General features: G+C 39.3%; 3 protein-coding genes across 6 annotated transcripts; 2 read left to right on the plus strand and 1 right to left on the minus strand.

Moving 5' to 3' along the window:
- Positions 1-15370: 15370 nt before the first annotated feature.
- LOC121970993 (receptor-like serine/threonine-protein kinase ALE2) lies at positions 15371-21728 on the plus strand. Of its 2 annotated transcripts, none has more exons than XM_042522042.1 (8): positions 15371-15713; positions 16910-17020; positions 17102-17191; positions 17317-17688; positions 17768-18028; positions 19513-19902; positions 20123-20363; positions 20654-21728. In XM_042522042.1, exons 1-8 carry the CDS (start codon positions 15656-15658, stop codon positions 21330-21332), a joined length of 2202 nt encoding a protein of 733 aa, XP_042377976.1. In that variant the 5' UTR covers positions 15371-15655; the 3' UTR covers positions 21333-21728. The 2 variants fall into 2 exon arrangements, with proteins under 2 accessions (XP_042377976.1, XP_042377977.1); XM_042522043.1 differs by lacking the exon at positions 15371-15713 and adding an exon at positions 15857-16028.
- A 1437-nt stretch (positions 21729-23165) lies between these two features.
- LOC121970994 (DEAD-box ATP-dependent RNA helicase 13-like) lies at positions 23166-35185 on the minus strand. 3 transcript variants are annotated; one of them, XM_042522046.1, is made up of 16 exons: positions 34954-35185; positions 34570-34811; positions 34083-34466; positions 33813-34000; positions 33272-33466; positions 31901-32077; positions 31154-31542; positions 29801-29981; positions 29330-29452; positions 29144-29260; positions 28630-28734; positions 26443-26583; positions 26258-26323; positions 24228-24380; positions 23626-23707; positions 23166-23539 (listed from the first exon to the last, which is right to left on the minus strand). In XM_042522046.1, the coding sequence occupies exons 2-16, from the start codon at positions 34745-34747 to the stop codon at positions 23484-23486; spliced, it is 2535 nt and encodes an 844-aa protein (XP_042377980.1). In that variant the 5' UTR covers positions 34748-34811; positions 34954-35185; the 3' UTR covers positions 23166-23483. The 3 variants fall into 3 exon arrangements, with proteins under 3 accessions (XP_042377980.1, XP_042377978.1, XP_042377979.1); XM_042522044.1 differs by having other exon boundaries at positions 34570-34862; XM_042522045.1 differs by having other exon boundaries at positions 34570-34866.
- Positions 35186-48620: 13435 nt separating this feature from the next.
- On the plus strand, positions 48621-51448 carry LOC121970995. Its single transcript, XM_042522047.1, has 4 exons — positions 48621-48921; positions 49454-49679; positions 50340-50492; positions 50675-51448. Exons 1-4 carry the CDS (start codon positions 48712-48714, stop codon positions 51349-51351), a joined length of 1266 nt encoding a protein of 421 aa, XP_042377981.1. The 5' UTR covers positions 48621-48711; the 3' UTR covers positions 51352-51448.
- Positions 51449-72089: the final 20641 nt, after the last annotated feature.

Consider the following 72089-nt stretch of genomic DNA (forward strand, 5'->3'; position numbering starts at 1 on the left):
CTGAACCTAAAAGCGACTGTGGGAGCCCACCCATTGGATCGTAGTCCCATGTAAACTGAAGAAAGACTAAGTATGCTATTTAAAATGCTTCTATGGCACTTAACTGAGCTATTAAAATGCCTACTGTAACATATAACTGTACTAGGCATTTTATCGAGCACTTGGTGTGCTCTAATTCTGCATATGGCTACGCTAAAATCATAAAAGCAAACTAGGACCATAAAAGCATACGATTAGCTACTTATACTACAGGCGAGGGGTTACTTACTTCCTGCGCTAAGTTTTCTTACAATCCGATCGCTAGATTTCCGGAGAAGAAGATTTCTTCGCCGATCTTCTTACGTCTACGCGTTCTTCTCGCGGAGGGGAGCGTCCTCGTGCCGGAGTTGTCACCGGAGGGTGCTCCTACGACCCTAGGGATTGAACCCTAGGTCTTCTTGGGCTTGTGCATCGAGAGGGTGAGGAGGAGAGGGGTGGCGTCGGGTGAGGGTGAGGAATAAGGGAAATTGTCGTTCGAAATAATAATCCCCACTTAAATTCCCTATTTATATTAAGTGATTAGTACGACCCAACTCACCCATAAATAAAATGGTTCTCTTCTTTCAGCACACCCCTGCTGGGGCCCCTTGGTTACTAAAATCATCCTATAAGTCATAGGGTTCATAGGTCTTGGGTTCAATTCCCGCTTAGGCTATTTTACGTCTTTATTTACTTTTGCTACTTTTGCTACTCCAAAAATTTCATAAAAATATTCTAAAATTCCAGAAAAATAACAGAATATTTCTAAAATTTATTTTGAGAATTTTCGGGTGTTACAATCCCCCATACCTTATAAAAAGTTCATCCTCGAACTTAAAATAACTCAGGGTATTTCTGTTTCATACTAGCTTCTGTCTCCCAAGTTGCCTCTTCTGTGGTGTGATTTTGCCAAATGGCTTTTACTAATGGTACCTCTTTGTTCCGTAATTTCTTAACTGCTCGGTCTACTATCTGAATAGGCCGACTGTCATAGCTGAGGTCTTCACGGACTTGTACCGACTGGGGCTTAATCACCTGTGTGACATCTGGGATATGCTTCTTCAGCATAGAGACGTGAAATACGTTATGGATAGTTGACATCTCCTGGGGTAGCTCTAGCTCATATGCTACCTTGCCAACTCTTATGGTGATAAGGTATGGTCCCATATATCTGGGACTTAATTTGCCCTTCTTCCCAAAACGTATTACTCCCTTCATGGGAGCCACTCGGAGGAATATTGTATCCCCAACTGAAAACTCTAAGGGTCAGTGCCGTGTATCAACATAGCTTTTTTGGCGGCTCTGAGATGTCTCTATCCTCTGGCGGATCTGCTGTATAGCTGTCGTGGTATCTGCTACTAGATCTGTCTAGGGGTGATCACGGATCGGGTTGGTTCGGTTATTGGGGTAAAAAACTATCCGGCCCTACTAGATCAGATAATGCAAAATCGGGGCCTACATCCGGCCCTATATCCGGCGGTTCTTATGTTTCAGATATCCGACGGGTTGTCAGTTATTTGGATATCTGACCCTATATCCAATGAAATATAAAATATAAAATATAAATATAACAAAAAAAATAAAATTTTTTAAAATGATAATAGACATTACTCATTACACGTTATAGCAGCTAATCGGAAATAACTATTACAACGTGTAGCAGCTTATCGGCAGTAGTTACTACAACGTGTAACAACTTATCAACATTAGTTGCTACAAGTAGGGGTGATCGGATCGGGTTGGTTCAGTTATTGAGATAAAAAACTATCCGACCCTACTAGATCAGATAATGCAATATTAGAACCCTATATCCGGCCCTATATCCGGTGGATTATTTTTTTTCGGTTCGGTTCGGGTCGGTATAAGCGGGTTGGTCGGTTTGGCGGATTGACTGCTCACCCCTAGATCTGTCTGAAGTTCTAGTTCTTTCTGTTCACCACTTTCATACCAGCAGACTGGATATCTACACCTCCGCCCGTAGAGAGCCTCGTAGGGCGTCATGCCGATAGTGGCCTGATAGCTATTGTTGTATGTAAATTCTGCTAAACACAGATATTTGCACCAACTTCCCTTGAAGTCTAGGGCACATGCTCGGAGCATATCTTCGAGTACCTGATTTACTCGCTCCGTCTGACCATCTGTCTGAAGATGGAAAGTTGTGCTAAACTTTAACCTGGTGCCCAATGCTGACTATACATACTCCCAGAAGTGTGACGTGAATCTACTGTCTCTGTCTGAAATGATGGTCCGTGAGACTCCATGCAGTCTGACGATTTCCTTGAGATACAACTGAGCTAGCTGCTCCATGGAGATGATATCCTGATAGCTAAGAAGTGGGTTGATTTAGTCAATCTGTCGACTATTACCCAGATGACATCAAAACCATTCGTGGTTCTGGGTAGTCCCACTATGAAATCCATGGAACTATCCTCTCACTTCCATTCTGGGATATGAATAGGCTGCAGAACTCCTCCTGGTCTCTGGTGTTCTTCCTTGACTCTCTGACAGGTCAGACAGATGCTGACATATCTAGTGATGTCTCTTTTCATCCCAGACTACCAAAAACGTCTCTTTAGGTCTTGGTACATCTTGGTGGAGGCAGGATACATCGCATAAGGAGTCTTGTGAGCCTCATCTAGGATCTTCCTTTGTAGTTCCTCCTGATTCGGAACACATAGTCTGTCACCAAAATACAATACCCCACTATCAGATACTCTAAACTCTCTGCTTTCTGATTCTGCTAACCCTTGCTTGATTTTCTGAATTTCAGGGTCCTGATCCTGAGCTGTCTGGATGTCACCAAGCAGGGTAGACGCTAATGTCATAGTAGAAAGCTGTCCAACTATGAGATCGAGACCGAATTCTGTAATTTCCTTTTGTAGGGTCGGTGACATGGTTGCTAGTGATAGTAAGGTAGCACTGGACTTCCTTCTAAGTGTGTCTACCACCTTATTGGCCTTTCCTGGATGGTAGAGGATGTCTACGTCATAGTTTTGGACCAGCTCGAGTCATTTGCGCTGTCGCATATTCAGATCCCTCTGAGTGAAGAAGTACTTCAGACTCTGCTGATCTGTATACACTCTGCACTGAGCTCCATACAAGTAATGTCTCCAAATTTTGAGGGTGAACACAACTGCTACAAGCTCAAGGTCATGAGTAGGATAGTTCCTCTCATAGTCCTTGAGTTGTCTGGAGGCATAGGCGATCACCTTACCTTCTTGCATCAGTACTGCTCCTAGTCCCAATTTAGAGGTGTCACTGTAAATATCAAAGTTGTCTGTGTTTTCTGGTAGAGTCAGAATGGGAGCACTGGCCCATCTTCTTTTTAGCTCGATGAAGCTGTTCTCACAGTTCTCTGTCCACTGAAATTTTCTGTTCTTCCTGGTAAGAGCTGTTAGTGGGGAGGCTATCCTGGAGAAATCCTCTACAAATTTTCTATAGTAACCTACTAGTCCCAGAAAGCTTCTGATTTCGCTGGCGTTCTTAGGTCTCTTCCAGTTACTCACAGCCTCTATCTTATTGGGGTCTACCATGATACCATCCTTGGAGATGATGTGACCCAGAAAGGATACCTGATCGAGCCAGAATTCACATTTCATGAACTTGGCGTACAGCTGGTTCTGCTGAAGGGTCTGCAGTACTATCTTCAGGTGCTCTGCGTGTTCTTCCTGAGTCCTGGAATAGATAAGAATATCGTCGATGAACACGATAACAAACTTATCTAAGTATTCTCTGAATACTCTGTTCATAAGGTCCATGAAAGTAGCTCGAGCATTCGTCATGCCAAAGGGCATGACTACGAACTCATAATGTCCGTATCTGGTCCTGAAAGCTATCTTGGGTATATCACCTTCTTTAACTCTCACCTGGTGATATCCTGATCTGAGGTCTATTTTAGAGAACACCGCTGCTCCCTTTAGCTGATCGAACATGTCATCTATCCTGGGAAGAGGATACCTGTTCTTAATCGTGACTTGGTTTAGTGCCCGGTAGTCTATACACAGGCGCATGCTCCTGTCCTTCTTCTTCACGAACAATACAGGCGCTCCCCATGGTGAGTGACTAGGGCGTATGAAGCCCTTGTCAAGCAGCTCCTGTAGTTGCTCCTGAAGTTCCTTTAGTTCTACTGGAGCCATGCGGTAGGGTGCTTTGGAGATGGGATTCGTACCGGGGATAAGTTCTATCTCAAATTCAATCTCCCTGTCTGGTGCTAGGCCTGGTAACTCCTCGGGGAAGACTGCTGGGTAGTTACACACAACTCCGACCTCTTCTAGCTTTTGGTCCTTGTCCTGACTGGTATTGACTACATGTGTTAGGAACCCCGTACATCCTGACTCCAATAGTTTCTGTGCTTTCAAAGCTGAGAGAAACTTCCTGACCTTTCTCTTTGGTTCTCCAACGTACCCAAACTGTACTCCTGCATCAGGTTGGAATACAACTTTCTATTTACGGCACTCTATGGAGGCACCGTACTTGATCAGAAAGTCCATTCCCAAGATGACATCATAGTCAGTAATGTCTAGCATTATCAGATCACCAAAGAGTTCTCTGTCTGCTATAATAATTGGCACTGCTCGGAGCCAGTGCGTGGATGCCATGATTTCTCCTGAAGATAATGTTGTCAGAAACTGACCACTAAGTGACTTTGGAGGTATTGCTAACTTTTCGGCAAATGCCCTGGATATATAAGAATGGGTTGCCCCAGTATCGAATAAGACAGTTGCAGTTTGCTGTAAAATACTGATCTGACCTGTAACAACTGTCGAGGCATTCACTACGTCCTCTCTGGTGAGTGAGTAGATCCTCACGTTCGTCGTGACTGAGGGGGCTTCTAGTCTGCCCTAGCTGATGTGTGGATCATCTAAAGCAGCCTGCATCTGGTGTAACTGGGCTGGTTTGTCTCCGTACTGAATCGGCTGCGGTGGGGAAAAACTGGTCTTGTTCAGGCATTGCTTAGCCATATGCTCTTCCTGGCCACATTCGAAGCATCCTTGTGTGCCCTTGCGACAAACTCCGGGGTGTAATTTCCCATAAGTAGAGCACTTGGGATAGTTAGGTTGTTTACTAGCTGGTCCTCCTTTTGGGTAACTCCCTGGTTTACGTTTGTTACTGGAGTTCCCTTTCCAGTTAGAGTTGTGGCCCTGGTGTTTCTGAGTACCTGAGCCTCCTTGGCCTTTGGACTCTGAGAAGGCTTGCTTCTGTTGCTTGATGTTGTTCTGGTAGTGCTCGGTGACCAGAGCACTACTTATAAGTTCTTCAGTGGTTTGCGGTCAGTGAACGCCACTGGCCACGTTCAGTGCTATTTCCGGCCTCAGCATTTTGAGCATCATCTGAACTCGTTCTCTTTCGGTGCTGACTAATTCGGGACATAGACGAGCCAGTCTGTTGAATTTCTTCACGGCCTCCTCAACTGAAAGGTTGCCCTGACGAAATTCAGTAAACTCGTCGTAGTGACGGTTTGTGACCCGCATGTGAAAGAACTCCTCAAAGAATTCTCTCTCGAAGTCGGCCCATGTCATCTGGTTCACTGGGCGCTTCACCTTAATTCTCTCCCACCACATACGTGCGTCTCCTGCCAGGCAGAAGGAGGCACATTTCACCTTTTCATACTCTGGCCAGTCCAGAAGCTCCACCATACTCTCCAGTGTTTTGAACCAGGCTTGGGCATCCCATGGTTCACTGGTGCCTGAGAAATTCTCTGGCTTGATTTTCTGCCACTGGATCAGGTAGGCTTCTCTTCTTGCCCCTGTTGCTGGGGCTACTGGTGCTATAGGTTGGGCTGGTGGAACCTCTATCACTACTGGGGTTGCTAGGTTAGGTTCTGGAGTGACAGTGGGAGTGTTCTGTTGATTAGCCCTTAGGGTGGCTATTTCCTGTTGTTGTTCAGCTAGTTGCTTCTGTAACTGAGCCACTACTGCTGTAAGGTCTGAAGGAGACACTGAGCTGTCTGCCTCATGCTAGGGCTCAGTAGCTGGCGCCTTTTTAGCTAGGCGTCCTTGTACCATTTTCTAGAGAAATAGAGGACATACATAACTAATACAATCATGTTTACATAACTACTATTATCTTGTTAGATGCTATCATATATGAACATGCTTTAGTTATCTATAAATATAAAAGCAAGAAACATGGTTAAAGTGAGAGATATTCTTACTTGGAAGCTGCAGGTTCAATGCTGATGTGTGTATGGAGGAAGTATGGAACTTGCTTTGATACCACTCTGTAACGACCCACCTTCTACTGACTAGGCTGTGAGGCCGGGGGTTACATTATGCTAAACTATTCTTGGGCTATCACTGAATATTACGGTGCGGAAAAGCTGAACTAATTAAAACTCTCTGCTATTTGTTATAAAATCTGAAATTTATATTCAGAATACACTTATGAAGTTGTACATATGCTAAAGAGGGGAACCTAAACTTTCCATTTGATCAAAAAGTTGAAATCAGACTTTCCAATCGATCGACTGATCGATTGGAGTTATTTGATCGATCCACTGATCGATTCAACGTGCTACTGTGCACGAAGGTCAATTCTGAATCGATCGGCTGATCGATCCAGCCTGGCCAATCGATCCGATAATCGATTCAGAGGCGTTCTGTACGCGGGGAGTTCTCCCATTCGATTGGCTGATCGATCGAGAACCCTCAATCGATCAGCTGATCGATTCCACAGCTCACTGTACGCGGAAGCCGCGTTTCAATCGATCGGTTGATCGATCGAGGACTTCTCAATCGATCAGCTGATCAACTCAGCTGCTCTCTGTTCGTGGGGAATTACTTCCCAATCGATCGACTGATCGATTGGGGTATCTGATTTCACTGAAATCCCACACGAACTCATACAGAACTCAACTACAAACTTAAAAATACACTAACATGACATTACTCATATTTTGCTATCTAATATCAAGACAATTAGCGGTCTAAGCATGGTATAATACATAGTTTCGCAATTCATGATACTTAACATCCAAAAAGTGCAGAAAAGCGACAACATAAGGAAATACTAAGTTTTAAGGTTTGCTAGTTCCCAAAAATCTTTATTCCAGGTTCCTTCTCACACACATCTTATCGCATTGCCCTCCAGCCTCCGCTAATCCATCTTCCCTTTACCTTTATCTGCAGTATAAGGAAAAGGAAACTATAAGCTTGGGAGCTTAGTAAGAATCATCTACCTCACAAAACATGCATTCGATGAAATCATGCTTTTAAAATATGCTAATGAAATACATGCTGATGATCATACTGAAAATGCTAAAAACATGGCATATGGACATGTAAGTCATGGCAATAAAGAACTGAACATAAAGCTATTTGCTATATCAATAAGAACTAAACTAAAGCTGAGCTGTATTCGCATATCTGGTTTGTGAAGTTTAAAAACTATTTACATAAATAGATAAACATACTATTCATGTTGCTGATAGGCCCGGCAACTGTACTTGCTATGCGCGTATTCCTAACTAGACCCGAGGTAGCTAGTCCCGAATCTAGTAGGGTTTACTAAGTTATCTAAACCTAGGGACGACTATGGGAGCCCAACCCAAGGACAACTGAGAGTCCAGTACAGTGCCACTGATAAAAGTAAAATATTGTTCATAAGCTATTTTATCGTATCTTGCTCTTACTAGATTATCTGAACCTAGAGCTAGGTTATCTGAACCTAAAAGCGACTGTGGGAGCCCACCCATTGGACCGTAGTCCCATGTAAACTGAAGAAAGACTAAGTATGCTATTTAAAATGCTTCTATGGCACTTAACTGAGCTATTAAAATGCCTACTGTAACATATAACTGTACTAGGCATTTTATCGAGCACTTGGTGTGCTCTAATTCTGCATATGGCTACGCTAAAATCATAAAAGCAAACTAGGACCATAAAAGCGTACGATTAGCTACTTATATTGCAGGTGAGTGGTTACTTACTTCCTGCGCTAAGTTTTCTTACAATCCGATGTTAGATTTCCGGAGAAGAAGATTTCTTCGCCGATCTTCTTACGTCTACGCGTTCTTCTTGCGGAGGGGAGCGTCCTCATGCCGGAGTTGTCGTCGGAGGGTGCTCCTACGACCCTAGGGATTGAACCCTAGGTCTTCTTGGGCTTGTGCGTCGAGAGGGTGAGGAGGAGAGGGGCGGCGTCGGGTGAGGGTGAGGAATAAGGGAAATTGTCGTTCAAAATAATAATCCCCACTTAAATTCCCTATTTATATTAAGTGATTAGTACGACCCAACTCACCCATAAATAAAATGGTTCTCCTCTTCTTTCAGCACACCCCTGCTGGGGCCCCTTGGTTACTGAAATCACCCTATAAGTCATAGGGTCTATAGGTCTCGGGTTCAATTCCCGCTTAGGCTATTTTACGTCTTTATTTACTTTTGCTACTTCTGCTACTCCAAAAATTCCATAAAAATATTCTAAAATTCCAAAAAAATAATAGAATATTTCTAAAATTTATTTTGAGAATTTTCGGGTGTTACACCACCGCAAGAAGAGTTGACTAATCCAAGAATCCACACATCGACTCACTCCTCCACTATGAAATACTCCTTCTCGGTCGCAGCCGGAGGCGGAGAAGCCTCGTACAAACACACACAACACTACAACACTCACACAAGAAGAGAATACAAGAATATAATTGAAATACAACCTTCTTCTTGCTTACTTGTTGCTTGTTGTTGTTACTGTTAGGACCAAAAATAGCTAGAGGGGGGGGTGAATAGCTCGTCGCATGCTCGTTGCTCGGTGTTGCTTGTTTCTTCAAGAATGCGCAGCGAAAAATACATAAACACACACAAACACGCTAACACTAGGAGTTTACTTGGTATCCACCTCCAACGGAGATGACTAATCCAAGGATCCACACCACGCACGCACCCTCCACTATGAAAACACTCCTTTTCGGTAACTACCGAGGGCGGAGAAGCCCTACAAGACTCTCAGTACAAGAAGAAGTAAGGGTAGTAAAGAATAAGCAAAAGCTTACAAGAAATGCAGTAAAAACCCTAGCTTCTTCTTCTTCTCGTTGCAACTCGCCTCTTGACTTGGATGAGCCTCCAAGAACCTTCAAGAACTGGCGGTGAGGAGCTTAGAGAGTGCTGGGGAGGAGCTGTGTTGAATCTGGAATGAATCGGTGAAGTTCTACCGAAGGAATCGCACGCCAACAACTATAAACGACGCCAACGGTCGAATCCCAATCGATTGGATTGCTCCCAATCGATCGGAGAGGCTTTGGATCGATCCACGGATCGATCCAGAGCGCCTCTGTGCTCTGGAAAAACGCCTGGATCGATCCACGGATCGATCCAGCGCTTATCGCGCGAAGCAGCAGCGTCCCAATCGATCCACTGATCGATTGGGACCTCTGGATCGATCCATTGATCGATCCAGAGGCTTTCTGTTCACTGGGAAAGGTCTGGATCGATCCACTGATCGATCCAGATCTGCTGGATCGATCCACTGATCGATCCAGATCTGCTGGATCGATCCACGGATCGATCCAAACCTGCTGGATCAATCCACGGATCAATCCAAACCTGCTGGATCAATCCACGGATCAATCCAAACATGCTGGATCAATCCACGGATCAATTCAAACCTTGGTTTTTGCCCAAAACCAAGTCCAAAGCCCCCTAAACCAACATCTAGTCAACCATGACTTGTTGGTACATAAGACCTAGCATCCGGTCACCCTTGACCAACTAGGACTCTCTCACCAAGTGTCTGGTCAATCCCTTTGACCCACTTGGACTTTTCTCTCTCGTGCCAAGTATCCGGTCAATCCCTTTGACCTACTTGGACTCTCACCAGATGTCTGATCAACCTTGACCCATCTGGATTTCTCTTGCCTGGCTTCACTCACCAGGACTTTTCCAATTGCCTAGCTTCACTCACTAGGTCTTTCACCTGGCTTCACTCATCAGGATTTTCCTCCTGTCTAGCTTCACTCACTAGGATTTTCCTCCTGCCTAGCTTCACTCACTAGGACTTCCCAATTGCCTAGCTTCACTCACTAGGTCTTTCACCTGGCTTCACTCACCAGGATTTTCCTCCTGCCTAGCTTCACTCACTAGAACTTCCCAGTCAAGTATCTGGTCATCCTTGACCTACTTGACTCTTCTTCAATCAACCTTGCATTGTCAAACATCGAAACCCAAACCAAGACTCAAGCTTGGTCAACCAGGTCAACCTTGACCTGAGGGATGTTGCACCAACAGTTGCCTCTTGAATCTTGGAGATGCACTCCAAGAACCCTCAAGAACTGGCAAGAATCTTTGAGGAGATCGCTGGTGAAAATCGCAGAAAACTGCAGGAGAATAATGCAAAGTTCAAGCGAAGAAAAACGCTCTGCCCAGGCTTTAAACAGTGCTCCCAATCAATCGAATGCATCCCTAATTGATTATCACGTCAGCACCGCTCCATCGCAGCCGTTCATCACCTGCATCCTGCCCAACGGTCACTTCCCAATCGATTGACCGATCAATTGGGACTTCCTGAATCGATCGCCCGATCGATTCAGAACCTTTCTGTGCTCTCGCATCCGCGTGAGAGCTTCTGCTGCCCAATCGATCGACCGATCGATTGACAGCTCCCAATCGATCGCCCGATCGATTTGGAAAGCCTCTGTGCTCACGATTCCTCATCCCAATCGATCGACCGATCGATTGGGCCTTCCCACAATCGCAACACACTCCAATCGATCAGTGGATTGATTGGACCCTGGGTCGATCGATTGACCAGCCTGGACTTGACTCAAACTCAAGTCCAAAGTCCCAAACCCAACTTCCAGTCAACCGTGACCTGTTGGGTCTCCATGCCTAGCATTTGGCCACACCCAACCAACCTCGAACTAGCCTTCTAGCCTCCTCCATCAGCCTTGCATCCCTCGGATATCTCCCCATCCTTCACATCTTGCCTTCAGGAGCTTCCTTCGGCCTCATCCTAGTTGTCGGGTCTTCCTTGCCAAATCATACCAGGACTTACCTTGCCAAGACCACATGCTTGGACTTACACCCTTTGCTAAGATCACACTTGGACTTTCCAACTGCCTGACTCCTCACCAGGACTTTCCACTTGCCTGGCTCCTCACCAGGACTTTCCAATTGCCTGGCTCCTCACCAGGACTTTCTCCTGCCTAGCTCCTCACTAGGACTTTCTCGTTGTCTGGCTCCTCACCAGGACTTTCTCCTGCCTAGCTTCTCACTAGGACTTTCCAAATGTCTAACATTCAGTTAGAACTATTCCAGTCAAGTCTCCTATCAACCTTGACCTACTTGACTTGTATTCTCATCAACCTGGTCAATCCTTTTATCATCTCCATAACCAGACGATTGCTCCAGCAATTCTTTATATTGTCAAATATCAAAACTCAAATCCTGACTCAAGCTTGATTCAACTCAAGCTTAGTCAAACTGGTCAACCTTGACCTAGGAAAATTACCCTAACAAACCCGACCCAATCTAACCTGACCCCACTCATCCGAATTGACACCCTTAGCTCATAATAATGTAGGGTATGTATCCATATATGTGATCACATGCGCGTGCAGGCACGCATGTGTGGTATGTTTACCATAAGAAAAACTAAAAAGGATAAAAATTAAAATGGGCATTACAATTTATACAAATAGTCAAAAGGATGATCTAAAAAAAAAAAAAGTAAAAAAGGGTGTCTATCAAATATTTTATTCCTAGAATACCCTTCTATTCCAATATTATTGTAACAGCTACCGAAAACTATTACAAAATATATATATATATATAATTTACTTTATAACTGCTACAATATATTTACGATTTAGAATTTACGATTTAATATGATTAAAATGAAATAGATGTAACTTTGAAAATAAAGAAAATTGTATAACATTACTCAATAATTTCTACATATTATAGTAGTTATCGATAGGTAGTTGTAAACAACATTGAAATAAGAGATACTATAGAGATAAAATATCTAGTGGAGTGTTTTTTTTAAGATACATATTTGTTGTTTCTTTTAATTTGACTCATTTTTTACTAAAACTCCTCCAAATCCACTTTACACAAACATGCACAAAACATTACAAAGAACAAAGAACACAAGCACAACTGACTCACAAAACATTATAAAGAACCAAGAACAATAGCACAAACAAGATGGTTCCTAATCCATAACCTTCGTCCTCATTGCCGCTAGCTCGATGATCACCTTCTCGCCCAAATCCAAAAGACCACGACCATATTGAAATCACCCTATCCAAATAGTGAATGAATGAAAGAACTATGATGAGCAACGGTAACAACAATAACAAATTCTTGTTGGATCCTTGTCCCTCCTCCGCTTCTTCGATTATGCCTTCCTCGTTGGGGAACATGATCTTCAAGATTATGCCCCATGCCCAAGGCGGCCCCTTGACGAAGAGGCTCAAGGCCATGATCGCGAGGAGAGGAAGCAACGGAGATGGTCCACCTCCTTCGTCGAAATTGAAGTTGAAATTGAAGCTGAACCAGGACATGACGATCAACAATATGAAGTGTGCTATAAAGGAAAAACAACTCACTGCATACGCTTAATTATAGAACTTATTGACAGTTTATTTATCCAAATTAGTTAGTGAATTATTGGCGAATTGATTAGTGAAAATCATTGAGTACCAAACTTAATAATTAACTCCATTTCTGACTTTTATACATCAGTTTATTTTGATTAGTTGAACTGCTAGCCGACATTTTATTGTAAATTAGATGAATGCTGAGGAAAAGTCAGCATTTTTTTTTACCTTCAAAATTTTAAAATGAGGAATAATAATCTCAATAATTCGACACTTTTATAAACAAGACGAAAGAGATATAAAAAAACATTAAATTGAGGTTGCTGGTGAATAAACACTGTATGCAACCCCTAATCCGTTAACCCGTTAGGGTTTGGAAACAGTAGGTAATATAAATAGTACATTAACCCTAACATTTTCTACATTCTCTTTTCCATTCTATTCCTTCTAGATCTCATGATTATTTAGGTATTAGAGGAGCCTTAGCGAAATAAATCTCATTGCTCAAACGATTGAGAGTGGATATAGCTTGGATCGAGAAGGCGCTGAAGGCATAGAGATATGCGATCTCTAAATGTGCAAATACAATCTATGGATTTATTTTTGCCCGAATGTAGGTTAATTAACTAAAGTTCAACCCCTAAGATGGACTTCTAATGAGCTATAAGTGAACTAAAGAGGATTGTATAAGTGTATTAAGATTATTTGACCAAGTGTTGAGGAAGTTGTTGATAGTCAATTTAGTATAAAATGTCTCAGAAATTATTATTATTTTCTTTAAAAAAATCGACTTTAAAAAGAGTTATTTGTATCTCAAAAAGTGGGACAATATTACATGAAGGTTCGTCAATACAAAAGTGTCCTCTAATAGCAAAGTAACTGAGCTCATTTAATGGTAATCCAAAAGCACCCCGGCTTCCTGTATCCTGTCCGGAAATATACAGGGGATCCCTAGAGCAACATCACAATTCACAGGAAAGCTTCACCAATCCAGATGTTGTCCCAGGGCGCAGCACAGTTGAGGGCGCATAATTTCATAGTCGAGAGTTTCAAAATTCGATCCTCAGGATATCATTATCTAAGGTTAGCATCTCGATCATGCCCTTTCAACTATGTACCTCCATTTACCTCTCTCCATATTCATAAGACCGTTTCTAGGGGCGTTGATGTGACAGTTCCATATTTTTTTTCATCAATCAGATGTTGTCCCTAGGGCATATAGCACAACTGAGGACGTATGGTTTCATGGTCGAGAGGTACAGAGTTCAATCCTTGGGGTATCATTACCTAAGTTAGTATCTCAGCCATGCGCTTTCAGCTGTGTATCCGCATTTACCTCCCTCTATATCCGTGGGACCGGCTATAGGAGGTCGCTGATGTGGCGATTCTATATTTTTTTTTCATAAATTCATATGTTCCTGGGGCTATAATGTCATAGTAACACATCTAGATTATCACCTAGAACTCACAGTTTGATCTTCAATTATGATATATTTGTAGAAATTTTACTCCAAATGTGCCGCACAACCAAAGACTGCTCGCTGTGTGTGCTTTTTGATTTACCCTGACAATCGATGGAAAAAATTCCGTGGGACTGAACTGGTCACTCCAGGATTAGTGAACAAGACTAACTAGGTTTATCATTTTTTTACCAATCCGATAGTTGTTGTAGGATGGACGTAGTCGAGTTGGTTATCATATGATAAATTTATATAATTGAGTAAGGGTCGAATCCTTATAAAGGTCGAGGAATTACTCTCCCATACGATGACAGATTTCACCTTCAATAGAATTTATTAATCTAGGTTGACCTGAGAATACGTTGTTACATATATATATTTTTTAATTTATTCAGATGATGGATGGACACTTTCGTAAAATTATACAGTCGACCAAGTTTAATTTATCCAATTCTTCGTTTTTTCCCATTAATCTAGGTACAGATGATAAACACATAACATAATATTTTGTCCTAGAAATTTTAGGATCCACATACATTCTACCATGTACTTGCCACATACATGTAATACGGCATTGCTGTAGACAGATTGTTAATGCGACAGTTTATATATATATATATATATATTTTATTAATCCCCCAAGGTTTCATCGCTTGTGTAATTCCCGCCATGCGCTTCCGTTAACGTGGGACCTTTAGACGGGAGGCCATTATCATTAATCCAAACTGTATTAAATTTAATTGACGCGGCATCAAAACGATTAAGAGAGATCGAGGTTTAAATTAGTAATCGGAATTAAATATTATGATTAATTAACATATTAGAAGATCTCCAAATGGCATTAAATAAATAAATGAAGGAGAAATTTCATTCTACTTCATAATTTTTAAGATTTTATCCAATCGTCCTAATTAATATTTCTCAAAAAATACCTTTCAAATTTCGAATTAATGTTGTCGCATCACTCAAATCAGTAACACTGAAAATTTAGTATGTGTAATATATTATTTTTTATTTTTAATATATTATGAATATTTTTATAAAAAATATAAATTAGTAGAGTCTATGTATTTAAATAAAAGTAATTAATTAAGTTTTAAAAGTTCATTTATTTTATATATTTATTCATATCATTGTCCCTATTTTTCAGTTTCATGTCACCCCCTTTATTTTCTTTTTATTTCCTTAAAATGCCTTTTAGATTTGTTGACAATTGAGTTTTTTTAATTTTAAGGGGCATTCTAAAAATTGGAAAGGTAGAATAAATGGAACTACCTATGAATAAGTAAATAACAATAAATGATAGGAGTAAATTGAGAGAGAGATTTCCAAGTTGTTTTTTCCTGGCGATTTAATTTCGCTTTTCTCGCTTCACTCTACAACCTCAAAGTTTGGTGGCAGTCGCCGTAATTGCGCGAACCTCTTTATTCCTCTCTCTCTCTTTCGCTCGATTGATCTCGCTCAACCTCTCTCTCTCTCTCTTGCTTCGCTCGACGCGGCGATTCTGGATCTGCTGGTGCCGCCACGTCCTAGGGTTTTATGAGCCAGCCCCGCCGGAGCTTCCTCTTCGTCCTCCAGCGGCGTCGCTGGAGCGCCGCCAGTTTGGACTCTTGGAATGGCGAAATGGTAGCACTTCTGACGAGTTGAGATGTCGGGGCTCCTGATGCTTGTGTTTTCGCTGCTCCGTCTGGCTCCGAATCGCACCGGTATGGGCCTCCCCCACTCTGTTTTCCGGCATTTGAGGCAAGATCGCGTCTTTTTTGGCCGATGACGCGTTTTCTTTAGTTTTCGGAAGGTGCTTTTCTCGGCAGCTGGGATTTGGCTGGTTCTCGGCTTCTAGTTAGATGGGCGAGGAAAAAGTGGGGAATGCAGTCTTGTGCTTCGCTAAATTTGTTATTTTGGGCGCTTTGGTTGATGAATATAAGTTGTAACTTCACAGCAACTTCTCGATGTGAAGTTATGAATCTCGAGAGTGGCATGTTGCGCTAGTGATTTCTTGAAACTGATTGGTGCTTTCATGGGTTAGCTGATGCATCAAAATTTGGTTGTGTCGGCGTATCTACGCTTTATATGATACTATCTGTTAAATTCATTATCATAAAATTTTCTATCTTAGTGAAAAGTAGCTTTAGTAAAGTACTTTGGTTTTGGTGTTGACTTTTTGCTTAATAATAAAAACACTGTTTACTAATTGCTAGGTTAAGGTATTTCGACCTCTGTAGGGAGAAAAAAGACAAAATTTGATTGCTTAGAAAATTAAGAATTTTTCTTGCTCAGAACAAATGATTGATATTATTGCCTGCAAGTAGTTTCTATGCAGAATTATTTGGAAAAAATAACATTGCAAATACAAACTGTGGTTGACTGCATGACTCGGTTGCAAGTTCTTGTTGATTTTCTGCATGCATTGTCGCAGGCTAGTAGAGATGGGCGTTAGAATCATTGCTTACCATTCTCCTGGTTTTTGTACTTTTAAGAGAGAAAGGGATGGTATTAATTCTTCTCTCACCATTCTTCTCAATTACAAAGGCCACCCAAAACTAGAGTTCGAATCATCATTAGTTGACTGCATGCAAGGTTACAACCTGGAAAACCAGAATTGTAGATTGCAACATTAATTCTAAGATGTGGCTTACCCTATTTTCATTTACTTTTCATTGATATCGAAGTGTTGTAGATTACAACGATTAAGTTCACCGTGCAACAAATATTTTTGGTTCATTGTGGTTTCTCGTTCCCTTGAGGTCTATTTTTTTTTTTTAACTTCATTTGTATTACCACTTGATATATAGGTGTACATTATTTTATTCTGCCCATGTATATTTAACCATTATTTATTTATTTTCTGATTTGTTGGCGACATTACAGGCAATCATTATAATTTTCCAAGTTACTTGTGCAGGACTGCATATGGCAATGGATCAGGCAGTATCTCCAACAAACTCACCCAAACTGTGGAATTTAACACCTTTAGGTCTTGCACCTTCTCCAGTTGTCTCTCCTAAACATCATGGTAAACTGCATTTTGATTTTGAAAATACTTATCTTGCCTTGATGGTTCTTGACAAAGCCAATTATATTTGATCATCTTCAGGTTCACACTTGAGACATCATTGGGTGAAACACCATAGAAGTTTGCCGCCTGCTCCCTCACCAACCTCAGTGACACCAGAACAATCTCAGGGTGTGGTTTGTTCTGCTTGAACAAAACTTGCGACAGTTTAGTTAATTATGTCATTGATGATGCATCAATGAGGATTCTAGTTAGCATGATTAACCTGTTTGCATTTATTATTCATCTTCAAACAGGTTGTGATGAAATATCTTGCTCAGATCCACTCACTTCAACCCCAATTGGTTCACCTTGTGGGTGTGTCTACCCCATGCAAGTTGGAATTGATCTTGCTGTAGCACCATTTGAACTATTCTCTAGAATTGCTGAGCTTGAAGTTGAAGTTGCAGCTGGCACGTTTCTGAAACAAAGTCAAGTAAGAATAATGGGTGCCACTGCTAGCACTAAGGACCCAGAAAAGACAACAGTTAGTATTGACCTAGTGCCTCTAGGTGAGAAGTTTGATAAGATGTCTGCATTGCTGACTTACCAAAGATTTTGGCAAAAGAAAGTGCCAATAAACATGTCTCTTTTTGGTGAGTATGATGTGCTATACGTTCGTTATCCAGGTAATTCCATGCTCCTCTTTACATATGTTATCAACATGCCAACTTTGTAGTGCCCTAAGAATCTGAGAACACCATGCAGGACTGCCTTCTCCACCACCCTCTTTTGGTGAGTCATTGGGTCCAAGTGTTGGAGGTCATCAAGATCCACTCACAGCAAATATATCAATGCACAAGAAGCAGAAATTTAATGGAAGAATAGTCGCCATAATTGTGTTATCTTCATTCATACTTATGCTGATATGCTTTGGCGCAGTGTGCATGACTCTGAGATTGAAGAAGCTTGGTCGATCTTCTAGCTCTGTTGAACCTACATGTACTTCCTCAATAATTCGAAAAACAGGTAAACCATTATTTAGTAGCCTTTCCGGTATATCCTATGATGCATATTTACTGTTGTATTTATCTGCAAAAGCCAATGCCACTGAGAGGAGATTTAAACTGGTAATGAATCATCTTTCCTAGTATCAAATATTACAAAAAGATTGTCAAAATGAAGATTGAGCAATCAATTGACAAAAACTTCCAGTTTCTTTTAATAGTACAGTTAACAAAAAAATTCCAGCTAATCCTCACACAAGCACTTCATTACTAGATTGTTTCTTGTAATAGCACAATTCAGTAAAATCTTGACTGGAGCATTTCTGAACCTGCATGTTGCACATAAACAGCTCCCAGTTTGCTCCCTCAAGTTCACTTCCTCTTCGTCACCCAACTTTCAAGATCTTAAAACTTCATCTAGAAAGAGACCTTAACAAGAATACTTTTATTTGATTTAATTCTGGAATCAGGCTTTCTAGAGATGAATAATCCAGTTCTTTGTGTTCTCAATTATTTTCTCAATTTATACATACATTCAACTTTCATAACCTGTGACTGAATCTGGACCAGTCTTGTTTTAAACAATGGAGAACAAAGAGACAGCTCCAATTATTTTGGCCTGATCATCAGGTTTTGTCTGCTATTCTTAACATTGCACATACTGTAGTCATAAATTTTGTATTTACATGTCATAACTTTGTCACACAACCACTGATAGGATCTCATGCTGCAAGCATCATACCTGCAGTTAATTGAAAACCTTATGTTTTAACTACTCAGAACTGAAAGTGTACTTCTTGCGATAATAGAAACTATGGTAACTATGTTGATATTTTCTTCCAGGGATTCATAATCAGTTGGTATTACTAGCAAGATAAACTTTACATAAAAAGTTCATGACAGGATAAGACCTATAATGTAGAGTGCTGACACCAAATAATGAGGGTTCATGACTTGTTTTATTGTGGATAATTAATCAATTATTGAGTACATGATTCATAATCAGAACATCAATTGTTCTCTTTTTTGTATAGCACATCTATATGGTGGTTTTTTTACTTTTATTTTCTATTCTTTTTTAGGCTCCTATCAATTTTTCCCTCTGCTTTATTTTCAATAAGCATTTTCTATCTGCATTCTTTCTGCTTCTATCTTGAATGCCTTTCTAGTGTGACAAATACTGATAATAAGTTGATTCAATTGCACTGATGGGTATTACTAGTCAATAATTGCTTATCTATTGATGCTTGCATATAGTTTCTCAATTACTGTATTATTGCTGTTTCCATGATTCCATATCCATGCATGCGGTTTGTTGCCCATCTAGATGTAATCTATCTGTTCTTTGTAATTCAAAGATGGTTTTCAGTTTGCACTGCAATTGCACTGTATGTTCAGAGCCTTGATCACTTACAGATTTATATATTGTGTCTTTCTACTTGTGATCTTTGTTTTATGACTTCCACTATATTGTCATTTGTCGTAATTCTATGTGCATTCACGCAGGCAATAGATCGATATTATCAAGTAGTTTAGCCAGCTCAATGTCAATGTCCTTTGTTTCCGCCATACCTACCTGCCCACCTTCAGTGAGGACATTTTCAGTATCTGAGCTTGAGAAGGCTACAGACAAGTTCAGTTCTAGAAAGTTTCTGGGCAAAGGTGGGTTTGGACGGGTTTACCATGGTGTCATGGATGATGGTGCTGAGGTTGCTGTTAAACTGCTTACCAAGGAGGACCAAAATGGCGATCGAGAATTTATTACTGAAGTAGAAACACTTAGTCGATTACACCATCGTAATCTTGTCAAACTGATTGGTATATGCATTGAAGATGGAATCCGGTGTTTGGTATATGAATTTGTTCGCAATGGAAGTGTTGAGTCCCATCTTCATGGTACGCATCTTCCTGGTTCCTTATCTGTGGAATTATCACTGCTAAAGCATGGTGCCTGATAAAATCTAGAAGTTCCTTGAGAATAATCTGTTCTTTTTAATTTGTTTTGTTTGAGCCTATAAACTACTAAGACTCCTTGCGTTTTTTAGCAACATGTACCATTTTAATTTTTGAGTCTACTCAAATTGCTGTTTTATGATAGTGCTTGCTGGAATTTCAGGCCCTGATAAAATGAAGCAACCTCTTGATTGGGACTCGCGGATGAAAATTGCCCTTGGTGCAGCAAGAGGACTAGCATATCTGCACGAGGATTCCACTCCTCGTGTCATACACCGTGATTTCAAGGCCAGTAATATCCTACTCGAGGCTGATTTTACTCCCAAAGTTTCAGATTTTGGGTTGGCTAGGGAAGCATCTGAAGGAATTCATCACATTTCCACCCAGGTCATGGGTACCTTTGGGTAACGTTATATTTCTCTTCTACCATTACCTTTGGTTTGCAGTCATCTGTTGTCGTTGTAGTTATAATTACATGATTTCTTTTGGATGAAATGGCACAATGATGATCATAACTTGTTATTCTACTTTCTGCCTGCTAAATCTTGTCATTTAGATATTCTGATATTTTTCATGTGGAACACACATCTGCTAGCTAAGTTGACAAAGATGAATTGAGATACGCACCTTGCCTAACATGACATATCGCATAGATTTCACTGCATATACTAGAGTCCTAATCATGACCTTGCAGGTATGTTGCACCGGAATATGCTATGACTGGACACCTCCTCGTTAAAAGTGATGTTTACAGCTACGGGGTCGTTTTGCTCGAGCTTTTGTCTGGGAGGAAGCCAGTATATATATCTCAGTCTCAAGGTCCAGAGAACCTTGTTACGTGGGCACGCCCTTTGCTTACTACCACAGAAGGATTGGAACAATTGGTCGATCCATTGTTAGGCGGAAAGTACAACTTTGAGAATATGGCAAAGGTAGCAGCAATTGCATCCATGTGCGTACAGACAGAGGCATCGCAAAGGCCATTCATGGGAGAAGTGGTACAAGCATTGAAACTGATATGCAATGACATGGACGAAGCCTGCGATAATTCTGTCAGCCACAGGGAGGAATCGGTGGGCACAGACTGCGATTTCAAGGGTGACTTTGACAGTGAGAGCAGTTGGTGGAACAGCGCTACACCGCGATTGACATACGGAGGAGCTGCTTCTTTCATGACCATGGAGTATAGCTCAGGGCCCATGGACGAGATCCAGAGACCCCATTCGGCATCGAATTTAGTCGGTGGGATTGAAGGCTTGGTCAGGCCGAATAGATCCGGGCCATTGCGAACAAAGAGGAAGAGACAACCATTCCACAGATTGAGAGGGAGCATGAGTGACCACGGTCATCCTTACGCTGTGTCGAGGCCCTGAACACAGGCACAGCTCCTTGGTTCAAGATACGTTCGAGGAAATGCTCATTCCTGTCATTTTTCCATGGTGATGTACAGCTTCGAGAGGCGTCTATTCGCAGGCCATAACTTGATTTCTCATTTGTGTTATATCAATTCGTTTGTCATCGTCGTCACTCCAAAAGTCTCTAATGTTACACGAGGTCCACTGTGCTTCCTCGCTTGTTACTAACGTTCTTGTGATCTTTTACAAATTTACTAGGTTTTGCAGTAGTTGGAAGTTTGTAAGTAATCGATGGTAGAATTCTTACTGCAAATGCTCATGTTCTATGTTCTATAATCATAGGTCAACTTCACTTGACCTTATGAGCTTGATGAGATATTGTTCTTTAAGCGTGATTACAGTTGACTGCTTTTAGAGGGATTGATCAAAAGTTGACCATGGTTGGAGCGTTAGTTCCTTCTCTCGACAAATTCAACATTTACTGGGAACTATTGGATTTTTTTATTTTGAAAGAATTTAAACAACAAAATATATATATATATATATATATATATATATATATATATATATATATATATATATATATATATATATGATTTTAATACTGGTAGAATCCTGGGTGTCCTTTACATGTCTAGACACTTGGATGTCCACTCGGGTGTTTCAACTCAACATTTGGATGCTTACTCGGGTGCTCGACTCAAAAAAGTGAGTCGGGGTGCTTGAGCAGGCATCCAGCCGCCTAGACGTATGAGGAGCATCCAGAAACGTGCAAGGTAAGGATTTGTAGGTTAAAATTTCTCTCTTTATATATATATATATAGATAGAGTTTTGATATTCTGCACAACTTATCCTACACATTTTGTATCCCTCGTGATTAATCGGGAGTTTAAAAAGGATAAACAAAAAAAATTGAAAAAAGATCATTGATTTCAGGTAACATTTACAATCAGTAGTTTTTGTTTGTTTATTTATTTTTTTTAACGAGTTAAACCAAATAGATTTTAAAATTTAGGAGTTGGTTCAAGTTAAAAAAAAAATTAACACTAATAATTTTTAAATACTCACAAGGCCTATATATTTAGGCATCTAATAATATTTTTTTATTTATTTTCTTAGCCACGGGATTAAGCTAATTAAATTTACCTTTAGTATTTAGGGATTAGATTTAGTATTCAAGCTAACAAAAATTTTAGATGTTTATGAAATATATTATTTATATTTAGGATTTAAGATTTAAAAAAATATTAATTTTTTAAAGCATAAAAGAAGAAGTCGACAAAGAAAAAAATACTGAGTGTCAATGCACGGACTAAAAGACGTATCATAGCTCTCTCTATATAATTTTTTTAACTTACACATCCTTACCCTACATATTTCTAGATATCCCTCATATGTCCAAGCGTCCGGATATCCGCCTGAGTAATCCGATTCTCAACAGTGAATTGAGATGTCTGGACAGACATCCGGGTGCCTAAACTGCTAAACATGTAAGGTGCTCAGAAATATACAGAATATATAATAATAATAATTAAAAAAAATTTATTACCGTGTGAGAATAACTTCTTATAAATTACATAGATTCTTCCCCAAGATCTTATGTTGACTGAAACTGCACCGGGGTATCCTTATTTACACTCAAAAATTGATCAATAAAATATTCGTTCCATTTAAGAATCCAAGTACAACTTATTTTGATTTCTCATTCTTACAGAATTATGATAGAAATTATAATATTCACAAACAAAGAAACTAATAAGCACAACATATCAATCTTGTTAACTTAGAACCCTAATTATACACAATAGATTCTAAGACTGAAAATTTGAGTATTGAATTTGGCTTTTGTATTATAGAGGCTGGCCGTTGCAATTATCATCAATCAATTTTAACAATCGAAGAAATTCTCATCTTAGACAAAAAAAACTAGATTTCTGTAAATTTCTATAAATATTCTTCAAGATAACTCTCAGAACCTTTTGAATTCCACTCGAACCTACATTAGACAGCATACCAATTTTGTAACACATTCTGATTGTACACATTTCAGTAGATTTCTAATTTAGTTCTTCCTTTGAGAATACCGATCTTGTAATTGACTTCCAGATGTGAGATGAAACTGTCGACCAAAAGCAATTCGTCGATCAACTACTTGAGCTAGTAATCCACTATTTGTGGCCTTCTTTTCTCTTTTTTCTTTCTTGTCTCTGCTTCTCGCGGACACCTGGTGAAACAAAATGCTGGTCATTAGAATCAATTTATAGTCAAATGCCAATGGAAGCTAGTGCAAGATAGAACATGATGGCATACACTTTTTCTCCTCTAGTTTTTTGCGTTTAAAGGATTCAGCCGCCCTCTTTATTTGTTTCTGTTTGTCTACATTGACACATACCTATAAGAATGAAAATAGGTGAGGATTGAGTAATGGAAAAGATAAGTGATGTATCACACATTCAATAAGCTGGCATATAACAAGTTGAACAAATCTAAGTAAAATAGTGATGAATCAAATAGACAAGCTATAAATAAAGAGGCAAAACCGTGTGTACTGTTGGACAAGTCAACAAGTGTTAGGTCGTGGAAACCAAACCACGATAAGAAACAGAAGATTGTCTTCTTTTTTCCCAGGTATGTTTGTTTAATAGTCTGCTTAGTATACGTTTGAGCTTGGGTTGGGTTTAAACAAGTACTTAATCCCAGGTTTAGGTTAAACTTTCCAGCATCCAATGCATTGCAATCCCACCGATATTTCTAAATAATTTTCTTAAGAAAAAAGTGTAGTACGAATAGTGTTTCACATCATCGTCCAGTCAACATGTGCGATCAAGTTTCATTATGACTGAAAAAAAAGCATTGCAAGACTGTCAAGAAATGTATCTAACAAAGGAACAATTTTATAGAGAATCAGCTACCTCATGACCGGAGCTGCGGAGGGCCTGGAGTGGTTCGACCAAATCCTGACCAATGACCAAAAAGCCAGGTTTCCTATTAGAGTTTTTTGCTTCAGTAGTATTCCACTTTTGTAACTCTTCTAGTTGTTGCTGGAGGAGAGGAGACACACCAGCCTGATAAAATAACAAAATAATACTTGTCAAATAAGAGAGTAAAGATCCTAGAGACTCAAGGTGGAGACTGAGTGGTTAGTGTAGAAGTGCCATCATATATCGAACCTATGCATATTAATCATTTTCTTTTACAGTGAAGGGTCGCATTGGATCTGCTTCCGGCCATATAAGGATATAGGGGGCTAAATCAATCTCTAGCTTGTTAAACTTCTACCCAATACTGACTTCATCATAAAAGTTTTAGGCATGCATAAATGATTTATTCCATGAAGTGCTTCAATCAACATGCAAAACTTTATTTCGCTGTCAGTCTTTAAAATCAAAATGATATTAACATTTGTTTTCTTCATTAAATGAGTATTAATATGAAAACAAACTCAATAGTGATGTCTTCCATGATAATTCCAACTCAAGGCTCATCACGGGTGCACCAAAAGACTTGCCTTTCCTTCTGCAGAGGATGTAGAGCGCAAGAGAGATTGTTAGGGTCGTTGACCCAAAATATTTTGGAGAGACCTCATCAATTTTTTAAATTCAATAAAATCCAACTCACCATGTGTATGGATTACAAAATTGGGAACAAAACCAATATATATGTGGGATTTTGAGTCGGTATTGGGGGAAATGTGGTTTTTTCCATCGGTGGGGGGAATTCTCCCTACAGTGAACATCAGGTGGTTCTCCATGGAGATAACCAACTTGCAGATCATGCAAGTCATACGCGAACACTCTTATGCAAGTCATGCAAGGAAAAGGGATACCTTCGACTGGGCAATCTAAGGGAAACATTGTCCAAGATGAACAACAATATCAAGAATGAAAGTCTGTTCCATCTAACTGTAACAAATACATATGATGTAACTTACAATCCGATGATCATTTGAAGGATGGTAAAAAAAATGCAGTAATTTGCAACGGTAGGTAAATGATGTTGCTTGGTCTGTGCATTTCGCAGGTTGGAAAACCAGACTGGACAAAACTGGCAGTCCTACCAGGTCATTAGCTTGGTCCTACCAGGCCATTAGCTTGGTCTCGTTGAACCGGCTAAACGAGTTAACCAGGAAAATGACATTAGAAATATATTTTATACTTTATGCATGTAACACATTTTATATGTTCAATAAATATATTAAGTCCATTCATTGGCATTTGCTTGAATTCAACGCTACCCTCACCATTACTCATCCGGGCTTAGGACCAGCAATGGTAGGCTTGAATAAATATATTAAGTAATATAGATAAATCTATTAGTGGAACTGTAAACTCAAAAAAAGATGTCACAAATATAACTTTTGTAGGTATAAATATTTTAATTATATATATAATTTATAAATAATTAAACCTGTTTTATAAATATATAATCACTTAATGAGAAATGTAATTTTAAAAATAAAATCAAAGAAAAAATATATGCTTGCAGTAGAGAAGATTTAAAACTTGTCAAACTCAATACAAGACAAGCACCTTCCACCATGCAAGAAACTGAGTTTCTTATAATCATGCTGGTTAACAGTTAAAGATTTTACTGGTTTCCTTATCACCCACAATTTCCATTGTGTTTTTGAGTTGGTCATTTACCGCTATGGAGAAATAAGAAGGCAAGAGCTATGGAACTTGGAATATGAGAGTTATTGTGGCTTGAAATCAGTCTAGATGACTCAATAGGAGTGGCAGTCTGAAGCCTTGTTGTGATAACAAATCCGCTATCAGCATTGCACACATCCAGTACAACATGATCACACTAAGCATATTGAGATTGATAGGTATTTCAATAAAGAAAAGATTGAAAAATGCCTTGCAATGAATACTACCAAAATATATATATATATATATATATATATATATATAAATGATGAATAAATAAACCGTAAACTTACACCAGCCAAATAGCGACGAGAGAATGTTTTAGGTTGGAGAGGCCGTTTCAGGTGATCATTCAGTTCCTTCACGCACAAACACGAACATCAAAATATGACATTACTAGACTAGTCCAAAGATCTTATCAAATTAAAGAATAAAAAATTTTAGTGGTACATATCCATAAATCAAAATGAGAATGAACCTGCTGTAGCTTCTTCAGTTGAACAGAGTTCATTTTCTTCTGTTTGTATCCTTTTACTGTATCTTCTTCACTCCCGCTCTCTTCTACTACCAAGTCCAAAGATTCAGCATTTCTCATAAGCCATTTCTTCTTCACATTTTCCTGGATATGCAATATAGGCAAAAAAGTGAAGAAAACTACTAAAATACATCATTGATACTTGGTTTTGCTCCATCAATTGTGCAATCTGCGAGCCCAGAAAGTGCATGATGAAGGTGTAAAATTTGTCACAGCAACATAGTAGAACCGAGATGGACTCATTGGTGCAATAATATAAATACCCCTATAATTGTTCTCAACCTAAACCATATTAAAAGAAATTTCAAGTTTAAATATGATACACCATTCAGAGGTGTATTCAACCTGGTATGGAAACATTATTGTGCTTGATGTGCCAAAGTACTTGATTCTATCCTCATGACAATACCATCCATTATCTGGCTTAAGACCAATTTGTAGCTTAAAGAATTTAAGTCAGAACAACCAATTTGTATTGTTATCATCAAAGAATATCATTTATTATATTCCATGAAATGTGTAGTGTGAAGAAAATGAAGGCAACAAACTCTGCCAGCCAAGAAAATAGAATCAGCAAACTAGATATCAGTCAATTAATTTGGTAAAATTGTATGAACTTCAAAGAATCTACCTACACAGAGAAAAGGAACAATCTACACTAATTACCATTAAAAATGTAAATAAACAAGAAAATAAACTTGTTCTAAGTAATTTAAACTCTTACTAAATATCTTACAAAGACAATTAAGAATCGAACCTTTCTCAATTAATATCTTCATATTTCAATAGCATCAAAATTTAATATCATTAACACCGGATGGAAAGATGATACAGAACGAGAGAATCATCACTTTGGTAGTGTACTAACTGCAATATGATATACTGCAGTGTATTGCACAAGTGAAAAAAACACCTTGCCAGCGGCTAACCGTGACGTTATCTAATGGACGAAATGCCCGCAAGAAGCTTGATGATTTTTAAGGAACTACTTCATAAATGTCAGGCTGAGAAGCAACGTGAACCTGAGCAACTAGAGGAGTTGGATTACCTAACAACCAAAAGAGTATATAATGGTCAGAGGGAATTGATGTTCAAGAACTTGAGAAGTTAACACATGATGGCGTGCCTTACAAATATGAGCAAGGGCAATTGTAAGTAAATCTAAATGGATACAGATCTAGTATGGATACATCTGACACAAGGACTGTTAAAGTGGACTTGGTGCAAGGAAATGAAAAAGGGATAAAACAAGAGGAAAATACTATTATTGATCACAATGGATCATCATCTTGAGGAAGATGAGTTCACAGGATAGCAAGTTGGGATTAGTGAATGAGTTTGTTATAACAAGTTTAATGGGTTTGGATTCACAATGGATCTAGCTTTATATGAAGGCTGCCCATTACTGTTGATCGGCATTGAGAAATCTGAGCCTTTTCCTATGTCAATAACTGGATGAGAGGCAATGGTAGACCAAAGCAGCTTGCCGAAGGCAGAAACAGCATCACAGGTCAGCATTGCCTCCAGCAATCACTTCATTAGAAGCACAGGAGTGATTAACAATGATATAGCATATGGTACTATAGTATAGTTAATATCTGTATATTTTCCGGAACAGGTGGTTCCTAACAAAACTAACCGAAATATATGATGGTCTACCTACTGGCACTTGTGAAAAATGTTCAAACAATTTCTGGTAGAACATGTGTTCTGAAAATCTTGCTATTACTGTGAAGACCATCATTTCTAAAAAAAGTTATGCCTACTGTAAATATATAAACTCCAAAAATCTCTGGGCTCATTTCTCTCTGCATCAGCCTGAATGTTAGTGTTCAAAATAGATAAAGAAATTGGAAATTGAACTTGGAACATACATTTTAGCATGCACTTTTAATAGAATATTAAACAAGCCTGCATTCTCAAAATTCGAATTCAGATATTTCTTTTCATCAAGTCTTTCTCAAAATAAGAAAAATACACAAATGTCTTATTCACAATCAATATACCCATAAGAAGTTACAGCATATCACAAAAGCAAGTTAGCAAGTGGTGATGCCCATTTTGACGAACAGGAAGCAATAATGCCAGTCAAATAGTACATGGATAAGAAAACATAACAATTTTCCACACCTGGGAGACATTGTGTGAAATTTTGTCAATTTGACGGGCAAGAGAAAGGCGCTTCATTATTTCAGGCATATATTCATTATGAACAGGAAATTGCTGAAGGCTTTCCTGGAAATTCACATAAAAGATTTCGTGAATAATTAAAATTGAAGAATCAGCCCAGTGCTGTAGACATGAAAAGAGCATAAAAGCATACCACATAATAGTAGTACATGCAACAAGCAATAGGACTTATATAATATTTGCATCATAATTAACTTGTTATTTGAAATTTTATGATGAGTTATCAGCTCCTATTAACTGGCTCATAATACATTATGTTTCGTGCATCTTGTACTGGCTCAGTCGAAAGGCACATGAGGCATGTGCCTTTGATGCACTGAGCTCAACATTCTTCAATATGCTACTATCAGCATTAACTAGAGGATGATGCACCCGAAAAAACTCTATTAAAGGACAAGAGCAAAAAGCTGCAAGTTTCATGATATTTAACTAAAATTAAAACTACAAATATCACCTTGGATAATGATCTGCATAACGAAAAAAACTTCGTCTTATCACTAGAAGAAATCAATGAAATAGAACAGCCATCAGCAGAAGCACGTGCAGTTCTTCCACTTCTGTGAATATAAACCTAAGGCAAAAAAGAACCTCAGTTACGAATATCATTGCATATTTATTAAAAGCACAACCTAACACATACGTCAGCAGAATGTGGAAGCTGATAATGAACAACAGTTCGAATGCCAGGAATGTCAAGACCTCGAGCAGCAACATCTGTTGCAATCAACACTCCATTCTCATTTGCACTAAAACGATCAATGGCCTGTAACAGCTCCATGTCAAATGGAACAATCATATCAAAACATAAGAAAAACAAACACTAAGCAAACACATATTAAAATGTTACAAAATGTTAACAGTTGGTTCCAAATGATACCAATAGATTGTATGAAGAGGATTACTATTGGTAAAGGAGGCTTCATATATAAGATTTGCAAATATCAAATATAGCTAATAAACAATTCATGTAACTGACAATGTTTCAAACTAAATTTCTGGTTGCAAATTAACATTTGTCCAAGAAATTCAAGTACCTGTCATGATTCCAAACATGCAAAAGTGTAATCAGATAATCAGAATAAACATACCATTACTGTGAATTTTCTAGTACCTTTAAGCGGGCTCTTTGTTGCATCTGAGCATGAAGGGTCCAAGAGTTGATGCAAAGAATGCGCAAAATTGAAGAAATGCGACGTAAAGCTGCAATTGATGTACAGAAAACAATAGTACGGCCTTGGCCATGAACACTTAATATGTAACATAAATAGGCCTCTTTATCTTCTTCCCTGCATCTGCAAATACCAAATGATACATATTAAATACATAATGTGAAAACTGAGAATGTTGTATAATGCTCACCAAGGTTACATGATAAGATGTAAGGACAAAATCATCAGTAAAAAAATCTAAACATAATATTCTGAAGGCATCTTTTGTATATTGGTCAAGACTAGAGGACAAGTAGAAGTATGATCCAGTCTAGAAGAGTCACAAAAAAAGTTCTTTTATTTATTTTTTTCAAGAGGATCTTGAAAGCTAGACATCTCATTGAAACCTACGAGGGTAGGCTCTCCCCCCACTATCAATGTAGGAGTAATGCCCCTCATCAATTATTTTCTAGTTTCATGCTCATGATTACAAATGTAGATTTATATAGACTCACAAATGAAGAGGATACGTTATCATGTAAGTAATTCTCATTCACATTCAAAGGTCATTTCAGTGGAACAAAGAAAGCAAGAACCACATTTCTTCTAGAACATACTCAGATCAATAAAAAAATTAAATTTTGGCAGTGAAAACCATTCATAACACATAGGAAATTCAAGCTTTGCAATCACTCAAGCCATTGTATGTGGTCAGCATCAGGATCACCAAGCCAAAAACCTCACTATCAGTCATATCAAACTGATTGATCAAAACCATAAAAACAATAAAAAAAATTATAAAAAATGAAAACTAAAGGAAAAAAAATTAAGTGGGATCTAGTAAAAGATGAAATGTAATAGTTAACAGACAAGAAAGGAGAATATTATCATCAGATATTTATAATTAAGATCAGAATGATACAGTTCAAATAAGTCCGCAAAGCCTTGCATTAATGTGACATAATGCTCTAATGTTATCTGAAAGCAACAATTTTGTAGCCTACGATTTGATGAGACAAGCATAAAATACTAGCTCAGCAACAATTACCCTACCTCCACCCATTATTCATGGCGAATAATCCAACTGCTAGGCAATTGTAGGTCATTGAAGGAAGTTCCAATTCATTGATAAAAATGTATTCAATAAAGTGAAAAAAGAAAAAAGAAGCCAAGTAACACAAAATATCCATTTTAGCATGTAATCCTAGTACAATAAGACCATCATATTGGAAAAGAAGAGAGAGGGACTAATTGCCGGATGTAATATCAATGCAAATTCCAATCAAATATGAAGCATGAAAGGGAGAGTGAGTTACTCAAGGAAGGATTCTTCAAGGTTATGAGCCAAAACCGCAGTATTTGTCAGGTCAACAACTGCAACATCAGGCCTTATTCCAGCTCGTTGTGAGAGAGTCTCAATAGAACTCAGCGCATCTGAATTTGATGTTTTTGAACTAGAGAATCCTCTCTTAAGTTTTCTACGGAAATTATCAGATAATGCTATTGTTGCAGAGAACACAAATGTCTGTCTCTTCTTTTGCTGTAAATTTGGAACGGTTTTGCACATTGCAGTCCCTTTTGCACTTTGTTCAGACGAACCATTAACCATGGGCAACATATCTATGATAGACTGCATCTCATGAAAATGGCCTTTCTCTATCATCCTATCAGCTTCATCCAACACAAAGAAAGACAAGGAGTGCAGCTGTAATACAAGTATAAAAATATTAGTATGTTTAGATTTGAGGAGAAGCCAACACTTGCTAGTACAGATGCCGGATCAAATATGAGGATTGTCTAAAAGTACAAGAAATAAGGAAAATATTAGGCATTTTTTTTTTGCTGGTCTGTGTTTTATATATGTGTGGCCACCACAGAACCAAAAGATCAGCAAACAAATAATTTTACATAACAGAATAAAAATATTACCCCCATTCCTCAGTGGAAGAAATGCTACTCTAGGTTTTCCCAAACAACTTAAAAAACAGCTCTTATTAATCCAAATACTAACTGACCAATAGTGGCCAAGGGGCATATTCCACATAAACAACTTCAAAACTAACCTCCACAAGATGTTCTTCTCCTGCTGACATTATCTCCCACAACCGTCCCGGTGTTCCAACAACAATCTCTGGTCGCCTTTTAAGAAGCCTTTCCTGTTTTTCTGTTGACATTCCACCGACTATAGTGACCACTTGAATATCAAGAAACCTTGCAGCTTCCTTCAAATGGTTAGATACCTAGAAGGTGACCAACGTATATGTTCAAGGCAACCAACACTTGAATATCATAATTCATATGCTTGCGAGTTGCAAGAGAAAGCAATGGACACTAGTGCAAAAAAAAAATCTGCCTATTGATGCATAGCACTTCACTGTCTACTAGAGGAGTAAACAAAGGACAAAAGGTTGAAGTACTTCTAAAAGTTAGAAGGAAGACAATAAGCAAGCAGTTCAACAAATAGCTCACTTGGGAAGTAAGTGGTACAGGGAGTCAAACAGTTTATTACCTTCTAAACCATGAAGAAGCAAAGCAAGTGGCATGTGCAATAAGGAATTTACAGAAAAGAATAAGATGCTTATTCACTCTATTGTAAGGTTAAAATGCAAGGATATGAAAATATGAAAAATAATTTCGAAAATGAAGAAATCAAAAGAGATGTATATGAGAAGTTAGCCTCCAGCTTTTAGCTCAGATTTAAACATGTTCATAACATCATTAAGAAAATAATAGAATAGATACTGGGTCCAGGGAGAAAGATGAAATGCCAAAACAAACAGTTAAGAAAACAAGAACTGAAGCTGGAAGAAGAGAAGTGTATATAAGAAATAAGGCAATATGTTTACAAATTATTAAATGACTATATACATATCAAGATAAAGCTATAAATCACACCATCGCAATAAACTACGAGGAAAGGTTGAAGATGCTGGTAAGACTGGTGAACATCTACTGCCATGTGAGTTAAGGAATTGACAAATTATATCATGATATAGAACTAAGATGTTATGAATGGTTAAATTAGAGCAAACTCTACAAACATAACTCATGGGCTCATTCAATTTTAACTAGCATTTCTTGCCTACACAAGTACAACAAGTTTTCATCTAATGCTCACAGTTAATTTTTATGAATTTTCCCTTTACTTTAGATATCATGAAGACAGATGGAAAAAGGAAAAAAGAACAAAAGTGAGACTTTCCTAGATTTGTTTTGCAATTAAAACATGGTTTTTAAGAGCTTTATTAGTGGATATATATATATATATCAAAAAGGAGGATTCATAAGCATGTATCCTAGTCAAGAAATACTCCAAAATACCACACACACACACATATATGAATTACAGCTTATTTCTGTAGCCTCCTTTTTAGAAAAAGGTAGTTCCCAATCTTACTATTGCCAATACAAAAGAGATCAAATATACATTTCACCTGCAAAGCAAGTTCCCTTGTTGGAGTGATAATAAGAGCTCGAAGAGGACCTTTGTGAAAAACTTTCTTAGTTGAAGTATTGCTTTCATCTAGGAATCTACCCTCTTTTTCTCTTTCTTCAAGTAGGCGTTGCAAGATAGGGAGCCCAAAGGCAAGTGTTTTACCAGAACCTGTCTCTGCTGCACCTATGACATCCTGATTAACCATAAACAATACAAAAATCATTAAAAAGTGTTTCTAAAAATGAAAAGTCACCCAAATATTAATATCACGACTATTGGCCGAAGGGGAATTCCCAGTAGCTAATATGTAACCAATATAAGGTATGAGGAAATAACCAAAGGGAAAATTCCCCAGAATGGCTTAAACTACAATGGCATATCTTAAAAATCACTAATCAATCTATTCAAAACTAAGTTATATACTAAGAATGCATAGAATACTAAGCTAACTAGGAAAAAAACAGCTAATGCATAAATGATATTGATTGTAGTAATTGAAGTTGGAATATAATCATAGAAGCTAATCAAAAGGATCCAACCTTTCCTTGATGAGCAGCAACTGGAATACAGGCTTTCTGAATTGGAGTGGGTTCCTTGAATCCGAGTCGGCGTATTGATTTGATAAGAAGGGTATGAAGCCTTAACTCTTTCCAAGCATAAACTTCATCCTCATCAAGAATTAGTTTTTCGTTGTCATCATCACCAGTAAAATTCTGTTGGATTATGTCTGCTAGGCCAGGAACAACATCAACAAATCCATATTTTCCATATTTTAAAGAAAGGTGGTGGAAATGGCAAAACAAACTCACCCTTTAAATTTTCACTCTCTTCAGAATCTTTCTTATTCCTTTTTATCTTCCTTTTCTTGGTTTTGCTTTTGGATGGATCCTCACCTTTATCATCATTGGTAAAATGTGAACCATCCTCCACAATCTCTACGTCCTCATCCCTTTGCCTCTTCTCCTTCTTCGACTTCAAGTCATGGTTAAGTTTCTTCTTATTCTTTCCATCTTCCACATTGATAAGATGTGAGCCATCCTCCACGATCTCTACGTCCTCATTCCTTTGCCAATTTTTCTTCTTCGACTTCAAGTCATAATTAAGTTTCTTCTTACTCTTTCCATCTTCCACAGAGGGAACCTCTCCAATAAGTCCGTACACTGACTCGTCGATCTCCTCCAAAGAAATAAACCCTACACGAAACAGAACCACGCAGTATAGAACTAGGAGCACAAAGAAAAATGAACCAACGTTATAAAACCAGAGCACAATAGAAAACGAGAGGGAGAAAGGAACCTCCTTCGCTGCTTCCCTCGATAAAAAACAAGGGGTCCTCAGAAGGAAGAGAGTCGTTCCAGGCTAGCGAATCGAACTGATTTGACTCCGGCGCTGCTGCTCTTTTGGAAGGTTTCACCTTCTTGTGCTTTCGGTTGGACGAGCTCGCGTTAACGAGCGGTGGCGAAGACTCCGGCATCGAGGAGTTGGGACGCAGGTCCTGAGACGACGACGGGCTGCGTCGAAAGGAAAGGAACGGCGACCTGCAACAAGTATGGAACTCACGGCTTGCCAAAATTGTTCCGTTCCACAACCTGCCTTCAAATTTTAAAATTTTCACCGGAAAAAACTGATTCTTTGCGCTCTATTCCATCGCCTATGGTCTAAAAACACACCAGCACTCACCAGGTCTATAGAGAGAGTGGGGCGTCCTCAATGCAGGAAAAGAGAAGCGAACGCCGGAGAGAAGAACTAGCGCATGCGAACGCCGTAGCAAGTGCAGTTGAGAGTGAAGGACGGCCGGCGTAGAGGAAGCCGACGCCTGCGAGCGAGTGGGCGAGGGAAGCAAAAGCGCAGCTTTCTGGTTAGGGCATTTGATAAGTAAATTGCTTTTCCCCCCTCCCCTGACACGCGCACCTCCCCTCCCCCCTCTCTCTCTTCCCTTTAAATGTCTGTTCTGCCCCTCTATCTTTTTTGATTTTTTTTTGATTTTTTTTAGTTTTATTTTTAAATTTAATTTAATTTATTAATTTTTTCATTCATACTTATATATTTTTAAATTTCTATTTAATTTTAATTTTTTAATCAATTTTATTTATTATTTTTCATTAATACTTATATATATTTATTAATTTATTTAGTTTTATTTTTTAATTAATTTTGTTTATTATTTTTCATTAATACTTATATTTTTAAAATTTTATTTAAGTTTTATTTATTATTTTTTAATATTTATTTAGTTTTATTTCTTTAATTAATTTTGTTTATTATTATTATTATCAAATTTTTTAAAATTTTTTTATTTTATATAATTTTTAAATTACTCTCTTCCTGTAAATTATCTTTCTAATTTGATACTTAAATTATCCCTCATCCAACTATTGACACATGTCATAATCTTCTCTCCCTTTAAATTATCCCTCCCTCCAACTATTGACACATAACACATGTCAGAATCTCTCACCCTCTTTAAATTACCCATCCTCCAACCATGTCAATGGTTGGAGGGAGGGATGATTTAAAGGGAGAGAATATTACGACATGTATCAATAGTTGGATGAGGATAATTTAAGTGTCAAATTAGGAAGGTAATTTACAGGAAAGGAGTAATTTAAAAATTATATAAAATTAAAAAAATTTGATAACAATAATAATAAATAAAATTGATTAAAGAAATAAATATTAAAAAAATAATAAATAAAATTAATTAAAAATAAAACTTAAATAAAATTTTAAAAATATAAGTATTAATGAAAAATAATAAACAAAATTAATTAAAAAATAAAACTAAATAAATTAATTAATTAAATTAATTAAAAAATAAAAACTAAATAAAATTTATATAAAACTGAAAAAATAAGTATTGATAAAAAATAATAAATTAAATTAATTAAAAAAGAAATTTTAAAATATACTGAGAGTTATTTTTAAACAAAATTAATTAAAAAATTAAAACTAAATAAAAATTAAATGAAATTAAAAAAAAAGGAAAAAAAAAAGAGGAGGGGGCTACATGCGTCATTTGGAGGGAGAGAGGGGAGAAGAAGAGGGGGTGTGTGTCAAATCGGGAGGGGGAAAAGCAGATCTCATTTGATAATCGTATAACTAAAGTTATGATAATAAAATATAATTAAATACAATTTGATTCAACTTAAATAATATGATAGAAATTTATTTATTTAAAAATTTTAATAAATAACTTAATTTAATATTTTACTATAAAACTAATAATAATAATAATAATAATAATAATATTATTATTATTATTATCATTATTATTATTATTTAAACTCTTCATTTTTTTCTCTTTTTCACATTTTCTTTTATTTTTATGTTTTTCTTTTTTTCCATTTTTGTTTTTTTTTTTACTTTTTATTTTTTTTTTTAATTTTTAAAATTTTTATGTTTATTAGTTTTTTTTATTTTCTAAATTTTTTATTTTTAAAAAAAAATTACGTTTTTTCTTTTTTTTTATATTTTATTCCCTGTTTCAATACTTGATTTTGGAATTATCCAAAAAAAACATTCTAGTTCATTTTTCATTTAACCCTCCTTTCTATATCATTGGAAAACAACATCATAATACCATGTTACTCATGTTCTCCTCTTTATCTACTCGTCCTTCTGCTCTTGAGCATCGTGCTCGCCATGGAATGCCATCTTGGGTTCTGTGATTGAGAGATTTTGATGCATCCTAACATCGATAAGAACAATTGAAAACCCCCCCCCCACAGGAGCACGACTTAAGAGACGAAGTCATTGTGCTTGACTACTTTGCATTAGATTTTCACGAGGAGCATGATAAAAGAGTCTCCTTTGATGGAAATGGCCATGATGAGGAGACAGTTGAGTCGACTAAAATGGACGATTCGAAGTTGGGTTGACCCAGACATGAAGGGGAAGGGAAGGACATCGATTTTCCATAGGCGAATATTGATTTGGATGATTGTGGGTTCGATGAGCTGAAGGAGGAGAAAAGTGTTGGATAAAATAATATGTTGTCGGATATTTGGGGGACTTAACTGAATTTAAAATTACATATAATTTAAATTCAACTTACAATAGAGATGACCTGAGCGAATAATCTCAAGCTGTCAGCAAGAGCTGGTTTCTGCCAAGTGATGAAGGCAGTCTGCACAATGTTGACAAAACAGACTGATCGACTGAGCAGCATGAGCGGGCGCAGCAGATCAGAAAGGCCGACAGGATAGAAAGGCTGACCGAACGGGTAGACATGCCTGGTGAGAGGCAGGCCCAGCGATTTGGTGTCAGGCGGACAAACAGACAGGTCGGGCGAAACAGACCGACCGAGCAAGAGGCGGACTGGGCGGACAGACAAGTCTGGCGAAAGGCAGATCGGACGAGTAGCCAGGTCTGGATAGGTAGGTCAGGCGAAGCAGACCGGCTAGAGAGAGACAAACAGGTCTGGCGAAAGGCAGACCGGATGAGCTGACAGGTCAAGCAAACAGATCGGGCGACTCGGTGAGCAGACAAGTCAGGCGAACATACTGGTCGACCAGGCGAGCAAACAGGTCGGGCGAACAGACTGGCCGACCAGGCGAGTAGACAAGCCGGGCGAACAGACTAGCTGACCGGGCGGATGAAGAGACCGACCGGTAAAACTTACCGAGGCCTGCGACTAACGCAGTTTCCTTGAAATAGATTCACCCCACCTCCGGCAGTGCTTCGATGTTTACTCGGGTCGTCTGTTTCCCAGAATATAATGATTGACCATGATTCCACCAAGCACTAGTGGTCACGGCGAATTGAAAGATATCCGAATGCTATTACAGGCACTCTGCAGAGTAGAGAGTAGGAATTGCACGACAAAGAATGAGGGAATGAAGGTTTCGAGAAATAAGGGTGTAAAGAACATGTAAAGATTAAAGATATTGACTTACATAATGATCTAGTTAAAGATGAGAGAAGAAAGTGATGGCTTGGTGGAAGTTCTTGCTTGAGCTTCTAAAGGTTTGTACTTTGCAACTTATTATCTATCAATTTTTTTTTCATTAGAAGTTATTCCATTGTTATTATATTACTATCAGAGTTTATTACTAAATAAATATTAGGTAAAATGTCAAGGACTCTCTTTTAATACTTGTTTCTCTTCGTAGAAGCCACTCCAGTCTCACTTGAAGATGCAAGCAATACGTGTCAACGAAGTCTTCTCAATCGTGAGGCACCTTTCGATTCTAAAATCTCAATTGCCTATTGGTAGATTAACCTCATGATCAGTTCTAACCCTTTAGTGAAATGTTTCGCAGCTTTTGCCAAAGAGAGTTTGGCTCCAACAATGCATGAAATGATTTTGGAGCTTGATAACTAACATTTTGAAGCATTAGTTTTGCTCTTAAATTTATCATTTTATCCTTGTATGCCTAAATCCTATTTTATATCATGTTTTACAAGGCTTATTATAATTGTTCTCTAAATTTTAATATTATTTCATAATTTTATAGGCAATCAAGGGATCATGTGGCAAAAAGGGATCATGGACTTGAGTTAGATTGATCTAAAGCTTAAAGCTAGGTTTAAATGAGGGGATTAAATCCGGAGAAATTTGGACCCTTCATTCAAGATCTAAGGAGATTTGAGTCATCTATCAAAATCTGGTCCATCCAAGTTAAAAGAAAGATAGATCACCACCATCTATCGAGATCTGGAACCTTTAATCTGGATCTGAATTTATCCAGCCATTGATCAAGATCTGAAATATTTATGACCGTCTGTTGATATCTGAGATGAGATTCAAGAGAAGCTATAGGAATAGGAGGAATCATCTTCTCTGCTCTTTACGCGATCTTCTCCCGACGCTATCAAGCCAGTGCACCTTCTCCCCGACGCTGCTCTGCCATCCACTCCACCAAAGGACCGGCGACGCCATCCAACCTCACCACTGTCGGCTCTCACTTTTCCTTCTCCCTCACATCTCCTTGAGCTTCTTTCGGAACCACTCGACGCCCCCTTCTCATTTGCTACCACCAAGGGTTGGCGGTTGTATCCTCATCACCATCCAGCCACGCCGCACATTCCTCTTCGAGTCACCTCCATAGACACGTCATCGCCGGAGTTCCTCTCCTCTTCGAGCTAGAAGAGGAGATTCTCTGACCATTTCCATCCAGCATTGCGCGCCTTCATCTTCATCCATCCGGCTGAGCATCTCCTTAGAAGAAGAGATCCGGCCACCCTTCCTAGCACCATGGTTCCAGCTCCCATCAACCCCCCCCCCGAAGAGGAGGATTCACGTCTGCAGCCCCTTTGCCACACAACCCTTAATCAACAGTTATCTTTTCAAGGCAGCTTTGCATCCCTAATTATTCCTGAAAACTCATTTTCTTTGTCGCATTCGATGTTTATACCATGGTCATTTTCCTTATATTATTTACTCCTATTGTTTACGTTGGTATTTGTTTGAGATTAATAATGGATGTTGATCCTGTCCGGAATTTGAGTCAGATGGACCGCGGGGTGAGGGAATGTAATGTTGACTGAGTCGCGACGTCCCGGAGGGGGTTATGCTGAGATGGCTTCTACGTTGATCAAGTCTTCCGAAGTCCTTTAATCAATGTTACCTGCAGGCAGCGACCGGGTCCCTGGTACCCCGAGGCTCGAGACAGATCCAATAAATGCATAAGTAACATGCTAATAATATAATAATGAAATGAACGAGGGGCGAGTACAGAAAACATACCCTGGCCCAGGGGGGTGCCCTCGGATGGGACGCTGCTTGAGTGATCGGGACCTGGAAGAGTGGATAGCTGTGTTGGACGAGGAGCTGGATCTGACGACGCAGAGCCGGATGCGGCACGGAACTAGAAGTCGAGCTGCAGGTCGAGATAAAACACCGCAATGCAGGCTGGGAGGTACTAACGACACACAGGCCGAAACATGAGATTGGTACACAGGCCAGGACACGAAATCAGCACGTAGACCGGGACACGACACACAGACGAGGTCAACACATAAACTGGAACACAGTGCACAAGCTAGATAGGCGCGAAGACCCGAACACAGTAACAACGCGAAGGCCGAAGACAATCTAAATGAAAGGAACCACGCGGAATGCTGGACCGTAATTAAACATGTATGACCGGATGGATCGGAGGGACACACACTGATGAGGACGGTCTGAAGGACATCATCAGTCGCTGGAGACGATGTTGCCTGGCTGTGGATGGCGTCGACCAGCAGCAGAGGGGGCTACGAGATGGACGAGTCTGCGGCAGCAACGCTGTGCCGACGATGGCCAACTGCGAGCAGAGGAGAGGAAGCTGCCAGCAGGTAGCTGCGAACGCCGGAAGGAAGAGGGAGATGGATATGAGGCGGCTCCGGCGAGAGGAGAGGAGAGAGAGGAGCGCCGGCGGGAAGCTAAGCGTGGGAGAGAAGGAGTCCAACGGCGGCATCACGAGGAGGAGAAGGGGAGTCGTGGCCGGCGTCGAGAGGAGAGGTGGTGGCACGGTGAGGAGAGGGAGAGGAGAAGAGGTGGCGGCCGGCGTCGGCTCCGACGACGGCGTCGCGAGGAGAAGGAAAAGGAAGGCAGGTGGGTGGCGGCACCCAAACGAACGAACCCCCCCCCCCCTCCCTTGCTACAACACCTATTTTCCTCTCTTAAAGCCTAACCAGCAACAAGACCAAAATGCCCTCCCATCTACACTTAATTACCCCTTTGGCATATATCCATATCATACGCCTCCCCCTCAAGTCTAGTTGAAGGAGGCGCAAGTCTGACTGACTAGACCCATCTAAATGAAACACAGAATCACTACTGAATGCAGAGTCATATTGTGGGTCTGTCATATAACGTCGAACGAGTAGTTGTGGATGACGAATACCCGGTAAAGCGACGAAAAGAATAAGTGTCGACCGAGCGATAAAAAACATATCGAGCGAGTGTCGAAAGAGCGATCTAGTGAATGTCGAGCGATATCGAGCAGACGGTCGAGAGATGCCGAGTAAAACGATCGAGCAACAATAAATCATTTCTGGGCGACCGAAAAAGTGTCGACTGAGTGATAGTAAATCACGACCGGGCAATAGAGAAAATGATGGACGAACATAGCCGTAAGCGTGACCGAGAAAAATACTGACCGAGCATCAATAAATCGTGATCGGGTAATAGAGAGAATGATGGACGAGAAAAGCCGTGAGTGCAACCAAGAAAAATACTGACCGAGCATCAATAAATCACGACCGGGCTGAGTGTCGGGGCGGAGCGGCGAGTGAGGAGTGAGTGCCGACCGAGCAACAACGGTAAGTGAAAACGCGAACTGAGAGTGTCGGGCAGAGCGGCAAGTGAAGCAAGTGTGGTGAGTGCCGGGCAGAGCGGCGAGTGAGGGGTGAGTGACGACCGAGCAACAGCGGTGAGCGAAAACGCGAACTGAGAGTGTCGGGGCAGAGCGGCAAGTGAAGCAAGTGTGATGAGTGTCGGGCAGAGCGGCGAGTGAGGGGTGAGTGCCGATCAAGAAGTCGTTAAGCGTGAGAGTATGCTCACTTATAACTCACATTGGGGTGAGAGTTTGGGACCCGACCTGTCGATCGTTGGGTGTGAGAGCATGCTCACTTATAACTCGCACTGAGGCGAGAGTCTGAGACCCGACCTGTAGGTCGTTGGGCGTGAGGGCATACTCACTTATAACTCGCACTGAGGTGAGAGTCTAGAGGCGTGAGAGCATGCTCACTTATAACTCGCACTGGGGCGAGAGTCTGGGACCCGACCTGCCGGTCGTTGGGCGTGAGAGCATGTTCACTTATAACTCGCACTGAGGTGAGAGTCTGGAGGTGTGAGAGCATGCTCACTTATAACTCGCACTGGGGCGAGAGTCTGGGACCCGACCTGCCAGTCGTTGGGCGTGAGAGCATGCTCACTTATAACTCGCACTTAGGCGAGAGTCTTAAGGCGTGAGAGCATGCTCACTTATAAACTCGCACTGAGGCGAGAATCTGGAGGCGTGAGAGCATGCTCACTTATAAACTCGCACTGAGGCGAGAGTCTGGGACCCGACCTGCCGGTCGTTGGGCGTGAGAGCATGCTCACTTATAACTTGCACTGAGGCGGAAGTCTGGAGGCGTGAGAGCATGCTCACTTATAACTCGCACTGGGACGAGAGTCTGGAGGCCTAACCAGGAAATGTTCTAGAGGTCTGACCAAGAAAGGCTCTAGAAGCCTAACCAGGAATTGATATGGAGACATGCCCAGGAAATGCTCAGGAGGCCTGACCAAGAAATGTTTTGGAGATCTGAACAGGAATTGCTTTGGAGGTCTGACGCAGAAATGTTATGGAAATATGACCAGAAATTAATCTGGAGGTCTGACCCAGAAATGTTATGGAGATTTGACCAAGAATTAATCTGGATGTCTGACCAAGAATTGATCTCGAGGTCTGACCCAGAAATGTTATGGAGATCTGCCTAGGAATTAATCTGGAGGTCTGACCAAGAATTGATCTGGAGGTCTGACCCATACTTGATATGGAGGTCTGACCAATAATTGATCTGGAGGTCTGACCCAGACTTGATCTGGAGGTCTGACCAAGACTTGGTCTAGAAGCTCAATCGAGCATTGATCTGGAAGTCCGACCGAGAGTTGGTCTGGAAGCTCGACCGAGAGATCGTTAGCGATACTCCGATCCGAGACCGGTGGTGATACTCTGGTCCGAGACTAGTGGCGATAACTCAACCCCGACCGGGGGAGGATAAGCCTTGAAATCCATAGAAGCGGAGCCCATAACAATATGAGGGAGGAGAACCTTTATCATACCTGATCGCGGAGTGCTGTCGACCGACTAAGGATCTGTCTTGGTCCCTCAACTCCAAAATACTCGTGAAGTCAGGAAGAAAAATAGTGTCGATCCCGTGACTCCCAAATGTCCGCGGAGTCAGGGAGAGAATAATCTGAGCCCCGACCATCAAAGGAAGTGAAGCCCATAGTCATATATAAGGGAATAGAGTTCGTAGCAATAGAAGGAAGCAGAGCATCGCGGGTGAAGGGAGCAGAGCCTGTAAACGTAAAAGGACGCAAAACAGGTGGAGAATACAGAGCATATAGTAATAATAGAGTAAAGTGTCTATAGCATTAAAAGAATGTAGAACCCCATGATGAAGGGTGCAAAGCCTGTAGTAGTAAGAGGATGCAGACCCTTATGGTGAAGGGTGCAGAGCCTGTAGCAGTAAGAGGATGCAGACCCTCATGATGAAGGGTGCAGAACCTGTAGTTCATCTGATCAGTTCACCTGATCGGGGAGCTGAGGCCTTGGTCCCTGATTGGAGAGTATGGTCCATAGTCTGTAATCAAAGAGTGATGCCCCTAGATCCTGATCGGGAAGTCGTATGCGAGTCAATGATTGGGGAGTTGTGTCCCTAGTGTAAGAGCAAGGAGTTGTGTCCCTAATGTATAAGTGGGGAGCTGGACCCCTAGTGTCCGATCAAAAATCGAAGACCCTAGTTTTTGATCAAGAAACTAGGATCTTATTCTCTTATAAGGGCAGTATAGCAGATCCTATAATCGTAAAAAGAGAGCAGAGCCCGTAGCATACCTGACTGAGGAGTCGCGCCAACCGGTTGAGGGTTGGGTTCGATCCCTTGACTCCCGAATACCCGTGGAGTCAGGGAAAAAATGTAATGGAAAAACTAACCTGTCGGGAAGCTGCTGTTCCAACTCAATTCCTCGACTCTCGAATACCCGTGGAGTGAGAGTAGAAGATAATATGTTCGTCGAGATCCTCCGAGACTTTGATAATGGCAGAGAATCTCCCAACGTCGTTCATCTTCGCGTTTCAGAACAGGTGAAGGAGATTCCCACAGATGACGCCAAATTAATCCTGTCCGAAATCTGAGTCAGACGGACCGCGGGGTGAGGGGGATGAAATGTTGACCGAGTCCCGACGTCTCGGAGGGGGTTATACTGAGATGACTTCTACGTTGACCAAGTCTTCCGAAGTCCTTTGGTTAACGCTACCTACAGCCAGCGACCGGGCCCCCCCGGTCCTTGGTACCCCGAGGCTCGAGGCAGATCCAACGAATGCATAAGTAACAAGCTAATAATATAATAATGAAATGAACGAGGGGCGAGTACAGAAAGCATACCCTAGCCCAGGGGGGCGCCCTCGGATGGGATGCTGCTCGAGTGGTCGGGACCTGGAAGAGTGGATGACTGTGCTGGACGAGGAGCTGGATCTGACGACGCGGAGCCGGACGCGGCACGGAACTAGAAGTCGAGTTGCAGGTCGAGATAAAACACCGACACGCAGGCCAGAAGGTACTAACGACACACATGCCGGAACATGAGATTGGTACACAGACCAAGACACGATGTTGGATCGTGATCGTTCGATAGAGGGGGGTGAATATCGATTTAAAACTTTTGTCGAGTAAGCACAGCGGAAAAGGAATAAGCGAGGAAATAGAACAACGCTAACACAGTTCAATTTACTTGGTTCGGAGCCTGTGTCGACTCCTACTCCAAGACCCGTACACAAGGGTGCTTTCGTTGGGCAATAACTAATTAATTCGAAAGATTATTACAAGACTAAGTACAGAATTAATTAGGAAAGAAAGAACCAACAATAAAATAAAAGTTAAAAACAAACTAGCACTGTCGGAGAACTTTTCGCAGCGTCGCAAGAGCACAAGAGAGCGGATTCTGAGTTGTTGTTGGAGCTTCAGCCTTGACCCTCCTTATATAGGAGGTTCGGGGTGCCTGGAACCTTCAGGGCACCTCGACTATGACGTAGTCGAGTCAACCAGCGAACTCCACGTGGCATAGCGACGTTGGGGATAAAATTTCACCTCAGGGCACCCGGGTACCTCCCGGGTGCCCGGACCTCTGGGCGTTTGGGTACCTCCCGGGCGCCCAGACCCTGTTTTCCAGCAGATTCCTTCTTGCAAGAAAAACGTTAGTCCGAAGCACTCATATCTCCTGCAAAACATATTATTAGCATAGTTTATAATTCAAGATAGAAGGAGTATGACTTAGATTCCGTGTTTCCGAGACCGGAATCTAGTCACGATCTCGACTTAGAGTTCCAAAATGGTTCTAAGTCGGATCGGTGCCTAAGTTCCCTTCCCGGGAACGCGTCCTCACAGTCACTCCCCTCCAGTGACTTACCTTTACTCACCTGCCAGATGTCCGGTCAGCCCTTCGACCCGTCTGGACTTCGCGCCAGCTATTCGGTCAGCCCGTCGACCTAGCTGGACTTCATACCAAACGTTCGGTCAGCTCGTCGACCGGTTTGGACTTCGTCCCAGCTATCCGGTCGGCCTGTTGACCTAGCTGGGTTTCATGCCAGACATCCAGTCTGCCCGTCGACTTGTCTGGGCTTCTCCTGCACACTCGGTCAGAGTGTTAGATCAACAACAAAACTAACTTAACATATTTTGTCATTCATCAAAATTTGGGTTAGACCATTAGTGCTAACCGCACCAACACACGAAATCGGCACGTAGACCGAGACACGACACACAGACAAGGTCAACACATAAACTGTTACACAGCGCAGAAGCTAGATAGGCGCGAAGACCCGAACACAGTAACGACACGAAGGTCGGAGACAATCTAAATGAAAGGAACCACGCGGAATGCTGGACCATAATTAAACATGTATGACCGGATGGATCGAAGGGATACGCACTGATGAGGACGGTCCGGAGGACATCGTTAGCCACCGGATACGATGTTGCCTGGCTGTGGATGGCGTCGACCAGCAGCAGAGGGGGCTGCGAGATGGATGAGTCTGCGGCGGCAACACTGTGCCGACGATGGCCAATTGCGAGCGGAGGAGAGGAAGCTGCCAGCAGGTAGCTGCGAACGCTGGAAGGAAGAGGGAGACAGATCTGAGGCGGCTCCGGCGAGAGGAGAGGAGAGAGAGAAGCACCGGCGGGAAGCTAAGCGTGGGAGAGAAGGAGTCCAGCGGCAACATCGCGAGGAGGAGAAGGGGAGTCGTGGTCAGCGTCGAGAGGAGAGGTGGCGGCACGGTGAGGAGAGGTGACGACACGGTGAGGAGAGGGAGAGGAGAGAGAGGAGCACCAGCGGGAAGCTAAGCGTGGGAGAGAAGGAGTCCAGCGGCAGCATCGCGAGGAGGAGAAGGGGAGTTGTGGCCGACGTCGAGAGGAGAGGTGGCGGCATGGTGAGGAGAGGTGGCGGCATGGTGAGGAGAGGGAGAGGAGAAGAGGTGGTGGTCGGCGTCGGCATCGCGAGGAGAAGGAAAAGGAAGGCAGGTGGGTGGCAGCACCCAAACGAACGAACCACCCCCCCTTGCTACAGTACCCATTTCCTCTCTTAAAGCCCTAACCAACGACAAGACCAAAATGTCCTTCCATCTACACTTAATTACCCCTCTGCCATATATCCATATCAGATGTTGTATGCCTTTTTATCTGTTTATCAAAGAAATATTGATTGTATTATCTTTAGCTCACAGAATGCTAAAGATTATTGATTGAAAAGTTAAATCATATACTAGATTAGCTTTAGATATTATATATTGTTTCAATGTAACTTATCAAAAATAATAAATATCTATAGGTCATAAAGATAAACTTACAATACTTTTATTGTTGGTTTTCAAAAATCAATAATACTGAAACATTGTGTTGTTGATTTTCAAAAATTAACAACAGTGTGTTGTTGATTTCCAAAAATTAACAACAGTGTGTTCCTTATTTCTCAACATGTGATCATACTGAGATCCTTGCTGTGGAGAATTCGTGTTTACGTATTGAAGATATAACTCCCTTTTTAACAAATTTAGTATATAATTTTTCCTTCGCATGAATCTCCTGGAAAGGATTTAGTTAGTTTTTCCGCTGCACTTTTTGCGTATTTAACGCACTAGATCATTACACCCACTACTTCTTCACCTTATCATCATCATGTTTCTTCTTGATAATTTCCACCAAGCTCGTCATTTTGACTACCATGATGCGATTTTTTCTCCCCCTTCCAGCTCATCGAACCCACAACTATCCGAATCAATACTCACCTCCAGAAAATCAATGTCCTTCCCCTTTATGTTCGGATCGATCCAATTAAGACTTTTTGAATTGTTCATCGTCGCCGACTCAATCATCTCCTCATTGTGGCCATTTTCATCAAAGGAGGCTTCTTTATGGCGCTCCTCGCACTAATCTAACATAAAGTAGTCGAGCATAATGGTTTCGTCTATGAAGTCGTGCTCCTACGAGGATTTCCAATCATCCTCATCGACTTCAGGGCCCCTCAAGATCTTCCAATTGCGGAACTCGAGATGATCTTCCATGGTGAGCATGACACTCAAGTGTATAAAGACAAGGAGGTAAAGAGGAAGAGATAGAGAGAGGAGAAAAGGACAACATGGCATTGTGGTGCTAATTTTTGGATAAACATTAATAGAGGAGGAAGGAGGGTAAAATGATAAATGAATTCAACGAGGCTACATTGTGTGGACAATTTCAAAATCAAGTACTGAAATGGGGAAAATGCAAAACCACCTGCGCATTTTGTTAAATTGTCATTTTTCTTCAAAATTATTTATACTTTTAATGTTATTGTAGATGAGTTCTTAACTGCTATTTAATTTTAGTAACTACTGAGTTGCAGCTATCTAATTATAATAACTATGATTCAGTAACTACTATAGAATTATCACAATTATAATTTCATAATTATTATAAAATTGTATTTTAGTAGCTATAGTTTATAATGGTTAGCATATGAGTACTTTACCTCTAGTCAGATCAAATATTATGTTGAAGTAGCACTTTAATTTTTATTAATATTAATAATATTGTAAATAATAATTATACTTCATGACCATTAGAATATAAATATTTCATTTTTGATAACATTAGTTAATACTGATTAATATTATATTACATTAGCTATAAATCATTGCTGGTATTTATTTTTGTCAACATTAGCCATAATTATTTTATAACAACTAAGGTATCGTAATCATTATAATTATATAATCGTAGGCTCATAGTATTTATAAAATTATAATTATTATATTTATATAGTACTTATGAAATCATAATTATTATAATTAGACAAATTATTGTAAAAAGAAAAATCTACAAAGATATATTAAGGTAGGATGAGATGTTGAGATAACAAATAAAAGAGGGGTGTCATTTTATCTATTCTAATTAAAAAAAAAGGAATTTCTTTTGATTTTTACCCAAAATTTCCATACTCTTAAACTTTTTTGAAATAGCTTTTACAAAATAATAAATGAATAATTATATGAATACATAATAAATTGGAAAATAAATTAAACGCTAGACAAATGTTTGAAATGATTAACTAGATATAAAATAACTAAAAATAATAATAATAAAAAATAACAGCTGTAAAAATGATGGATAAAAATGTCAACGTAGTCATTTGTCGTCGCCGTCGCGAGGAAGGGTTTTTGAAAAGGGAGAGGAAAACCCACGCGGCGCTACTCCGATCGCCGAGTCGATGTGATGTGGAGGTTGGCGTTGCGGAAGTCGAGGAGTGGAGTCCGCCGGCTCTGCTCCTCCTCGTCCGCGGCCGTCCGCGGCCTTCCTACCGACGAGGGAGACTGGGCCTACGCCGACGAGTGGTGGGGCGACGGCGGCCACACTGTCTTCCGATCGGCTTCCGAACATGGGAACGGCGTCGTCTCAGTTGTTTCCCACCCTTCTTCCCGGCCGGTTCTGATCTCAACTCTCGAGCTTTATCTATTCCTCTCCCCATGATTCAGATCACTCAATTTTTGCTGTTTCAAAGTTTGGATTGTGTTTTGATTTGTTTGCGCTGATTAAACCTAGGAGGGTCTCCACATGGAGAGATGAAGTATAGAGTTTTTTCATGACTAGTGCCAGTACGATCAGCATGATTTTGTCTAAGACCTCAAAATCTAATGGAGAGTTTATCACAATATGTATGTTGGTTACAAATGTTCAAAATGCTCAATCCTTACTTCGCTTGATGTTGTTGCACTGTCCAAGCTTTCTGTACCATTTGCACAAAATGGAAGGCACCACATTCATTCACATAGATAGATCTCGGGCTTGCATTGCCATTTAGTATCTGTAAAGTTTGAAAAGTAACTTTGAAATGAATAAATTTAACTCGTAGTGATTGTGTATAATTGATGTTACATGTCAATGCATTATATTAATTTTTTCCCACTCTTTTTCTTGTAGACCACCATTGCGTATAAAGATTTATCATTTCTTGCAGGCTCGAGAGCAATGGCCTGCTATAGAAAGATCGATGCAAAGGTATCAAGAACTCCTTCCAAATTTTGAAAATGCTGGAAAGCTATGGATACTTGGCTACCAGTGGCGTGTACTTCATTTTAATGACCACACTCGCCAAAGCACAGCCAAAGTTATGGCTGCTTACAGAGAATCAGACCCTCACTCACTACTTTTGATGCAGCAGCCACATTGTTTGGCAGTACCCTGTAATATCCTCGGCTCACTTTATTAATGAAATGGTTCTCTCATGTGTTGTGAAAGATCTTTTTGTTTTTTTGATGTAGCATCCCAATCTTATTGTCATATTTCTCAATCTTACCATGGGCTAATATATTATTTGGCATACATTTGGAACTTCATCACAAGTGCACAAACATGCATTTTGATTTCAAAAGCTTCATCTTTTTTCAAGTTGACTGTTTCATGCTTAAACAATAGCCTCTTTCAATATAGCTAATCAATTAGTCTACTTGGATGAATTAATCATTTCAACAAAAAAAATTAGCTGATTAGAAACCATTTGTGACATTTTTTTCTTATGATAGCCGACAAGAACTTGTCTAGTCTTTTATATTTTGAGGATTTTTCTGCCTCTTGTGTTCTATCATACATTTTTAGAGCTTTATTCAAGTTATGGTCAGTATTGTAATGTTTAAGTCAACCTTAATTGTTATTGTGATGAATACCTTTAATGTAAATCTGTAAATGAAACCATAGACATGATACTCTTGTACACAAACACATAGTTGTACTAGGTCCCATTTACTTAGGTACGACAGAAGTCCTCGACAATTTCTCTTGATGCATCTCTAAATTTTAATCTATTGTTGCTCTACTAATGATTGAAGTAATGCATTCCATGTCAGATCTTAAAAGTGTAGTGTCAGCTGGGTTGACTACACTGGCTTCTTCTGGTTATGATATTTATGGAGCAGTTACTGGCAGTAAAAGCACGAGGGTATTATGTATTGGACATGGCGGTGGAAGCCTACCTTTGTTTTTGGCAAGTAAAATTAAAGGTAAGTTAACTTCAAATTTAAATTCTTCTGTTCTTAACTAAACTTCTCAGGTTGTCTTTGATAATGTTTACCTTCATTGATGTGATATTCATTCAATTAAATATCATATTAGATGGTAGAAATCGATAATCTTATGTGCCAAAATTGACAGGTTCATTCGTGTCTGTCCATGTCATCTTCAGGTGCCAAAATTGACATTGTGGAGATAGATCCAGTTGTCATCACAGCTTCAGTACAAGCAATGGGCTTCCCTGCCTCTTCCTTGAGAGAAAGATCAACCTTTGATAGGTCTGCCAATGCAGATGAATTGCTATGGGGAAGCTTGCATCACCGGCTCTTTCTTCACACATCAGATGCCGAGGACTTTGTGCGGGAAAGTTCCGATATATATGATTTAGTATTCATCGATGCATATGATGGTGATGACATCTTTCCATGGAAACTCTGGGATCCACAAGGGGCATTCCTGGAATCTCTCCGAAGCAGAGTTAATCCTGCCCATGGCACTGTTGTTGTCAATCTACATTCTGATTCTGAAGTGTTGGGTCTGGAGACGAACGATCACTCGATATCCCAAAGCATTTTGCCAATGGGTGGATACGTATCACAAGTCTGCAAGGCTTACAAGGAGCATTTTGGGATGGCATATTTAGTATCAGTTCCTTGGCTATGTAACATGACTCTTGTATCATTCAGCGGAGCCCGTTTGTGTGCCGATTTGTGTGTCGACCGCCAAGACATAGATAAGAATAGGGTTTTAGATGCCCTTGTCTCCAAATGTCACTTGGTTGAAGATCTGTTTGACTTGCCATTTCCTTGTTTACCATATATCAAAAGAGGACTTGTGTTAGTTGACTAAAAAGTGGACTAAAAGTTTCACTGAATTTGCTCATTTTCACTACCCTGGCTGTCGAGGGCAAAATAATAAGAGTATTGACAATTTGGAGATCACTTCACTTTCTTTGTCAATTCCTCCCATTCATTCAGTATCATTTGTTGTGCAATCCTTTTCGTATACGAATCTCTAAATACCTCTCCACCCCACATTTCTCGTGTATTCATTTGGAATCATCCATGTCCCTTCCTCCCCTTTATACTCACCACCGTCAATTTCTCCACCATTTGCGAGTTTAGAAAACAAACAAAAAAGGGATAATAATTTAAAAAAGGAAAAAGGGATAATAATTACAAAAAAGGGAAAAGGGATAATGATTCTTACTAGCATTGGATCTTATTTTAGAATTAGATAGCAATGGGCAATAAACTCTAAATTCATATAGTTAAATAATATGTACATTATAATAATTAAATTATTTTTAAAATGATATTTCTAATAATATAAAAAAATAGCAATGATATACATTGTATTTTTATATAAAATATATTCAGAATATAAATAACCCCAAGACAAAGACTTGTAGAAAAATTAGAAAACACATATGAAAAAGTTTTGAGAAGAATAAATGAGAATAATGTAGATTATATATCAAGTAATGATTTGCACCGAGTGGTTGAGTAAACCCAAATTAGTCTTCTTAAAAAAAATAAATAAATAAGGTGACGTTTAGTTTAGAGGTTTGGGAATGAGGAAATGAATTCATTTTCAAACCTTGTATTTAGTTGATGGGAATAGAATCAAGATTTTGGAATGAATCCAAAAAATTTAGATATGGATGAAACCCACCCCCTTCCTTGGATTTTAATGGAATGAGAATAAGAATTAAGTTTGTACAAAAATACCCTTAGTATATTTGTTCAATTTTTCTTTCATTTCACTCTCTTTCCTTGTTCTCTCTCATCATACTTTCTCTATCCTCATTATATCATCACATTTTCTCTCAATATACTTTCTCTCTCCTCATTCTCTTTCATCACACATTTTCTACCATTTTCTCTCTATATTCGCTCTCATCGCACACACTCTCTCATTATTTTCTCTCTCTTCATTCTCTCCTTATTTTTTCATCATACTTTCTTTCTCCTCAATCTCTCTTACCATACTCTCTCTCCATATTTCTTCTCATCACACTTTCTCTCTCTTCATTCTCTTCCATGACACACTCTCTCCTCATTTTCTCTCATCACAGATTTTCTACTATTTTCTCTTTGTATTCTCTCTCATCATACACTCTCTCATTAATTTCTCTCTCTTCATTTTATCCTTATTTTTTCATCATACTTTCTCTCTCCTCAATCTCTCTTATCATACTCTCTCTCCATATTTTCTCATCACACTTTCTCTCTCTTCATTCTCTTCTATCACACACACTCTCTCCTCATTTTCTCTCATCACACTTTCCCTCTCTTCATTTTTTCCATCACACTTTCTCTCTCATTACATTTTCTCATCATACTTTCTCTCCTCAATCTCTCATTTTCTCTCATAACACTTTCTTTCTCTTCATTTTTTCCTATCACTCTTTCTCTCTCATCACACTTTCTCTCTCATCATACTTTTTCTCTTCTCAATCTCTCTTATCACGCTCTCTCTCCTCATTTTCTCTCATCACACTTTTTTTTCTTTTCATTTTTCCCATAATATTTTCTCTCTCATCACACTTTCTCTCTCATCATTCTCTCTCATCGTATGTTTCTCTCACATTCAACTTTCTCTTCCATCTAATTTTTTCTCTTATTTTCCTCTAAGGATAAAAAAGAAAATTTAGGTTCATTCCGATTAAAAATATTCAACTAACCAAACATTAGTTTTAAGAATGATACCCAACCTCATACCCATTTAATTTCCATTCTACTATACTATGATACCCATTGCCATTCCGATTCCTAGGAGAGAACCAAACGGTAAACACCACCTAAAAGTCTTCACTTTTTTTTTTGAGGGTGGCTATATCGTTGGAACAATGCTTTGAGCGGGAAGAATTATTATGTATAAAATAAGATTTGATTAACACAAATCTCTAAGTAATGTTTGAGTAACTCAAATAGTCAAGGCAATGTGAAAAAAGCAATCACTAATTGGTCGCATTTTTAGTTGACGATATAACTTGGCGACGAAAATTTATTTCTATTGTTAACTTTAATGATGAAATTAAAATTTATTATCGTCACTAAATTTAGTGACGGAAATTTTTATTTCGTTGTTAATTTAGCGATCACTTTTTTATATCTATCGTTAATTTAGCGACGGAAATAAAATTCCGTGGCTAAAATAGGAAAAATTTAGCAAGAGATTTTTTATTTCTGTCGTTAATTTAGGGTAAAATTTTAATAACAATTGTTGGATCGTGAGGAATCGATAGAGGGGGGGGGGGGGGGGGAATATCGAAAAACGTTCGAAACGAGTAAGTGCAGCGGAAAAGTATAACAGAAGGACAATCCTAACATAGGTTCTTTTTACTTGGTTCGGAGCCTGTGTCGACTCCTACTCCAAGGCCCGTACTCATTTGAGTACTTTCGTTGGGCAATCCACTAACAATTCGAATAATGTATTACAATGATTAAGTACAGAAAAGCTAGAAGTAGAATACTGACAAATGTAACACAATAAGAAAAGAATGGAGCAGAGTCGCAGTGTTGCAGGAGCGCAAGAGAGCAGATCGTCAATTCAGAGTTGTTGTAGAAGCTCCACCCCTGCCCCTTCTTTTATATGAAGCTCGGAGCGCCCCGGATTTCCTCCGGGTGCCCTGGTGGGACGTGACAGGTCTAACCAATGAGCTCCACATGGCGACGACACATTTGGATAAAATTCACCTCCCGGGCGGGGGGCCGGATCCCCTCCGGGCGCCCGGAGCACCTTTTTCTAGGGAGCAGCTTTCCTGCAAAACAAGGTTAGTCCGAGGCAAATATATAAATTATAACCTGCAAAACAAAGTGTTAGTTCAGTTTATAGTTTAGCAAAAAGAGTATGACTTAGATTTCGTCTTTCCGAGATCGGAATCTAGTCACGATCTCGACTTAGATATCCGAAATTGATCTAAGCCGGATCGACGCCTAATGTTTCCTTCCCGGGAACGCGTCCTCACAGTCACTCCCTCCCAGTGATTTACCTTTACTCACCTGCCAGACGTCCGGTCAGCTCTTCGACCCGTCTGGACTTCTCGCCAAGCGTCTGGTCAGCCCGTCGACCCGCTTGGACTTCTCGCCAGCTATCCGGTCAGCCCGTCGACCTAGCTGGACTTCTCGCCAAGCGTCCGGTCAGCCCGTCGACCCGCTTGGACTTCGTGCCAGACATCCGGTCAGCCCGTTGACTTGTCTGGCCTTATCCTTCACACTCGATCAGAGTGTTAGATCACGACAAACCTAACTTAACCTGATTTGTCATTCGTCAAAACCTGAGTTAGACCGTTAGTACTAACCGCACCAACAACAACTCTCTTATTCCATGATGTAAATCCTATTTATATCCAAATTTTAATCTAACATTGCAATATAATTACAAACTATTCATTATACATTCAACTTTCACAAACCATCATCAGCCACAAACAATTCACAATACATTCATAAACAATTCAAAAACATCCGTAAACAATTTATACATTAAAGAACAATTACATCATTTTCATTAAAAAGAATAATTACATCATTCATTTAAAGCATCATGCATTGTTCTAAAATAGTCCCCTTAGATGAGTCTAGTGGCTAGCGCATGAGATGTTGCCACCATGAGGTTTGGGGTTCGAATCTCGGCAAAGCCGAGATAAATATCTCCCTTATGTGCTAGTCACTATTTCAAAGGCTAGTAGCTGCCCGTGATTTACCTTCTCCGTGTTGGCCCTGGGACGTCCAGATCCCTAAACTGAAATCTTGACTAGTTCCTGGTTCAGGGAGGATAGGAGCTAATTATTACTATGCTAAATTTGTGTTGCAGGGAGCACAAAAGACCTCAGCTGAACAGTGCCCGAGGTGCCTTTCAGGTGAAGGAAGGCATCTTCAATGCATGGAAGGCGCTTCCGTAGGATAAAATTCTGACCGCTTTTACGATAAGGATCAACACTTTTCAGGATCGAATTGTATACATTGGAGGCGCCTTCAATCCTATGGAAGGCGCCTTCCACGGCCTATAAAAAAATGCTCAACCAAACTTCAAAAGATAATAAAAATACAAGCTTCTACACTTTTGATTGAGGTTCCGACTGCTCCGACTTCCTGTTACGACTCTACTACGACGCTGCTATGCTTGTCTACCACTAAGAAGTTGCCCAAACACCGAGCTCGAGCCGACCATTTCCAAAAAGTGTTTGGTAACCTTAAAATTCTGTACTTGATTATTGCAAAAGGATAAGTGTAGTGTGTTGCACTTATTCCAACTTTCTTTATACCCAATTCCCTTTAGGCGGTTCCGGAACAGGTATTTAGTGGATTACCCATTGATAGGTCGGCGGGACCTGGATCTTAGAGTAGGAGTTGCCAAAGGCTCTGAACCAATTAAAATCGACCATGTATGTTTTTGTCTTCTTACTTACTTTTAATTTTTATGTTTTTCCGCTACATTTACTTTGATCTCAAAATAAAAATAAAAGTTTTCAAAAACTACATGATTCACCCCCTCTCTCATGTGCGACTCAATCCAACAAAAACTACTTATCAGATAAATGCACAAACTAATAAATATAAGTATGTCATGTTTTTAAAAAATATACCTTAATGGGAGTTTGGATATTTGTTGATGGTGATATAATGCACCTTTATCTACATTGTTCTTGAAAAGAAGTTAAAAATTAAAATTAGAGATGCATTAATAGAACTAGTGATAAACAAAAACGCTACCTTAGAATCATGAGCTACTTATTAGTAGCGTTCAGGGCTTGAGTCTCCTGTAAGTTAGAACTATGTGACGTTGAAAAAGTAGAAGGATTAATATTCATTAATGGAAAGTGAGAGAAGAATTCTTGCATTTGCTGCTATACTAACCTCTTGACTCGATCTTCCATCGACTGCTTACTACTAACTCAAGATTGCTCTAAGGCTGTGTCTCAATCTTTCAATTCTTGATTTTCTTGTCTTAACGGTTACACTTTAGTCGATGAAGAACTAAGTTGACCTCTAAGCCTAGGAGTTGTCACATGATCATATGCGACTTTTGCTTGAGAGCTAAGATCGTAGAGAGAGTTTTTTCTCCTTCCACCGACAATGTCATAATCTATATTATTAGTACATCGTCTAATAGATTCTGTAACTCCTTTCCCTCTATAGGTTGAGACACTAGAGTAACTTAATCAGTGATTTCATCCTATATAAAAAATATTATTAATATTTAATATATAATTAATAAAGCTAGTAATTGTTAAATGTGAGCGGTAATAAAGTGTATATTCTTACGTCTATGACCTTTGATCGAGTATCAACAAAAGTGTCATTTTTTTTATGTATTGTGAATACCTCCCAACAAATGGGAAGTCTCTATAAAGTATTAGCACGCACACATATTTTTTTTTATAAAATAAAATAAATTCATTGATAATTAAAAAATATATAATATAACTTTATAGTAAATGACGCCGAGTAGATTATGTATATTATTCTGAGGCGTGAAGTTGCAAAGGGATTAATAAGAAAATAAGAGTAACACAAAAAAATAATAGCCTAAATTAGGCTTAAACCTATTAGAAATCAAAAGCGCAAAGAAAAAGAGATGTAGTCGTGGCTTAAGCAAAACAAATTGATTCAATATCAAAATAACTTGTCATAAATATCATCTAAGAATAGGTTTATATAACTCTCAAAATCCTCAAAAAAATATAAACGAAAAAATAACCAACTAGATTTATTCCCTAAGATTTAAGATAAATTAACTAACAAGACTTATTCCTTAAGATTTAGGATAAATTAACTAATAAGACTTAGTTCCTTAATATTTATGATAAAATTAAATATAAATAATTAGAAAAAATAAACTAAACTTAATTAATGGATAACTAATTAAAAAAAATCTAAAAGATACAAATTTGAATACTTTGGATTTCCTCCTACATCAGTTGCCCAGAGTGAAAAAGAACTCATCCTCGAGTTTAGGGTGGGTGTATCTAGCTCAAAAGCACAATGACTTAGGTATTTCACATTAAAAAAATCAAAAGTTTTTAAATGACTAGGAAGTCACAATATGTAGGTATTGTCATTATTCTTTTCTAATATTCTGCGAGGTCCAATCTTTCGATCTTTGAGCTTGTATTCACTAACAGAGAAATGGCCACGAGTTAATATAGCCCAAATCATATCACCAATGTCAAAAAGAACCTGATGTCGATACCGATCTGCCCTGATCTTATACTCAATATTACTTTCCTGAATAACCTGCTTAACCCACTAATGAATGACCCTAAGATGCTCAGCCATCTCCTCAGCCTTGGGGTTAGCTTGTATTGGACGCAAAATAGGGACTAAATCCGTACCTCGGATGAGTTTTGTCCATAAACAACTTTGAAAGGACTCAAACCAATAGTCATGTTCTTTGATCTATTGTATGTGAATTCTGCTTAAGGTAAATCCAGATCCCATAGTTTTGGTTTGGTTCTTGTGAGACATCTCAGATGATTTCCTAAGCTTCGGTTCACTATCTCGGTCTGACCATTTGTTTGAGGATGATAGGCGTTGCTGAAGCTTAGCTTTGTCCCTAATTTTCCCCATAAAGTCTTCCAAAATTAGCTGACAAATTTAGTATCACAATCTGAAGTAATAGTTTGAGGAAAATCATATAAACACACAATCTCTTTGAAGAAGAGGGTGCCAATCCGAAGAGCATCCATGATTTTTTTGCACGCTACAAAGTGGGCCATCTTAGAGAATCGGTCCACCACAACTAGAATAGAATCTGCGATATGTTGGGTGCAGGGTAAACCTCAGACGAAATCTATACTAACTTCGCATCAAGGGGCTTCGGGAATTGGTAAGGGAGTATACAAACCAGCATTAGTGAGGGTTCCTGTAGATTACTAACAGATAAAGTAACGGTCCATAAAATGAGCTACGTCACTGGTTAGATTGGGCCAATAGAATTTGGAAGAGATGAAGGCTAATGTCTTATCTTGGTCAAAGTATTGTTCGTTATGCAATTCACTGATAATGTGCTTCCTTAAGGAATAATCCGAAATGCATAATCATGCTCTACGAAATAGATCACCATTGTGTAGATTAAAATCTTTGCAAAATCCATTAGTTACCTCCTGAAATATCTTACCAAAAGATGGATCAACAACATACATATATAAGAAAGATCCAAAGCCGATAACCCTAATGCTCATGGTAGTAAGCAGGGAAGAACGATAACTTAGAGCATTTGCAATATGATTGAGACTCCCGGATTGATGCTTCAGCGTGAAGGTGAACTCCTGTAAGTAGTTTATCCACTTGGCGTGTCGACTACTCAGCTTGCGTTGGCTGTTGATGTACCTCAAAGCCTCATGATAAGTGAATAAGATAAACTCCTTCTTCATGAGATAATGCCGCCAATACTTCAAGGATTGCACAATAACATAGAATTCCAAGTCATAGGTAAAGTAGTTTTTCTTGGCACTGGATAGTTTCTCATTGAAAAAGATAATTGGGCACCCCGATTGACTTAGAACACCACCAATGTCAATGCTAGATACATCATAGTTTATTTTGAATAATTTATCGAAATCTGAAAATGCTAGAATGGGTGCTTAAGTCATCTTTTGTTTCACTAGTTGAAAATTAGTCATAGCCACTTCAGTTCACTTGAACTTGCACCCCTCGAGACACTCAATGATAGGAGTAATCAAGGTGTTGAAATTTTGGATGAATCGACAGTAGAAAGAGGTCAATCCATGAAAACTTTAGGCATTGTGAATGGTTTTTGGCTGCAACCACTCTAAGATTGTGTTTATCTTTGATGGATCTACATGAATTCCATTAGTAGACACTATAAATCCAAGAAATGAAACTGAGGTCGTGAAGAAAGAAGACTTCCAGTTGTTGATGAACAATTGTTCTACCTTTAGCTTCTAAAAAATAGTTCAGAGGTGATCAAGGTGCAAAGCCTGTGTCAGACTATAAATGAGGATGTCGTCAAAGTATACAACCACAAATCTTCTCATGAAAGGTCTCAAGACTTGATGCATGAATCTCATGAATGTGTTGACAGTCTGAAAGGCATGACCATCTACTTGTACAACCCATGTTGTGTCTTGAAGGTGGTCTTCCATTCATCTTCGGGCTTGATTCGAATCTGGTGGTATCCACTCTAAAATCGATCTTTGGCACGAATAAAGCAGGGACTGCACAAGGGCTCATACTCTCACAAATATAACCTTGTGTCAATAGATCCATAACTTATCGTTGTAGTTCCTCAGCATCCTTAGGGCTAAGATGGTATGCTGGTCGGTTAGGTAAGCTGGACCCTAGAATAAGGTCAATCTAGTGTTGAATGTCTCTCATAGGGGGAAGTCTCGGAGGAATGTCTTCAACCATCAAAACAACAAAGTCCAATAGGAGTTGTTGCACCTCAATTGGTAGATCCAAGTCTAGGTATATTATATCGCTTTCCTAAGGAATCAAAGCATAGACCATGTCTTTGTACTTTATCTCATTCAAAAATTTGGACATAAAAAGTGTTAGTATTAGCTCTAGTACCAATTATGAGATGATTGTAAAGAGTTTCTTTTGTATTATATTTCATTATTAATAAAGGTAAAGTTGGTTATTATATTTACTTCAATTCAGTGCCGAATAAATAAGTATAATAATGTCCTAGAGTAGGAGGTTATAATCTGCAACATATCAATTGGTTGAATTGATAGTGAGTTATTGTAGATATATATAGAATACTACTCTTAACCATTCCTAGTCAAGCATTAATATGCAAGGATAATATTAATGGATTGAGACTAGCATGTAGGTCAACAGATGACTTAATTTCATAAGTCATGGATATGAGATATCAGGTTGACACATGAGTATATATTAGAGAATATATACTGAATAACCCGCTATGAGAATATTTCATGAATCATTATATGAGTATCATAAACATTCTCATGTGACTATTAGTATGAATAGTCCTTAGACATAAAGTCACTACGGTTCCCTATATAAGAAGTTGTATACTTTGATATCGACAAATGTCACCTGTAATAGGGTGTACCATAAAGTCGATCACTGGGTATGCAATAAGTTATGCGGAGAGATGTGAGTGATATAGATGGGATCTATCCTTCAATATAACGGAAGTGATATCTGTGGGCCCCTTGATTAGTATGACACAAGAATGCATGATCATGTTTAAATGAGCCAATATGCAATATTGGGCTTATTTGATTGAGTATGTCTACGTAGAGATCAAAAAACATAGAGATTGATAAGAGGATGACACGGTCTATGCATCATTGATCAATCTAGATATTAAGGATAGAAGGATTGAGTCATACAAGATAATAGCCACAAAAAGGTTAAGTCGGATCTCGACATTCTCATCATTTGGATAGCAATAATGTCTTACTAGATGTCACTCATTGCTTATGTATCTAAATATTGATTTGGATATATTGCTAACGTTACGAGAATCTATTGAGTCACACACAAAGAACAAGTCAATGAAGATGGATTCATATGATGGATCATTGGATTAAATCTAATTCAAATTAGACTCATTGAGTTAGACTCAATTGGATCCAACTATTGGATTGAGTCCAATTTGAATTAGACTCATTGAGTAAATTGGTTTGATGATTAATGAGTTGGACTCATTAAATGATTTTATGAATTTGAATTACTCGTGCATTGAATAAATTGGTTGAAGAGTGAACAATTTGAATTTCTTATGCATTGGATTCATTGGATGAAGAGTGAACAATTTGAATTGCTTAGGCATTAGATTCATTGGATGAAGACAAATATTAATGTCAATTAAGGCATGAAGCAATTTCATGAATCTATAAAAAGGGGTTTTTGGATTCATCTTCATGATGAGTTTTTGGTGTTCTTTCTCTTCTTCCTCCTCCTCTCTTCACTTGGTTGAAACTCCCAAGAAGGGTTGCTAGCATAACCTTTGGTTGTTTCATTCTCCACTTTATGAGTTTGTGAGACAAACGAGCCTTGTTCGTATGGATATCATAGAGGCGCAACCACTTGATCGTGCTAAGATCCGTATCTAAAGAAACGTCATTGTCGGGATTGTGAAGGGCACACAACAAAGGTATAACTTCCTCTCATGTAAATCTTAGTATATGGTTTCCTTTTGCATGGATCTTCTAGAGGAACTAGATGTTTTCTGTTATGTTTCGTATGTTTAGCGGCCTAGTTTCTTACAGAAAGTAATGTAGAGTAATTGGTTACCAAATTTGAAGAGATTTCTATTGGTGCAATCGACCCAAGTTTGATCGGTACGATCATGGTTTTGATGTGTGTGTCAAAGAGTTTAAGTTAGACTCTCATATGTGTTTGATATGTGTGTTTGAGTTTTGCAGGACTTGGTGAAACACACATAAGGAGCTTGGTGCAGCTAAGCTTTGGAAGCTCATCCTAGGGCTTAGATCCTTAAGTCGGTGAAGGATGGTGTGGAAGGTATCCGAGGGGCCGCCGGACGAGGAGCAACGGAGTGGAGCCGAGGGAAGTGGACTTCAAGGCAACTTGAAGAATGTCACAAAGAGGAGCCGTGGGCTCGGGTGCATCTAAGGGACGAAGGTCGATGAAGAGGACTTCAAGGGCGACTCCGGAGAGGATAAGTGTGTATGTGCAGTCTTAGCAGTCGACTGCTAGTTTTAGCAGTCGACTGCACCAGTCGACTGCTAGTTTTAGCAGTCGATTGGTTGTGAACAGAAATATTTTGTTCGCTCAGCAAACTGCTATCAGTCGACTGCTAGTTTTAGCAGTCGACTGGTAAATGATCGTTGGCAAATCGTTGGTGCTGTAAAGTAGTTGTTGGCTACCTCCAACGGTAGCACCAGTCGACTGATGGTTTTGCTGGTCGACTGGTGTCGAGATGAGTTGATATGATGATCAACTCTTTCCTCTTATTTAAGGGAAGCTTTGGGGCTTGAAGGAGGTTATTCATGCTTGTTGAATAACTCCTTAGCAATTGTCCAAAGCTTCCAAGTCATTCTCTTCCTCTTAATCTAAGTCTTCATCTTGTAAGAGGAAGAGAGCTTTGTGAGAGGTTGTACTCCACCGAGAAGGAGTAAGAGTTAGCCAGAAATTGTCGGGGATTGATCCACCAAAGGATCAAGGGTTCGTCCACCTCAAGGACACACCGTGGAGTAGGAGCAAGTAATCTCCGAACCACGTGAAGGATTTGTGTTAGTGTTTGTGCTTTCTTGCTTGTTCTTGCTTGTTTTTGTTTAGTATATTCTGCTACGTACTAACACCTTGTAGAGAAGAAAGTAACTTGGGGGTGACCTAGCTATCCAACCCCCCTTCTAGCCGGCCACTGATCCCCTACAAGTGGTATTAGAGCAAGGACGCCCCTTCAACGGACTAATCGCCGAGAAGAGAAATACATCAAAATGGCCGGTTCAAGCATTCATCCACCCAAATTCGAAGGAGATTTCTCTTGGTGGAAAAAGAGAATGGAGGTATTCTTTGATACCGACTTCAACATTATGCTAATCATGAGAAGTGGTTTTGAAGTGCCCAAGGATGACCGCAATAAGACAATCGACATAACGAGATGAACCAAGAGGCAAAAGGAAGAGCATTTAGCAAACTCCAAAGCAATGCATCACCTACTAAATGTTCTTCCCTAACAAGAAGTGACTAGGATTAGAAACTACACAAGCGTCAATGACTTGTGGGAGAAACTAGTGGAGCTTCATGAAGGGACTTCGGAAGCAAAATTGGCGAAGAGAGACCTTCTCCAATCTCAACTGAATAACATCAATCTTGAGAAAGGAGAAAAGGTATCAATGTTACACTCTAAAATTAAGGAAATTATTAATGGACTAACAAGTATAGGTGAGACACTCTCAAATCGTGACATGATGATGAAAGCCTTCAATGCTTTCCCAAGAACCACAACTTGGAGCTCAATTGTAGATTCATTCTACATCTCGAGGGATTTAGAGAAATCTTCTCTAGATGAATTCTTCTCAACAATGGAGCTTCACACGACTAGAATTGAAGGGTTAGATGGAGAAAGATCAAGAGGAGTAGCCCTTGTGGCAAACAAGGAAAAGGGGAAGAAGAAGAAAGCTCCATCTCCATCATCTTCCGACTCCAAAGAATCAAGCGCCTCAATGAATAGCGATCAAGAGGCGTATATGGTAAGGAAAATGAGAAGGGCATTTAAAAAGTTTTCAACTAACAAATCTCATGCTAGGAAAAGCTCAAGAGGCAAGAGTAGAACAAGGAGGGGCATTTGCTACAATTGCCAAGGTGAATGACGCATAAGAGATGATTGTCCTCTCTTGAAGAAGAAGGAAGGAAAGAAGGAGGAGAAAAAGTCAAAAGAAAAAGGGAAGAAAGTCAAAAACCTAAAAGCAACATGGGATGATCCATCATCATCGGAGGAAGAAGAGCACCATGTATCCCATTTTACATTAATGGGAGTTGATGACATTGCCTCCACCTCATCTGAAAGAGAAGAAGGAAGGAGCTCAAGTGAAGATGAAGAAGGGAGCTCAAGTGAAGGGGGAGGTCAAACTTCAGATTCAGATTTCTCGGTAAGTGAGGTACATAATCTTCCTCCCCATGTTTTAATTAAAATTATTACAAGTACAAATGATGATTTGTTTAAGGCAAAAAGAAAGAACAAATTTTTGAAAAATGATATTTGCATGCTTAAGGAAAAATTAGAATACATGTGTTCTAAGGACAATGATATACATGCTTCTTCTATAATTTCAAATGATTCATGTTTATTAGAAGAAAATAAGGCCTTAATGGAAAAGGTAGAATATCTTACAAATGCCCTTAGAAAATTTGAAATTGACTCTGGAACCTTAAATATGATTATTGGGAGCCAAATGGCAAGTTTTAAGAAAAATGAGTTAGGATACAATGAACCCAACAATGAAAAGACCTATCATTGTCTACTTGCTAGGGGGCAATCAAAAACCAAAACTATAGATAGAAAATGAATCCCCAAGGAATATTTAGTTAACCCAATTAGAAAGAATTTTTATTGGGCGCCAAAATCAATCCTCAAGGGTTAAAGGATTTTAGGTCAAGTGAACCATTGAAATCATAATTCAAATCCTTGAAAAATGGTTGACTTGAGACCTTAACAACAACAACAACAACAACAACCAAGCCTTTTCCCACTAGGTGAGCTCAGCTGTATGAATTCTTTTACGCCATTGAGCTCTATCTCCTATTATATCATCATCTATATTTAAATAAATTTTATCTTGTTTTATTGTTGCTAACCAAGTCTTTTTTGGTTTTGCTCTTCCTCGTTTGATATCCATGTTTATCATAGTTTGACATCGCCTAACTGGAGCATTTATTGGTCATCTAAGTACATGTTCGTACCATCTTAAACGTGTCTCTCGGAGTTTGTCCTCAATAGATGCAACTCCAACTTTCTCTCTAATGCTCTCATTCCTTATTTTGTCCATCTTCGTATGTCCACACATCCACCTTAACATCCTCATCTCTGCAACTCTTATCTTATGCTTGTTTGAGTCATAACCCAACATTCAACTCCATATAACATAGCAGGTCTAACAGCGATTTTATAGAACTTACCTTTAAGTTTAAGAGGTAATTTACGGTCACATAAAACACTCAACGCTCCCCTCCATTTCACCCATCCTACTTGTATTCTATGTAAGACGTCTCTTTTAATCCCTCCATCATTTTATAAAAATGATCCTAAATATTTAAATCTCTCAGTTCTAGACAACTCGTCCTCTCCTATCTTAACAATTGTTTCATTACTTCTAATATTGCTAAACTTAAATTCCATATATTCTGTCTTTAATCTACTAAGCTTAAACCTTTCCCTTTTAGTGTTTCCCTCCAAGATTCTAGCTTAGCATTTACTCCTTCATGTGTCTCATCCACTAAAATAATATCATCTACAAACAACATGCACCACGGTACTGTGTCTTGAATGTGCGCAGTGAGTTTGTTCATAATTAGTGTAAAAAGATAGGGACTTAGGGTTGATCCTTGATGTAACCCTATCTTTATTGGAAATGCTTCAGTTACTCCACCTGAAGTCTTTACTCTCGTCGTTACATCCTCATACATATCCTTAATTATTTCAATATATGTTACGCTAACACCTCTCTTTTCTAAAATTCTCCATATAATTTCTCTTGGGACTCTATCATAAGCTTTTTCTAAGTCAATGCATACCATGTGTAGATCTTATTTTTGCTCCCGATATTTTCAATTAATTGTCTAAGGAGATGTATAGCTTCTATTGTCGACCTTCCAGGCATGAACCTAAATTGATTTTCTGTCACCGTGGTCTCATTCCTTAATCTTTTTTCTATTATTTTTTCCCAAAGTTTCATAGTATGCCTCATTATTTTAATACCCTTATAGTTTGCACAATTTTGTATGTCTCCCTTGTTCTTATATAAGGGAACTATAGTACTTATCCTCCATTGATCAGACATTCTTTTCGTTTTCAATATCATGTTAAATAATTTTGTAAGCCATTCAATACCTTGTTTCCCTAAGCACTTCCATACTTCTATCGAAATATCATCTGGTCCAACGGTTTTTCCATTGTGCATCTCATTTAAAGTTTGTTTTACTTCTGATGTTTAAATTCTATGATAAAAATTAAAATTTCTATAATTTGACCTAATTAAATTACCTAAGTTAAGTTGGTCACCTAAACCTTCATTACAAAGTTGATGAAAATACCTCTTCCACCGCTCTTTTATTTCTCTATCATTTACTAATACCCTATTACATTCATCTTTAATACATTTTATTTGGCTAAGATCTCTTGTTTTCCTTTCTTTCACTTTAGCTATTCTATAAATGTCTCTTTCCCCTTCTTTTGTATCCAATTTTCGATATAACCGTTCAAAAGTTTCATTTTTGTGTTTCACTCACTACTTTTTTAGCTTCTTTCTTGGCTATTGTATATTTTTTAAGTTTTCCTCGTTCTTACAAATATATAATTCCTTATAAGCTATTCATTTTTTCCTTCACTTTCTCTTGTACTTTCTCATTCCACCACCAAGATTCTTTACTTAGCGGTGCATGTCCCTTTGACTCAGCGAGTACACTCTTAGCTACTATTTTCAACTTTGATACCATCTTATCCCATGTTGTATTAGAGTCATCGTATATTTCACCTAATGCTTGTACTTCTACCTTCTCCTTAAATATATTTTGTTTTCCATCCTTTAACTTCCACCACTTAATTCTAGGAATTGTATATATTTTCTTTCTATTGATACTATGTTTGAGGCATATATCCAACACTACTACCCTATGTTAGGTAATTAAGCTTTCTCCAGGGATGACTTTGCAATCTTTACAAATCTTTCTATCCTTCTTCCTAACCATAAGAAAGTCAATTTGCGATTTATTATTCCCACTTTTGAATGTGACTAAGTGTTCTTCTCTTTTCTTAAAAAACGTATTAGCTAATATAATGTCATATGCTATCGTAAAATCTAATATAGTTTTCCCTTCCTCATTCCTCATTCCAAACCCATAACTCCCATGTACTCTCTCATATTCCTCATTTTTCACTTTGACATGCCCATTTAGATCACCTCCTATTAAAATCATTTCATTTGGTGGAATATTTTGTAATATTTCATCTAAGTCCTCCCAAAACCTTGATTTGGTAGCTTCATCTAATCCTACTTGTGGTGTATATACGCTAATTATGTTCATAATTTCTTTCGCCATTATTATCTTAAGGGCTATAATTCTATCCCCTTTTCTAACTACTCCTACAACTTCATCCTTTAACAAATTATCTACAATGATACCCACTCCATTTCTTTCTTTACTCTTTCCAGTGTACCATAACTTAAAATCTGAGTTCTCTATCATTTTTGCCTTCTCGCCTATCCATTTTGTCTCTTGTACACACAAAATACTAATTTTTCTCCTAATCATCATATCTACTACCTCCATTGATTTACCAGTGAGAGTTCTTATATTCCATGTTCCAAATCTTAGATTATTAGTTTTTCTATCATATTTGTTCTTGTCTAACTTATGGTGTGAGAACTTTTGTCTATTTAACACTACACCCAAGTTCTCATGGAGATGTAGCGGTCCTTGCTGAGACGTTACAGTCGAACCCTGTAACATAAACTCTTGCATATTTATCACTACACCCGAGTTCTGGAGATGTAGCGGTCCTTGCTGAGACATTACAGTTGGGCCCTGCAATGCTTTCCTTCCGATGAACAACCTAGCATTAGAACAATAGTTTAATGGATTCATTCATTGAATATTTTCCATAGTTTGACGCTGGCTGGCAACCTAACGCAACCCTCTGGTTAGCCTTGATAGAAATTCATGATCAAGAGGGCTAAGTAGAGGTTACCTTATTTCATCTCACAATGACTTTCATTATTTTCTAAACATAGATGTGAGATGATAGGATGATACAAATAATTCACTTATGCTTATGACATTTTGATGAGTTATGAAATGTATAAATTCTTAGTGATCATAAGTCAACTATGGGGAAAGTAAATGTTTAATTAATGGATATCTTGCCCATAGATCATAGTTAGACATTTCAAATGTTTTGAAAATAATTCTATATTTTATTTACTGTAGTATAGTTATTTTGAAACATATAAATTCAAAGCAAGGTTTCAAATTGATACAAACTTAAGTGATTTCCAAGGTGTTTAAGTTTTTCTCAAAATTTCAAAAATATGATGAATTTTCATGAAAGCATATTTTTCCTTGTTAAAGAACATTATAAGAAATATGTGTTAAAAATTTCATGATTTTTATAATTTTCTAGAATTGTTTATGTATTTTTGAAGTTGGCCTCTGAATGTTGAAATTCGGATTGATTTGTGTCAGTCAACTGCGACAGTTAGCAGTCTGCTGGTAGGTATTTTTCAGCACTATCAAGAGTTGATTTTGGGTATTTTTATGCCCACTTTGATACCTTGGTATATGTACTTGTTTGATACTATTTTTGATGGTGTCAAAGGGGGAGAAATGGGAAGGTTTAAGTTATTATGTGTAAAACTTGAAAATTAAGGGTTGAGAGTATATGTTAAGGGGGAGCTTGGGTATTATCCTTCATGTTTACATATTGCTTTTAATTTTTAATGTTATTATTTATGCCTAACTTAAACATATTGCCACACATCAAAAAGAGGGACATTATTGGTGCAATCGATCCAAGTTTGATCGGTACGATCATGGTTTTGATGTGTGTGTCAAAGAGTTTAAGTTAGACTCTCATATGTGTTTGATATGTGTGTTTGAGTCTTGCAGGACTTAGTGAAATACACATGAGGAGCTTGGTACAGCTAAGCTTGGGAAGCTCATCCTAGGGCTCGGATCCTTGAGTCGGTGAAGGATGGTGTGGAATGCATCCGAGGGACCGCCGGACAAGGAGCAACAGAGTGGAGCCGAGGGAAGTGGACTTCAAGGCAACGTAAAGGATGGCACGGAGAGGAGCCGTGGGCTCGGGTGCATCTGAGGGATGAAGGCCGAGGAAGAGGACTTCAAGGGCGACTCCGGAGAGGATAAGTGTGTATGTGCAGTCTTAGCAGTCGACTGCTAGTTTTACCAATCGACTGCACCAGTCGACTACTAGTTTTAGTAGTCAATTGGTTGAGAACAGAAATATTCTGTTCGCTCAGCAAACAGCTACCAGTCGACTGGTAAATGACTGTTGGCAGACCGTTGGTACTGTAAAGTAGCCGTTGGCTACCTCCAACGGTAGCACCAGTCGACTAATGGTTTTGCCAGTCGACTGGTGTCGAGATGAGTTGATATTGTTGGTGCGGTTAGCACTAACGGTCTAACTCAAGTTTTGATGAATGACAAATTAGGTTAAGTTAGGTTTGTCGTTATCTAACACTCTGACTGAGTGTGCAGGCGAAGTCCAGATAGGTCGACGGACTGACCGGATGTCTGGCACGAAGTCCAAGTGGGTCGACGGGCTGATCGGACGCTTGGCACGAAGTCCAAATGGGTCGACGGGCTGACCAGATATTTGGCACGAAGTCTAAGCGGGTCGACGGGCTGACCGGACGCTTGGCACGAAGTCCAGCTAGGTCGACGGGCTGATCGGATAGCTGGCGAGAAGTCCAGACGGGTCGAAGGCTGACCGGACGTCTGGCGGGTAAGTAAAGGTAAGTCACTGGAGGGGAGTGACTGTGAGGATGCGTTCCTGAGAAGGGAACATTAGGCGTCGATCCGGCTTAGATCCATTTCGGATATCTAAGTCGAGATCGTGACTAGATTCCGGTCTCGGAAAGACGGAATCTAAGTCATACTCTTTATGTTGAACTTATAAACTGTGCTAACACTTTGTTTTGCAGGATATACATTATCTATTTGCCTTGGACTAACCTTGTCTTGCAGGAGAAGATGTTCTCTAGAGAAAGGTGGTCCGGGCGCCCGGAGGGGATCCGGGCGCCCGGAGGCAACTTCTATCCAGTTCATGGCGTAGACACATGGAGCTCACTGGTTGGGCCTGCCACGTCACACCAGGGCGCTCGGAAGGGATCCGGGACACCCCGAGCCTCCTATATAAGGAGGGTCAAAGGCGGAGCTCAAAACAACAACTCTGAATTGACGATCTGCTCTCCTATGCTCTTGCGACGCTGCGATCTCCGACAAGTTCTTTTTTACTGTCTCATTTCTGTTTATTGTCGATTTTTATTTTACTATATAATTCCTGTACTGCATTTGTTAACACCCTTTTTGAATTATTAGTATTTGCCCATCGAAAACACCCTTGTGTGCGGGCCTTAGAGTAGGAGTCGCCAAATGCTCCGAATCAAGTAAATCCTTGTGTTCTCTTTGGCTTATTCTTTCTTTTCCGCTGCGTTTACTCAACAAATGTTTGTAATCGATATCCACCCCCCCCTCTATCGAATGATCACGGTCTAACAGATATGATGATCAACTCTCTCCTCTTATTTAAGGGAAGCTTTGGGGCTTGAAGGAGGTTATTCATACTTGTTGAATAACTCCTTAGCAATTGTCCAAAGCTTCCAAGCCATTCTCTTCCTCTTAATCGAAGTCTTCATCTTGTAAGAGGAAGAGAGCTTTGTGAGAGGTTGTACTCCACCGAGAAGGAGTAAGAGTTAGCTGGAGATTGTCGGGGATTGATCCACCGAAGGATCAAGGGTTTGTCCACCTCAATGACACGCCGTGGAGTAGGAGCAAGCAATCTCCGAACCACGTAAAGGATTTGTGTTAGCGTTTGTGATTTCTTGCTTGTTCTGATTGTTTTTGTTTAGTATATTCCGCTACGCACTAACACCTTGTAGAGAAGAAAGTAAATTGGGGGTGACCTAGCTATCCAACCCCCCTTCTAGCCGGCCACCGATCCCCTACAATTTCTTCTTGTCGAGGAGCCAATACGATGTTCCTCCCTTTGATGCTGAGGGTGTAAATGTTCTTCCGTCCATCATGGATGATGCTACGATTATATTGCCAAGGTTGTCCCAACAATATATAACATGCGCCCATTGACACGACATCACACCATGCTTGATCATAATACTTACTGCCAATAGAAAAAATTAAAAGGCACCGTCTGTCTATGGTTACCTTGCTCTCTTTGTTCAATCATGACAACTTATATGGTTTTGGATGATGATCCATCTTCGACTGCAGCTTTTGTACAACTTCTTCAGATATAATATTTTCACAGCTTCCACTATCAATAATTATATTGCAAACTTTGTCTACAACTGTGCAAGTTGTGTGAAAGATGCTAGTTCTTAGTCACTCATCTTTCGATTCTTCCTTGGTGACTAGTAGGCTCTTGCATTCGATGAGAGTCTCATGACCATCTCCATAAAGAATCTCGTCATCGATATTGTCGTCATAAATTGGCTCATCAATTTATTCGGGTTCAACCTCCACGTCTTCCTTAACCAATAGAGTTTTGTTTTTTTTTATTTAGGAATTTTTTACAATCTAAAGCTCGATGCCCCTATTTACCACATCAAAAACACTTGATAGAAGCCTTAGGGTTACCTTGTGGTGGCTACTGGGAAGGGCGTAGCTATTAAGGGTGAATAACTTGATTGTTTTGATTGCTCCTATTTGTTGGTCTTCAATTTAACTATTTTTCAATAGTCAAGGCTCACTGATAATCCTCTGAATTAGTCTGGAGTGAGTGGAGGCTCAGGAAATCTTATAAGGGTTGTCATAATACCCCTAAATATTGTGCTATTGTTTGCTCCTTGGTCTTGGATAGATCCTTCTGAGCAATAAGCTGATATAATTCCTTCGTATAGTCATTGACGGTTCTAGCCCCTTGCTTAAATGTATGGAGTCATTGAAACTGTTAGGATGTATACTAAAAACCTAGCTTTTGGTATAAACATTTATCTAGAAATAAGAATCACATTAGTCAAATGTCTATATTTACGATAAATGTAGCTGCTCAATTAATTTATATTGTAGATAACATGGTGTGTGGTGTCACACACAGAAGATTATGTTATCGGTTCCTTATAAATTATAAACAGTAGCTCACGACCAAGATGGAAAGGAACAAACCATTGAAAGGTCGTAGTGTAATTAGGTATTAGTTTA

The sequence above is a fragment of the Zingiber officinale genome, chromosome 4A (genome assembly GCF_018446385.1).
Source record: "Zingiber officinale cultivar Zhangliang chromosome 4A, Zo_v1.1, whole genome shotgun sequence".
Lineage (NCBI taxonomy): Eukaryota > Viridiplantae > Streptophyta > Magnoliopsida > Zingiberales > Zingiberaceae > Zingiber > Zingiber officinale.

Excerpts from the sequence above, each read along its gene's own strand:
- LOC121970994 (XM_042522046.1), bottom strand. The coding sequence starts at position 34,747 with ATGCCGGAGTCTTCGCCACCGCTCGTTAACGCGAGCTCGTCCAACCGA. Across the intron at positions 31,543-31,900 it reads GAGAAGAACATCTTGTGGAG|CTGCACTCCTTGTCTTTCTT; the intron begins GTTAGTTTTGAA and ends CTTGTATTACAG. Across the intron at positions 26,324-26,442 it reads AACTGAAGAAGCTACAGCAG|GAACTGAATGATCACCTGAA; the intron begins GTTCATTCTCAT and ends TTGTGCGTGAAG.
- LOC121970995 (XM_042522047.1), top strand. The coding sequence starts at position 48,712 with ATGTGGAGGTTGGCGTTGCGGAAGTCGAGGAGTGGAGTCCGCCGGCTC. Across the intron at positions 48,922-49,453 it reads CCCACCCTTCTTCCCGGCCG|GCTCGAGAGCAATGGCCTGC; the intron begins GTTCTGATCTCA and ends CATTTCTTGCAG. Across the intron at positions 50,493-50,674 it reads TTTGGCAAGTAAAATTAAAG|GTGCCAAAATTGACATTGTG; the intron begins GTAAGTTAACTT and ends TGTCATCTTCAG.
- LOC121970993 (XM_042522042.1), top strand. The coding sequence starts at position 15,656 with ATGTCGGGGCTCCTGATGCTTGTGTTTTCGCTGCTCCGTCTGGCTCCG. Across the intron at positions 17,192-17,316 it reads GACACCAGAACAATCTCAGG|GTTGTGATGAAATATCTTGC; the intron begins GTGTGGTTTGTT and ends ATCTTCAAACAG. Across the intron at positions 20,364-20,653 it reads CAGGTCATGGGTACCTTTGG|GTATGTTGCACCGGAATATG; the intron begins GTAACGTTATAT and ends ATGACCTTGCAG.